Source organism: Podarcis raffonei, chromosome 5, assembly GCF_027172205.1.
Source record: "Podarcis raffonei isolate rPodRaf1 chromosome 5, rPodRaf1.pri, whole genome shotgun sequence".
NCBI lineage: Eukaryota > Metazoa > Chordata > Lepidosauria > Squamata > Lacertidae > Podarcis > Podarcis raffonei.
The window spans coordinates 38,031,210-38,093,784 of record NC_070606.1 but is presented as its reverse complement, the minus strand read 5'-3'; the positions used below and the strand labels follow the sequence as shown (position 1 = coordinate 38,093,784).

The window sequence follows — 62,575 nt, the reverse complement described above, 5'->3', positions numbered from 1 at the left end:
AGCTCTTCCCACCCTCTTCTCACAATTGCACCTGTATATTTTCTTGATCAGGTTCCATGACAAGGGATAGAAAGAGATGCAGTGAAGCTTCCTTTCTAAGTAAACCTGCCACATTTCCATGGGAGGCTTCGGATAAATGAATGGAAAACTGGCGATTCCTTATAAATCACCAGAAACACCTATAAAGCTATTACTGTGCACAAGTCTCCATGGACTGCTAGTATCAGAACGATCCAAGGAATAACAGCAGACCTTCTTAAGTTCAGAAGCTTTCATGTACATATAATGAACATCATTCTTAAATAAATAAACACCTCATGCAAAAATGATTGCTTTGGGGGCCAGTAAGCAGATTGCATGAAAACTGAGTGTAATGGGAAAAGTAATCATGAAGACTTTGGAGGAAAGAACTGGTATATATTTTTGTTTCTTTAGAACGAAGGATTAAGGATGGATTTCTCCAAGATTAAGTTAATTTACCCCTTCTTTTTCAAATGCAATAGAAAACCCAAATTTGATAAATGGCAATTGTTTTACTGATTTGTTAATTATTTTGCATGATTTATGTTGTAATGGGGTTGCCATACATCCAGATTTTCAAATCGTGAAATTAGCCTATGTTGTAATTGCAATGTTTGTTATTATGTATTGTATGTAAGCCACTTTGCCCAGTCATTTGGAAATTACCTTGAACCAGGGCAGGGAAGGTCAGTGCAATGCAGTCTGTTCCCACCCAACAGGTATAGAGCAGTGAGTGTACATACCTAACACAGATGTTTTGCCGTATGGGACTGAGCAGCAACCTTCAACCGCCCTCTTCCTCCTCCAGCGAAGGTGCATAGCACCCATGGCTGGCCAAATTATTTTGCCACCTGGGTCAGAAAATCCCACAAGCACCTCCTCTTCTCTCCGTCAGGAAAAGTGCAATAATAATCGATAAAATAACAAAGAATCTGCTGCCCTTTCACGACACTCCACGCGTGCCACCTAAGGCAGCTACCTCATTCTGCCTAATGTCAAGGATGGCATACTTTAGCCTGCTTTCAACTTGCAGTCGTGAATCATGCAGATAGCCCACGTCGTTTGGTTTGCGTTCCTCTCCCGTCATTGGGTAAAGAAAAGGTGACTATTTGTGTGGTATATAACTCTGGAATTCCTGGCATTCATGACTTCCTCAGCATGCTGTCATGCCTCTGCTTCCTCCTTTGCGTCTGGACCTGCCAATATTAGATCCCAGTTTCCAATTTGGGAAGAGACATTTTCTGGATGGAATCTGATAGACACATGCCATGCAATCTGCTATTAATTTTTTTAAACAGAGCAGTAGGAAATCTGTCTCTCACCCACAGGAAAAGCTATGAGTGGCACAGATGTATTTATTTATTTTGAAGAAGATAATATGCCTTGCATATTGCGCTCGGAATGTGCACTGCGGCACTCTGCAGGATTTCCAAGGAGCCGCTAACTTCATCCCACAGGGACAACATGAGCCTTTCGTGTCTTGGGGCCCATGAGCATCTCCACATGGGTCTGCTTGCCACATTGCAGCTGTGTTTGCTGAAAACGGGGAGCCTGATATGCACAGCACTCCTCAACCCACAGAAAAGGGCATATTCAACGCGGACATTTTCGTCCATGGGCAATACCCTAAAAATGATATCTCGCTTTAATAGCAGCCAGCAGGCAACATCCAGTCAAATTGTTTTGCCATTGAAGGAGCTGAATCTGTCACATACAATTTTGTGTATGCCAAGCCGTTTTGGGCAAGCCACTTTTCCCATGCCTGACACATCATATATGACATCAGGTGCTGGAAACTTCGCTACAGCGAAGCAGAATCGGGAGTACCCTCTAAACACTCCTAAGTCTTCTTTTGAATAAAAAAATATATTAGTGCATTTGATGAGACAAAGGGTCTTCCCTTAGCAGGTGTGGCTCACATATACATAATTATATTACAGAAACAATGCAGTCTCGAGTTACCTTCACCCCTAGGAAATCAAACCTATGATATATGGTGGGCCTGGATCCTCTAAAACACTTCACTACTCAGACATTGATGTGTGTGTAATGTTATGCAAAATTTGCCTTTTTGGCATAATTTATTCAGGAAGCACAAGCAAGATTTTCTTGGTGGAAAAAATTCTTCATCTGCTTTAACATACCCTTCAACATTACTCCAGTGAAAATAGGGGTGTCCTGTTTAATAGTTGTAGTAGTAGTAGTAGTAGTAGTAGTAGTAGTAGTAGTAGTAATATTATTTATACCCTGCCCATCTGACTGGGTTGCCCAGAGACTCAAGGTGTCTTCCAACGTATATAAAAACACAATAAAACAGTAAACATTAAAAAAACCTTCCCTATACAGGGCTGCCTTCAGGTGTCTTCTAACAGTTGCATAGTTACTTATCTCTTTGGCTCGGGGGTCACATAACTCCATACCCTCCCTTGAAATGGGGACATCCTAAGGAAAAGCTGGACATTTTGGGATCAAATCAGAAACTGGGATGGCTTCTGTAAATCCAGGACTGTCCCTTGAAAATAGGGATACTTGGAACTCTAATGAACTATTAATCACAGACCAAACATTTTTACCATTCTTTCTCATCATCTTTTCAATATGTCCACACCCTGAAATGCCCCTTGCCTTTTGCCCGCATTTACTGTCAACTGCCCCCAATCTATGCTGCAAATAGCAAGCTTGTCATCCTGATAAAAAAGATTAGCTAGGCCCTGCTCAAAATTAGCAGCCTGTGCCCTTTCCCCAGACACTTCTGTCTGCCTAAATTTAATTTTGGATGTACAACGAAAGTGAGGCTCCTGATTAGTTAGCGTAAGGATGAAATTTGATATTGCAGATATGCTGGCTGGGGAATTTAGAATATGGCGGAAGTCCAGCTATGCCAGCATAAACCCAGACGTGGCTCTCACGAAATGAGATATCGTGAATATGGCAGTGCGACTCCAAGCTGGTTTGTCTAAAGCACTGGTCCATCTGCACTGCCAGTGGAAGGCCCAGAGGCAGGATGGGCCAGAGACATGAGCATAATGTTGACATGATAAGGGAGAAGCAGACATAGACAGGCAGTGTAACGTAGTGGATAGAGTGTTGGACTACTAGGTATAAATGGGTATAAATGAAATAAGTAGATAATATGCCAAACCCTATACACCTTTACGCCACAGTCCCATTGCCAGCAGCATTAGACTAATGAGGAAAACCATGCATCAAATGCAACGGAAGGCAAAAAAACAATGATCCCCCTGCCCCCAAACTCCTCCACCAAAACTGAGCAACGGATTCAGACCAACTCAGTGCCCATTTACAACCCACCAAAAGCAGTATATAAGCACCAGACGGGAAGACCATAACTCAGATGTAAGGGTACATAGCCCCTATATTTCTCTGGCCTTGTGTTATGCACACAAGAGAGAACATTGGTACAGGAACTATGGAGAAAGGGCACTTGTTGTCAACAAGAAGGGTGCATTGCTGATGCTTGTCTGCTCAGAATTCCTATAGTTTTTTCTGTCAGGGACTCCTCCTGACACAAACACCAAACAAGACACAGGCTCTGCTACCATTCTTCCCCATCAGCATTGTGAATTTGGGGCAAGTGACTCAGGCAGCAGTTCAAAGTGCCAGGCTTGGGCTGCAGTGATGTGCTCCTCTGCTAGAACAGATAGTACACACAGTTTGTCTTAACTTGCAAAGCTGGCAACGGGGACCTGCATTACCTGTATGTTCTCTGCTTCCTCTCTTATAAGACAGGGATAAATTTGCAGAAGAGGAGAGCCCGTTTCCACACCACAGATAATGTGGGGCCTGTGTATGCCTGTCTCCATCTATGTGTGGCAGCTGAGACACTGAGATCACTAACCAGCATTTGCACTTGCATGCTGTGTGATCAAAAACACATTCATCGTACATGCATTGTTGGTCCACTCCTGTGATGCAGATTCTCTTCCTATGGGTCTGTGGGTCTTCCTCTTAACCCACCAAGTAGAGAACACCCGCAAACAATAGAGGACTGTCCTTTATAAAATAGAACCCAAGGCTAACTGACAGGGCCGTCTTAAGCATATCCAGCACCTTGGTGCAAAGATCCCTCCCCCCCCCCCGTTTCCCAGAGTTGTTGAGCTTTTCCCAAGCCTCTGCAGGGATTGCTCTCCTCCCGCGGAGGCTTGGGAGGCAAGCTGCACGCCTGCCAGGCATATGGTTGGCAAGGCGCAGCTGCTGGCATGCAGGGAAAGGGGAGGCCGCCAGCAAAGCCGCACAGCTCCCCTACTCACTGGGGCGTCCCTGAGAGGCTAGCGCCCTGGCGCAACGCACCAGCAAGCCCAATAGGAAAGACGGCTCTGCGAACTGAACCACAGCCACTTTGCAGCAATTTCACTGTTGTGCGATTCCCATCCCACTGAGGAATGAGTCTGTGATTCATGCCATGACCATGTGAACATAGCTAGTCACGTGTGACCAGGGTCATTCACAGCTCTGCTCTTAGATGTTTTCATTCCATATCTTCCCAGCGCTTCTTTCAGAAACAGCAATTTTCTGAGGTATAACCGGGACTTACTGAGCGCATGTAGACACACCACACATTAAACATAATTTCTCATTGCTTTCAGCTTTGCTAATGTCCATAAAGGCCAGAGTCACCTTGCCCTTCTGTTTCCCCTCCTTTCCCCAAGTCCACAACCGGGCTCTTAAAGACTGTATATCATAATAACCTGAGGAGGCCAATTCCAATCTGGTAGGAAAACTGCCAACTCCCAGTTTCTAATGCAATTAAGGCGCAACAAGATTGTTCTGGCAATGTCTTAAACAGAACACTTTTCATTAGTCAGTAGCCAGCATCCCAGTTGAGCTGGGTCAAGCTGTTTCTCATGTAAAGGCACCAGAATGTTAATTAATGCCTTACATGTTAATATTAATTAGCACAGAAGGCTAATTTGTAGCCAGTGTAGGAACTCCCACGAAAAATCCAGTTTCCCCTTGGTAAACACAGCATCTGGGACAAAATGTTCACCTTCAAAAATAAAACAAAATACTGGTTTCTCTTGGAACTGAGAAAATGAACACAGTGCTTTGGTTGTAAGAAGCAAGTTATTCAACCAGTTTGGTCATACTGTGTGTGTGTGTGTGTGTGTGTGTGTGTGTGTGTGTGTGCTTGTTTTTCCTTTCAGCCTATGGCACGTCCAAGCATAACAGTGCTTTGGATCTTGGCTGATGTTTCTAAGACATGTCTGGGAAACATGCATATGTGATAAACAAGTTTTTTTTTTTAAAAAAATGATATTTATTAGAATTTCAGAAAGAGTTATAAAAGTAAAAAAAGAAATAGAAAAAAGAAACAGAAAATACAAAATACAGAAAAAATAAAAACAATTAAAAATAAATCCATCTTTCCATGTCTTGCCTTTCATTTACTTATTTCCCTGACTTCCTCACACCTCCCTTTTTTGTATTCCAGTTCAAATGGTTAATTCAGCAAATCCTTTCCCTTTTTGTTTTTATCTTAATTCTTTATCTTAATATATTATAGCTTTACATTTTCACCTGTTAACCATCCATTTTTACATACTCCTTTATAACATTGCTGCTAGAACCACTTAATTTCATTCCGACATCATTTTAACATTCATTAATTTTACAATGTTTCTGTAAATAGTCTTTAAATTTCTTCCAATCTTCTTCTACCGACTCTTCTCCCTGGTCTCAGATTCTGCCAGTCATTTCCGCCAATTCCATATAGTCTATCACCTTCATCTGCCATTCTTCCAGGGTGGGTAGATCTTGTGTCTTCCAATACTTTGCAATGAGTATTCTTGCTGCCGTTGTAGCATACATAAAGAAAGTTCTATCCTTCTTTAACACCAATTCGCCGACCATGCCCAGGAGAAAGGCCTCTGGTTTCTTCAGGAAGGTATATTTAAATACCTTTTTCATTTCATTATAAATCATCTCCCAGAAAGCCTTAATCCTTGGGCACGTCCACCAAAGGTGAAAGAATGTACCTTCATTTTCTTTACATTTCCAACATTTATTATCGGGCAAATGATAGATTTTTGCAAGCTTGACTGGTGTCATGTACCACCTGTATATCATTTTCATAATATTCTCTCTTAAGGCATTACATGCCGTAAATTTCATACCTGTGGTCCACAACTGTTCCCAGTCAGCAAACATAATGTTATGTCCAACATCTTGTGCCCATTTTATCATAGCAGATTTTACCGTTTCATCCTGAGTATTCCATTTCAACAGCAATGTGATAAACAAGTTTTAAACTAAGTAGCAAGCATGTACAAATGGTGGTGAGCTGGCCTAGATCTCAGTGTCTTGCCACATGTACAGGTGGAAAGGCAAAATTAAAGCCCACATAATCTTCTGTGCAGACTCTTCCCTTTTTGCAGAAGAACTCAACTGATGCAACAACAACAACAACAACAACGGAGCAGTAAAACAAAAAAAAAAACATTAAAAACTTCCCTAAACATGGCTGTCTTCAGATGTCTTCTAAAAGTCAGATAGTTGTTTATTTCCTTGACACCTGATGGGAGGGCATTCCACAGGCCACTACTGAGAAGGCCCTCTGCCTGGTTCCCTGTAACTTCGCTTCTCGCAGTGAGGGAACTGCCAGAAGGCCCTCGGAGCTGGACCTCAGTGTCTGGGCTTAACGATGAGAGTGGAGACACTCCTTCAGGTATACTGGGCCAAGGTTGGACTAGTTGGATGCAAACGAATGGTAGGAGGAACCAGCTGGGGAACCCCCAAGGGAAGAAGGCTCAGAGCCTAGGGAGTGGTGGTGGGACAACAGAGAGTGGCCACAGGAAGAAGACTGGGAAGAGGTGTCAGAAGCCAAGCAGGTAACAGGGCTTAGTGAGCTGGGAGAGTTTGTGGCAGAGAGGAGTCCAGAATCAGAGGCAGAAGATGAAGCAGCCGAGGAGGAGGATGGAGGCCAAGAGGCAGAGACGAGTCAGGTGAAGAGTCACAGGTGTCTCCTCCTGCTGTGATAAGCTCCCCTCCCTCCTTGTCTCCCAGAGCCAGAAGAGGCATGAAAAGGGCAGAGGAGAGAATGGCAATACACAGACATAGTCTTTGATTGCTTGGAAGAAAACGAGGAGAGGACTTAGGCAGCCGTGGGAAAGGAGGGACCTTCAGTCTCAGCAACTGCTTAATGGGGGTGAGAATTTTCATGTGGGATAGCAGCAGCAGCAGCAGCAATAGCAATAGCAAACTGATGTCAAAATGTGGAGAACTGAAGACTGGAAAAGTGTGAAATGGAGAGAAACAAAAACTGACCAATCTGTCCATCCACAGGTGGTTAATGTGCATATTACTTCACTTTGAAACCTGATAAGACCACCTTGCTGCACGTGTGGACCTCCATGTTCATTCTGCTGAGGGGCTCCCTAGATATCTGCCCTGCCGTGCACACTGCATATTTCTTTCTCTTCTTTCTCTCTTTGCCTCCCAGGTGTTCCAAAGTTTCTCCGTAATCAGAAACTTCAGAAGCTGTGTTTTTTTCTTCTTTAAAGCAGGTTGATTAGCCTTGATTGTGTGAATAACTTTCTGCTGCTATCAGTCCCTCGCTTGGATCCTTCCACTCCTGCATTTTTCCAGCAGAACAGATCGTTCAGTCTGTCAGTGCCTTTTTCTCTTGCTCAGGATTGCCAAATGGAGCCGATTTTATTACTCTCTTAAAAAGTAGGTGGAAAATCACATGACTCTTTACTGCACCAGTAAAAGGGTTTTTATGATAAGCGGCCACTCACTTTTCATTTGTCTTTCTTCAGTGCATCCATTGGCAATGCCACCTGACATATTACCGATTCAGCAATAATTCATTCATTTCAGCACCTCTCATTTTATGGATTTGACACATTTCCAAAAATAGGGTCATAGAGGATTTAGGTGTGTGTGTGTGTGTGTGTGTGTGTGTGAGAGAGAGAGAGAGAGAGAGAGAGAGAGAGAGAGAGAGAGAGAGAGACAAGAGAGTGGGAAGGGATAGATACAAAGGCTTCTTCTCAAGACTGGATTTTCATTGGCATTAGTTTCTGTAAAAAATTAACAGGTTAGAGGCAGAAAAATGCACCAGGCAAACAGAAGTTATTATTTCCTTAGGAGTGTGAATAGAAGGCTGAAGATAGGAACTTTTAAACTCACAACACAGTCATTATACACTTACAAAATACGGCTCTGTCTGAGCATCCTTTGAAAAACTGGGGCAATCCCATTTAATGCACATTTAAAGCACGATACTCTCCCAAAAGTATCCTGGGAACTCTAGTTTGTCAAGGATGCTGAAAATTGTAGGGAATACACCTCAGCTCCCAGGATTCTTTGGGACAATCCATGTACTTTTAAATGTGCTTCAAAGAGATGGTGTGGATGTTACCTGTTGTTACATTTTGACATGATAAGTTCCTAGGTTGCCATTTGTCCGTGTTTATTTACTAACATGGTGCCATCATTGTGCATGTCATTATATAAAGTTCAGGGGAGAGGTCCCTGCCCCAAGTAGTTTACAATCTATAAGTCAACACAGGGAAAGAAGCAGAGGAAGAGGAAAGAAGTATTGCCAAGGTTAAATGGGGAGGCAACATGTGGTTGTTTCAGTTGCATGTTCTCATCATGCCTATCCAACCACATTGGCAGGGAGTAAATAATAAAATCACCAACATTATCATCATTAGCATATGTAAGGGATGTGAAATATCTGGTGCTACTTATGCAACAGGGCACAGATCTACATTTCTGGGCAAAGAAGATGAACAGAAGGAACCCATGCAACGAGATATAGGAATTTATTTCTATATTCTTCCAAAATGATGCCATTTTGTTGTTGTTGTTTAGTCGTGTCCGACTCTTTGTGACCCCATGGACCAGAGCACGCCAGGCACTCCTGTCTTCCACTGCCTCCCGCAGTTTGGTCAAACTCATGCTGGTAGCTTCGAGAACACTATCCAACCATCTCGTCCTACATTTCAGTAAAAAACATGAAGGGGAAAAATAGGTTCAAAGGGACTCTTAAATTTAAGATTGGGCTTGGAAAGCAAAGCAATACCTTTTCTTTTTCTTTTTTGGAAAAGAACATGTATTCTAGCTATGTTTAACTCTAGCAATCCTACACGTAATTACTTGAAACTAAGCCTCATTGCACTCAATGGGACTCAAAGATCTGTGCCATTGGTGTGCGTACCCAATACACAAGCCGATTTCATTGTTTACATCCATGGTCACTCATGTCTGGTTCACAAATGCATATACATCACTTGTGCAGTATTATTTATTTATTTATTTAAGACATTTATATACCACTTAATTATTCACATTTCTAAGCAGGGTACATAAAAAATAACCCACAGAAAATGGGACAATAAAACAATGAACAGTTATTGTAACATTTTGCATGCACACATACTCAAGATTAATGGGTCTTACTCCAGGAAATTGCATGATGATGATGATGATGATGATGATGATGATGATGATAAAACTCTTTCAAGTGTGTGAAGTGTTTCAAATTCATTATTTACCTGTAATCCTTACAGCAACCCTGTAAGTTAGTATTAAGAAAGCAGCTTTGATTTCTCTGCAGTTGATAACTGGTAGCTAAATATGTGAACAGACATAACATCCAATCTGATGAGATAGGAATATTCTCAGTGTTGACCCACTTACAAATGCAAGTCACGTGAAACTGACTTGTAGGACGATACATGGCATAGTGGGTAGAATTTCAAAACAGATCTGGGGAGAGATCAGTCTCCCCGCTCAGCCATAGAATTGAGTGGGTGACCTCTGGCCACTTGCCTGCCCTACCTTACAGGGCTCTTATGAAGATCCAAAGATAGGGGAGAGCCTTTACAACAGATGCTACTGGAGGGAGGGATAAAGACATGCCAAAACTTGTACATTGGCTCAAGAGTCTTGGGGCAGCAAGTACAGTTTAAACATTATTTTTATTTATGTTTTCTTTATAGCTACACTGATATTCCCCCAAGGAGCCTGTGAACTTCACCCCTCTCCTTTTTCTTCTCACAGCGATGCTGCAAGGTAGGCCGAGGGACAGTGACTAGCCCAAGGTCACCCTCTGGAGATTTCAACCTTGGTCTTGGAGGTCCTAATCTGACACTCTAACCACTACACCACCCCACCCAGGCTCATTAATTTGTTGTGAATGCATGTGGTCTAGAACTGGACCTGGGACAGGGTTGAAACCACCCACATTCCTCAATAGCACCCATGCCTCAATAGTATCTATTGTTCCTCTCCCATCCCGTTGTCTCTTTCAGCCATTAGGGATGGCATGTGATGCCAGCAGAGTTCACAGCAGTCTCTGCCCATCATGCTTTTGAAAGGATTCCTTGCTCTGCTACAAATATGGTGCCGTCATTTTCTTTCTGGCTGCTCCAACTCATTTCCTCCCGCCCACCTCCTTTTCCTTACTTCAGTAGAATTTTGTTGCTAATATTAGCAGCCCTGAGCTACTGTATAACCAACCCCCCACAAAAAAACCCACTTTTTAAAAAAAATAGCTGAACATGCAATTGTTTGAACGCTCCTGACAGATTTCTTTTACTCTATCTCTAGCCTTTTATGTTGTTTCGCTCTGCTCTAGAAGTGTGTTAAGATCTATGCACTATTCTTTCTTTGCTGTTGCTGTTACACTTCAGAAATCTGTTTAAGGGAGGCTTGTTAATATTAATTAAAACCAAATGAAAGTCTGTGCCCCCCCAAAAAGTAGGGTATAAATGGGAGAAATTTAGTAATTCAGCAAAGGGGCTTTACAGCAGCTCGTTTTTATTTCAGTTTAAAATAAGTGCAATTTTATATACTCCTTCCACAATCCTGCAAACCCTCCTGTTTGAGAGTGGAGCCTGTATCCTGATGGGCTTCTTGTGCTGCGAAAGAGCTCTGTACACAGACGCAGAGGCAACATTCATAATGTTTCACAGATCCCTGCTGTTGCTATGGAAATCAGTCCTTTTTAAATCTATGTGCAAATGCAAGCCTCTCTCTCTCGGAGCAAAAGGTGTGCATGAGTCAAATTATTTGTTGTGCATTATTCCCTCATGACCTTAGTGCCATCAGGGGAAGAAAAGGATTATTATTAACATCTCTGAAGGGATTGCCTGTCATCAGGAGGAGATTTGCAAGTCAAAGCGACTCGAGGCGAGATCGTCTGCCAAGCACATTTTCTGTGTCATGTGCAGTTGATTGGTTATTAGAAATAGTTAAGAGGCATCTACTCGGAGTAAGCAAATTGAGAATGGAAGCCTTTGTACAAGAGGGAGGGAGGGAGGGAGGGAGGGAGGGAGGGAGAAGAGCCAGGAGTGAAGCAACAAATAGATATTGGAACCAAGGCTGGCCCTACCATTAGGCAGATGGAGGTGGCTGCCTCAGGTGGCAGATGCTGAGGGACATGGAGCAGACAGATCCTATTATGTGTGCCACTCACCTTGCCCTACACCCCTTAAGCTAGCCTGCCGCTCTCAGGTGCAGTGGAGGATGAGATCCCATTACTACTATTTGAAATGAAATTCACCTGCCAATCTGATGGACAGAATGAGACGTCTTTTGGTCCTTTGCTTCTGGCAGCAAAATATATTGAGTCAGCTTTGGTTAGTGTACCGCTGTGGGGACTTCATTGCAGTTCCTCCACTATTTTTACTGGACTGAATTTTTGCTATTTTCTGCATTCCTTGTGCTACTCGGGCAATCTTAGGGTTGTTTCACACGTTATGATAGAAAGAGCATTGCTTGCCTCTCTCTATCAGTCATCCATGTCTCTCTCTCTTTTGTAATATTTGAAGAGGGAGACATGCATACAAGTGTAAGAAGCCCATGCCCTGGACGATAGAGTTGGAGACAGATGATAAGAGATGAAAGTGCTGTGATAGAGGCACTGTTGCCATTGCTATGTACACACACACACACACACACACACACACACACACACACACACCCTTCTCCCCAGCTGTCATCATTAGTCAAACATGATATGCAGACTTTAGAAACAATAATCACCCACCCACCTACACCGCTAAACTTGTTCACCAGAGGTGACAGAGTCAAGAAAGTCACACAGACAAAGTCCAGAGAGGAAAGAAATCCTGATAACACTTTATTGATGAAATGGAAGAAAAATAGTGTTTAATTTGTGGAGAAAGAAAAAGAGATGTTTTGTGTTTCTTACCTCAGGCCTTTTACATAGCAAGGAGACATTCAACCAAACATACAAAGGAGAAACTCCCTTGAAACTACACAACCAACCAGAACATGTGCCATCTCAATGAAAATCATGCCGCTGTTACTGGTTGCTAAGCAATACCTCCTCCACCACAACCCTCTGGGTCAACTTGGTAGTAACAGAATTAGCCCTTAGTTTATAAACTGAATGATCCCTGCTAATGCACTTCTAACTGCACACATGTGAGACAGTGATGCCCCTCCTATATTTCTGTCCACCTGCAGGAAAGGCAAGCATTCATGTTGCAACTTATTTCATGCGCATGAAGGGAGGTTTTGATAAGAAGGACCATTCACACATGCTATCCCTCACCGACTGTCGGGTACTTTATGTGGAGAATGGCACCCATGTGGTTTTTCAGCCGGGATTTCTGCACATCCGCATTCTTTTGACAGGATACTCTGAGGAAAAATTAACTTCATTGTTCCCATTCTGGGATGTGGGATTTTGTTGCTCTGTAAGAGCTCTGTCTGTGCAGAACAATAATTCAGCTGATTTTGCATTCCATGTCTGTGGGGGGAAAGTAAGTTGGAATTAATCAGCAGAGATTTTTTTTTACAGTTCAGTATTTAAATTCCTATTCATGTTTCTCTTCATATATCACACATTTTGATGGTTTCCTACACTTAGCAGTGATACTGATAGAGTAACTAGGTCACACATTGAATATGCTATTTATTTGCAAATGTGTCTCACACTAACAGAGCAGTAGCATTTTTTTCTTCTTCCAAATTTGAAATGTTGAGTTTTGTGCAAACTGAAAGCAGATGAAAAAGGCTGCATGCACACCATACATTTAAAACCAATGGTTTCCTCCAAAGAAATCTAGGAGCTTCAATTTTCTGTATTGCAAAATTTGGATAAGTGTGAATTTCTAGGGTGAGCTGTGCTTTAGTTCACGTATTGTCTTGTGCTGTCCATAACCCACTCAAACTCTGCCCTGCTCCACTGTTCCATTGGTGTATTTTTACCAGAGGAATGGTTCTGCTGCCAGTATGTTCTACTGGCATATAAGAATTATGCTACCAGCATATTGGGGGTTGGACTAAATGACCCTTGTGGCTCTCTTCCAGTTCTATGACTCCATATCTGCCATGGCAGACACGTGACTGGCATCCTGCCAGTGTAGCAGAGTTTCCATTTAGCTCTTTGGATTCCTGGGAATATTTTTAACAATATTATAAAGCAAATTATGTGCTATGCACATAAAGAAATATTGTGCCCATGGCTCCATTTGATAGCTGATATGCAATGGTACTTAGTATTCAAGTATATTTGACAGCTGGCACACAATGGGCCACCATTTAGCATATGGCAGTAATTGATAGATGGCAAGCAATGGCATTTAGTACTTAAAAGCTGGCAGCTTGTGAGATTTTCTTTTTGATGCCTGCCATAACCAAAACAAAATCAAAAAGTCTAAAGCACTCAAATGTGGATAGGGGAAATAAAATTCTCTGCTCACAATCCAAATTTGTACTTCAGATATGAAATGTCACATTAAACCTTTGAAGAATTGGCATGCACCCATACCAGCATTCCTCAAATACCTTTAATGACAACCTTAAGAGACTTCAGTCCGAACAGCTCAGAATAAGGAAGCTAGCATCCCATACTGTGGCATGGACAGTTCAGCGCACCGCATCCAATCTGAAGAATGCACCATCGTCCCCATGTGACATGAAAACCGACCCTGTAAACAGCGCACCATTTTTAGCAATTAGATATCTATTATGAATACCCAGCAGCTGCAGCTGGGAATAGTTTCAGGCATGAAGTGTTTGCATTCTCTATGTATAGGCAGGTTTTGTGTGTATGTGTGTGTGAGAGACAGAGAGAAAGAGAAAGAGGGAGAGAGGCAGCTGCTGCAATTTGGTTTATTATTTGTTTGTTCAGCCAAGCCCCTTCTGTTTTTGTGACATCACATAACTGGCCTTGACTATGTGGTGTTTATGAATGTACACATACAAAAAGCGCACCCCCAGTTTGGATGTGTACATGTGGTTTTTTCAGTAAATGGAGCCAAGTGAGGATTCCCAGGTAAGAGCCTCCCTCTATTGTGTGGGCAGGTAATCCCTCCCCTACCTGGCCTGGTCTCCTTGGCAACGCTTCCCCCAGGTGGGATTGGACAAGTGACTGAGGTAGGCGGAGACCTCCAGGTATCCCACCTGAGGGAAGGCAAAGCCAAGCCTATGCTGTTGGAGCCGCTCCAGATCTAGGGGCTGTGCGCGTCCACGCAAAGGGCAGTCATTATGTAGACTGAATGAACATGCCTATCTAAACACACCTATGAGTGCAATGGGAAACCTTTCCCCTTTCCTTTCCAATAGAAATCTTGTGACTTAGAAATTTCTCCTGCCATAGCCATCTGAGTTCAGATCTTCCTTTGCTGACTAACTTGCTGAATTGTATCTGCACTGCGGTCCCAGAGACGGACCCTCTACTAATACAGCTACTGAAGAGCTGAACTACACATCATTCAGGCATTTCACAAGGCACAACTGTTCCTGGACTATGCCAATTCAGACTACAGAGGTGGTGACTCCATAACTGAATGATCACCTTTATAATATCCCATGGAACTTGGCATGCCACAGAGAAAGATTGTAGCTTAGCCTCCTCTGACATACAAGCTCCCCATGGGCAGTAGGGCTCTCCACCTCCTCCTTCTGGCAGGCCAGAGATGCAGTCCTGTGAAACCTCAGGTCCAAATAGTCCTAAGCACAATGATTGGCTTTAAGAATCTCTGGTGGCAAATCACCATCAGATTTAAAATATGTGAGAATCCTTAGTATGAGATAGTAGATGAATTACATCTACGGCTTCTGGTGTTGGTCTGCCGTAATGGAGGCAGCTCCCATGACAGTGGAAGATTGTTGGCGAAGGAAAAACAAGGATGATTGAGAATAATTCTCCTTGCAAGTTCCCCCCAGGTACAGTGGGGAACGGGCTTCACTTGCAGTTTGTCTCGGTACCTGGTTCTCGCTCCGGCATGGAATGCAGGAGGCAGGGAGGCGCTGAGTTCAAAAGCACTTCACCTGCCAATAAAGCCGCCATTAAGAAGCAGAGTTTCTCCTGTTATTAGAGTTTAATTTTGACTAATATACAGGCACATGCTAGAAGAGATGAGATGATAGACTGCAGAATTGAACCAGCTGCAAGGTCGTTAAGGTTTGAAATTGAAAGAAGACTTTATTCAGTGCAAAAAAATGGTGTGGGAGAGAGGAGCCTGTGGCTTCTTGATATAATTCCCCCCCTCCCAGTTATGATTTGGCAACCTTCCCTGAAATGCTTGTTTAAATTATGTATGGAGACATGGATTGCAGCTATGGAATATAACACTAAATGGAACTATGTGTCTAAAAAAGAAGGGGGTGGGAAGGGAAAAGGGAGGAAAGCTCTATTTTGCAAAATGGAAACTTAGAGCTGACTTTTCTTTATTCTCTATTGTTTGTGGATTGAACTGAATGGTGCTGGAAGGACTTGGAATTTGGTTTGATGGGTGGGAAGTATATCTGCTTAATTTCGGGTGAACAGGGGGGTGAATGGAAACTGCGTGCTTGCCAGGGAAGGCTCATTACTGAGCTATCTGAATCGTGTTTAGATCACTCTCCTTCCCAGGCTGAGGGGGGGGGGGAATGTCGAAAACAGAACTTATACTGGAACAGTGTGATTTTTGCAGCTGCTGTTGAAGTTGTAAAACAATGTGAACACAGATCTTCGGGAGCTTTTTGTTAAAAGTTGTAAAACAATGAACCACGCGATGGAGCAATGGAGAACTTTTGAAACAACAATGGGATATTAGCTCTGCCCAAGGCATGATGGAAGCATCGGCTGGGAAAAGATAGACATAACATTTTACAAGGACAGGAAGGAACACCATGGACAGAATAATTGTCACACACAGGAGGAATAAGGATATAGGTTCAGCTATAAGTTTATAAATGATTTAATGTGTCAAGAAGAATGGATGTAGTTAATATTGCAGTTGTTAAATAAAGGATGGTAATTTTGAATGGAATGTAATTGAGAGGAATAAGATCTTGGAACACAGAAACAAACTAAATTATCAAACCATCAATTCTAGCACGAGGGAGACCACCTAAATCATATAACCTGGCATCTGAATGATTTGGATTAGCAATTGCACTGTAATTTGGCATTGTTATAATGAGGCTACCATTGGATTATTGTAATTGAAAATCAATAAAAATTATTGTTCAGAAAAAGAAAAAGAAAGAATTACATCAGTTGCACACCATGCTTTCATTTATACCACATTTATAGGCCCCTTTCAGAACCGCCCCTCTCAAGGCATCTGCTAGCTATGCCATGTCCACATTACACTATCTCCTCAGAAAACACACATAAAGCCTCCATTAACACACACAAAGTCTCTGCTTTTGTGTTTGTTTCTGAATACGCTTGTTAAAATTAAAAGGGAAGATAAAACTAAAGTGCCCTCTGCTTGGTGTGAACTGAATAGAAAACTATCAGTTGTTGCATTGGTTTTATTTTGTTATTGCTTATTTATAAAGAAACAAAGGAATCTGACCAGGGGTGGAGAACCTACAGCCCTTCAAATATCACTGGACTACAGCTCCCGTCATCCCTGATTGTTGACCATGCTGGCTGGGGCTGATGGGAGTGGAGTTCAACAGCAAGAACGTCTGGAGCATAACGATATCTGGTCCCTTACTTCTGAATTAAGACAAAAATCATGATGGATAGGCATAGGAGCAATTCCTAAGGGCTGTGGGGGCTTTGGCAGCCATAATAAAATATTTGAAGGGGCTGGGCCTCCACAAAGTTTATAGGCATTCCCGTTCAAATGGTGTGAGTGCACGGCATCATGTGATAAGTTATGTGGGGTGGGGCATACCTGGGCCGCCACAATATTTTATTCAAGTTGGCACCCCTGTGGATAGGTCTGTTAATGGATAGTTAAACAAAACCTCCATACTCAGCAGTGACTGAATACCAAATACTGTGGGGCAGGAGGAAGAGGGAAGGACATTCCTGTTCCACTTGTGGATTTCTCAGAAGTAATTGGTTGGCTACTGGTGAGAACAGAACAGTGGACCTGGCAGATTCGAGGCCTGCTACTGCAGAGATACCATATTCAATTCATTTCAGTACTGATGGGAGACACAAACCTATTTCAAGAGAGTAGAGATGAAATTCAACAGAAGGGATTTCTCTGTGCACAGAACCACTTCTGTAAAATGCGTCTGCAATTTTAACAGAAGGGATGAAAGATATTTGTAGCAACTGCTCTCTCCATAAACCTCAAACAGAAATCTGGTGAATTACCCTACCCATTGCTACAATTATAGAAAAATGTGCAGCACTTAAGCCATTCATATTTGGAACTTTAAATACTGTTTTTGGTTGGCAGGTGGTTGATCTGTAAATGTCAACTAGCACAAGGGAGATATAGAGGATTGCTAAGGTATTGACTTGGATGCAGCCAGCAAGTAAACCTACCAACATTTTCTTAAAAGGCCAAGTCAAAATTACCCACCCTTTTGTCAATGTGTTTGGCATCAACTAAAACGGGTGCTGAAGCTATTTTTCAGTGATGGCATTGAAAGCATGCATCTATTCAGGAAAGATTACCCTCATTCCAAATTGACTTTGCCCTCAGCAATTTATTTACAAAACCAAATATTTGTGGCTGTTTATGGCGTGAAAGCTGCTATAAACAGATTCGCCGGGCACACTTCTGGCCAGGCGTTTAGCAGAGCTGAAATACAGTCCGCAGCGAAGTGTGAGGAAATCGGTCCTGAGTCTTGATTGATAAGCAACACACAATTGTTCTAGGCAGATTACTTTATTGCCTGTCATTAAGCTTAACGGTTACTATTTACAGAGACTGCTGTGGATCCCCACAGTGGCAGATCCGCTTGCATCCTCTCAGCACAGTCCAAAACCAAAACTCTCTTTTACTCTCACAATAATGCACTGTGCATGTCCATGACTTCACTGTCTTATCTTTGCACCTGTGTAAACAATCCAGCTTCATAGACAGAGTTTAATCTTACATGCAGAAATTCATGAAGACAGTTTCTGAAAACGAATGACCAATAGCCCCAACACTCCCTCTCAGTCTTTTCAGAACAACTATTTACAGAGCATAAACAGAGTGCTTACTTAGTATGGTTATCCGAACCCAAACATTCAGCCATCATTTAATTTTCCAGGAATGTCAGAGGTTTTGTCATTGCATCAACAATATTCTGGTTACTTTCACAGTACACCGGCATAATTACATTCTGTGCCTCATTACATTTTACATTCTGGTACAGTGGAACCTTGGTTCTCGAACGGCTTAGTTGATGAACAAATCACCTCCCGCACGCTAAAAACCCGGAAGTAAGTGTTCTGGTTTCCGAATGTTTTTTGGAAGCCAAACGTCCAGTGCAGCTGTTGGCTATTGTTTCTGGGACGCCTGCGCCAATCCGAAGCCGTGCCTTGGTTTTCGGACGTTTTGGGAGTCGGACAGACTTCCAGAATGGATTACGTTTGAGAACCAGGGTACCACTGTATTTAATTTCAATATGTTTTGATCGTCCTTTAAAATGATCAGATTTAGCAAGAGATATGCATGCCTATCTATAGAGAATCTCTATTGGAGATTTACATTTCACTCCCATGTCAATCAATAACTGTTTAAAATAGACCAGTTCACAGCACAATTGAGTACTCAGCTTCAGTGAAGGATACACTTGCAAGACCCTGTTTTTGAGATTTCCATTCTATCAGGGAACCTCCAAACTGTATTACTAGTCCATTTATTGACTTTCTATCAGGCAAATTAGCCCAGTCACTGTCTGCAAAACATTCCAGCATTTCCTCACCTGAAGAAGATCATTTCAAGCGTGTGTTTAAGATACCTAAGAACACCCCAGAATTAGACACTGTTTGCATTTCCAAGCACTTATTGGAAATGATCCAATATGTCCACCCCAAAATTTTTACAGGCACAAACAGTCCTGAAAGCAGGATTATGTATCACTGCCCCATCATGAGTCCAAATCACCAGGAATGCACAGGTAAAAGGACACCCTAGAGCAGGAGTAGCCAACCTGGTGACGTCCAGTTGGTGTTGGACAGGTAAAGCCCTGGCCAGAGAGTAACCCTTGGGAGCATTAGAATGAGGTCCCAGGGGAGATAACAGAAATCACTGGGTTAAAGCTGACCGAAAGTCCGGAGGTAGCATTATTAATCAATTTACGATGGGGTGGAAGGTTCGCAGGCTATGAAGGACTTGCTCACAAATTTATTGACAGCTGCACGAATTGCTATTATAGTTAGGAAGTGGAAAGGGAAAGCAGAATATAAAATGGAAGAATGGTATAAAGAGGTGTGGGATATAGCTATTAATGATAAAATATGTGCCTTTAAGGTAAGACGGGGAATATGTAGGATAAATGATTTTGAGGAGATATGGAGGGTGTTTGTAGAATTTGTACTGTTAAAACGGAAAGGGGTCAAACCATCGCAACGGTGTTGACATTTGGGGAGGTTGGATAGTTACAATGGAATGGTCTCGGTGGTGGCGTGCACATTTTTATTCTTATTTATTTGTAGTTATTACTTTGTCAAAAGAAAATTATAAAAAATAAAATTTAAAAAAAGGTTTAAAAAGTAATGTGTACAAAAATGCAAATAAAGTGTGAACGTGAATGCAAAAAAAAAGGGGGGGGGGAGAGCTCCCGGGAGTGGTAGACTTGGGGCTTTAAAATTTCAGTGCAGTGCCAAAATTCAGCACCTCACCGCCTCTTACCTTCCGTTGTTCTTCATTGTTGCAGCATCCCCTACAGCCTCCTCTAGGCCTAGTGCAGGCAAACTGGTTGTGCTCCCTTACATCTACCTCAGTGGTTCACCTACTTGCAGTGCTTGCCTTGGGCACCTTTTAAATTTGGAGCCAAATCCTAATGGCATCCAATCCCTGCACTCGACACTGACATGAAATCAAGTGGGGCCGTGATGGAAAAGGCCCTGCCACGTGCTCAAGCCTGCGGAGGTAGTTATTCTGCCATGGCTGAGGCTGTGAGCTATGAGCTAGGACATCAGTAGCATCATTAGATTGTACCTCAGCCGCAACTGAAATATTTGTGTTTGGAAAGATTCTCTCAATCTCAAGCATCCATCTGCAAGATGGTGGTGCTGACACGGTTCTACCTTGATGGACTCTTGACAAAGATTACCGAGGGAATGGATATAGAAGAGCTTTGAGCACTTCAAAGCCTTTGTTGGAAATCTGAGCTCTGGCGTGAAGGGCAAACTAGAGTGGGGAGTGTGGAAAAACAGGTGGTGGCTCTTGGTGAGGATTAGTGGGGTGTGGAGGTATTTTAAGTGTTTGAGATTGATGGAATATGGCAAGTGGTGGCTGCTGCTGGGTTAACCATCGTGAGAGTCTTTCATGGGGTACTGCTTTATAAATTAGTCACATTTTAGTATTGCTAAGAAGATTTATTCTCAGGGATGAAAATTCCAAATGGCAAACCATTCTTGATAAAACAGCAAATACTTTAAAAATACGCTTTTTCATCTTTTTTCATTGGAGCAAAGCCTGCTTTGGATCCCTGTGACAATTGTTCTCTCTACTAAACCATAGCAAATGTTTTTGTGGGGCCCGTGGGACTGATACTAATGGGCCTCTCCTTAGAGATGGGCAAAACTGTCAATTCCAGTCGCTCTCAGCTTTTTCCAGGTTTAAAGTTCAGTTCTCTACATTACCATATCAGTCTGTGATTTTTTTTTAAGTCCTCATGAAAATCCATCAACATTTAAGTGTGAATTTCTCCAAACAAACATATTTTTGTATGCACATTTTTTGCAAACCAATTTTCCCTGACACAATTTCCCACAACTTTTACATTGCTTATATTTGAACAAGAAAACAGTAAAATCCAAGGATCTCGTAACATTTTTCCTGGTTGCTGCGAGGCAGACTATTGCACAAAGATGAAAAACACTCCATAGTTTGAACATTTTAGGGATAAAAAAAATTGCTCATAATTGGTATTTTGCACGTGACATGGAAGAACTTTTATTATATATGCTACCTGTTTGAACATTCTTGAACAGCTGCACACAGTATCCTTGGAAATTTGGAATAAAATATAAAATATTCCTGATTGTGTACCTATAATTGTACACACTCTGTACATGTGTATACATGTGAGACACATACTGTACATATCTTTGGTTGATTTCTTCTCTTGTTCTTTTTTGTTTCTCTCTCCTTTGGATTTCTTGAATTTGTTTTCCTGGTTTATGCATTCATTTAAAAAATGCTGGGGTTTTTAGTGTGCCACTTAAGAAGACTTGTTTGGGACAAATGAAAAGCAACAGCACAATCCTGTCTTCTTCCAGGGAATAACCAGGCACAAGCATTGCTTCCAAACTTGCCTCAAATTGTTATTGCAACCTTTGTATTCCTTTCATGTCTGCAACACAACTCAAATACATGAAGTGATTTGCTGCAAGCAACATTCAATAAGGCTTAATCTGAAAATTAAATACCAAGTGATAATCATAAACATTTTTATTTTTACTCATCTAGGCTACTTGGCTGGAGCCTGGAGATCAGTTACCTAAGTATATGTGTTCCCAAGTGAGCAATACTTTAATTCTCCGAGAGTTGCGATTACATTAGCAAGCATTCCTCTCGCATGAGAATATATTTGTTCTCTTCTAGTTGTAAACAATTTATAGCTGATAGAGAATAGCCTGCCCTTCCTTCTGAAAGTCAGCCACCAACAACTCTTTAGTGAAACCTGAACTTTAAAGGGAAAATGAGTGAGGAACAATACCAGGGGCGATGCAGATAGCATCAGAGAAGACCCAGATGCCTCTGCAGAGAACCATTCATGTTGTTGATCCAAATCCCTCACATCAGTAGCTTGTGAGACCAGAATATCCACATTTCCCTCACTCTCGTGCCAAGAGTGATGGTTTCTGTCCCAACCATCTGGGAATCTCTGACACCCTTTCTTACTCAGTATGGGCACTCTTGCTGCCATTTCCTCTGCTTGCTACTGTTAAAGGCCAGTGACACTGGATGAAGATGATGTCGTAGAGATCAAGGCAAAGGAGCAGAAGTTCCTGGAAAGCAGCAAGAAAAACAGTTGATCATGGATTTGCGGGCTACAGAGGGATCTGTCAATGTCAGCTTCTCTCACTTTCTAATTTTCCCAATCTTAAATTGAGCGCCTCACATTGAGCACCTCACTGATTTCCATATCAGTTTTTTCTAATAGTCATCATGAAAATTCACCAGCATTTTAGTACAAATCTCTCCTAATTTACACATTTTAGCAAGACAATTTTCCTTAACATACACATTTTGACAAAGCGATTTCCCCTAACAAAATGCATTTTTTGAGCCGTACTCTCACCCATATGTGTATTTTTATGTACACTTTACCTTAGCATATGCATTTTTGTACTTGGCGGGAGAACTGCATTGAAAAATTCAGAGAAATGCAAATTTCAAAGGATGGTTGTGTTCCAGTTCGCTTATTGTTTCTGAAAGCTCGAATCACATAGGTTTGCCTTTAAATGCAAATGGCATCAAATCTCTCCCCCGTCCTTGCATATTCCACCTAACTCCCATAACCTTTGTGCTGCAGATCATGCACCTTAACTATAACACTTTTCTGCCATGCTGAAAATAAGGGAGGTTTAAAATACAGAACGCTTGAATCTTTTAACACATAATCTTGTATTGTACATATGGAATTGGCTACAGGAAGATGGCAGGTATTCTGCATTGTTTCTTCATACCTATATCACTTACATCGACACAGACAGTCTTTCCAGTGTGCTGGCGCAAAAATAAATAAATAAAAACGGTAAGGAGATTCTTCACATTTCCCCAGTGCAATTCTTCCGTATGTGAACATTTTGAGCAGGTCACATTCTGTGGGAGATTAACAGTCTTTGAAAAGAACTGACAATTCTAGCATAATTTGAACAGCAGGATTCTTTTAGAAACTATTATTTTAACAGTATTGCTGGAGGCAAGTGGAAAGGAAAACCCAGTACGGAAGCTGCAAGCCACAGGTTTTATTGTTGTCTAGTGACAGCTCTGATCCAGCATGAAAAGCTCAGAGTTCAACCAATTATTGGTGTAGTCTTCGCAGTGAGAAGCTTCCTCTGTACATAGTGTGAAAGTCAATATTCTACAGTGAGGGTGGCGAATGTGGACCCCTCCAGATACTGCAAAGAGTTATTGGACACAGCCAGCATGGGAATTACATCACATGACTTTTGGAGGGTACCACACTGGCTACCCCTGATCTACAGCTAAAACTAAAAGAGCCATTCTTACTTTAAAGCAGGGTTTCCCATACTTGGGTCTCCAAAACCCACCCACCCAAAAGTCCTTTTGATCCTGCAGAACAGCTGTTGCAACTCTCCGTCTTTTCATTACTCAGATCATGCAACATGCCCTTGGAGGTGTGTTCAATGTAATTTCCCAGTTGCCACTGGTTTTTTTATTTATTCTTAAAGTTTTATCCTACTCCTTCCTCCAGTGTGCTCAGGGTTCCCCTCCCCGCCTCCACATCTTGCTGCAACAACCCTACAAGGTAGATCAGGATGAGCAGGGGTGGTGTCTCCCGTTTCACTGCTTCAGACAAGAAATGCCACCTTACACCTGCTGCCACTGTTTCTGCTTCTCTGCTTGCCCTGCCACCTGCGCCGCTGGCAGTGAAGCAGCACCAGCATCAGTGCCAATTTGGGGCAAGATCTCACACGTTTCAGCCAATATTGGCACTGCCTCTGCAACACCACCGGGGCAGCCAGGAGGCTTCTGCCTTGGGGACTTCTGCCACCTTCAGATTGTCTAATGACTGAGCTGGCTCTGAGGGTGAGGAATAGTGATTGGCATAAGAACATAAGAGGAGACCCATCACAGTCTAGCATCCTGTCCTCACGGTGTGCACCAGATACCTATCAGAAGCCCACAAATAAACTCTGAGGTCAGCCAATTAGTGGAGATTTGAAATGGGTCCCTCAGTTCTAGTTGAGCTCTGAAATCAGTACATTACACCAGTTCAATACACACTGGAAGTCGCCCAGAATGGCTGGGGCAACCCATTCAGATGGGTGGGGTATAAACAGTAAAATTATTATTATAGTACAGTAGTAGTAGTATGGAATAGGACTATTTTCATTGGAGAAATGTTGGAGGGCATGGGTTGGCCAGGGTGGATTCCCACCATTTTCTTTCTTTCCACCCCTCTAATGACACCGCTTCCTGTACTTTTAACAGTGCTGAAGACATGTGGGGATTTAATAAGCAAAGCCCTTCCTGGCATGAAGGTAACAGACCAGGGAAGCTTCAACTCCTTGAATTTCTGTGTGAGGCAGCTGCTTCTGCTGCTTCCGTTAAAGGCGAGTGCCACAATAACATTCACACACCCCAACAGCACCCAAACATTCGTCACTGCGACATTCAGAGATAAAATTGAATGCTCCTCGCAGTTATGGTAAAAAGGATGCCGTCATCACTGAAGACCTGTTTTTAAAAGCCCTGTAGTAAATGATGCAACCAGCATGATTCAGTTCTATTTTAAGGACCTGACACAAGAAGGCTCTGCTGTTCCGAGCAGGCATGTGCCAGATTCTGAGATTTTTCACTCTTTCTTTTATTATCAGCTCTTTTGTCTCAACAGCCTGGCTGTGCATCATCACCGCTAATTTGCTGAGCCACGCTGGTAGATTTAAAAGAAATTTATTCGTTTAGACAGGGATTGGTTTTTTTGTTTCACACTCAGACGGGAGCCGTGCACAAACAATAGGCAGAATTAGTAGTGGGTGGACCACCCATGTCTCACACCAAATTGACTTGGAAATAAGCGCCGCCGTTTCCCACAAAATCTAGAAATAGCTCAACAGATAGTTAAACTGGTCCAAGTTCAGCCTAGCTGAATTTGAAGCCCCCACCCTCAAGTCCTCCTTTCCTTCTTACTATTCCTTCACTCCTGGTAGCCCCAAGGAAATGACCTTGTGGTGACTCTTGAGAAAACCACATTTTCCAAGGGGCACTGGGGTCTTGGATTTGGAAACCTCTTCCTTCTCCTCACCCCGTGGCTTCTTGCCATCCATAACCGTGTAGGGAAGGGATGGCGGGGGTTGATGCATTGTGGCATAATGGTTAGAGTGTTGGACCTGGGAGATCAGGGTTTGAATCCCCGCTCAGCCACTCACTGGGTGACCTTGGGCCAGTCACCACCTTGTAGCCTAACCTACCTCACAGGGTTGTTGTGAGGATGAAATGGGGAGGATGCAAACCATGTGCCCCTCCTTGAGATTCTTGGCAGATAAAAGTTTGGATTTGATATCCCGCTTTATCACTACCCGAAGGAATCTCAAAGTGGCTAACATTCTCCTTTCCCTTCCTCCCCCACAACAAACACTCTGTGAGGTGTAAGGCTAAGAGACTTCAGAGAAGTGTGACTGGCCCAAGGTCACCCAGCAGCTGCATGTGGAGGAGCGGGGACGCGAACCCGGTTCCCCAGATTACAAGTCTACCGCTCTTAACCACTACACCACACTGGCTCTTAACCACTACACCACACTGGTATGTAAATGTAATAAATAAATGAAAGTACACAAATATAATTTCATTCGTCATATATGGAAATTCAGACACACGAGATGTATTTTTTATTTGTATCTCCGAACTTGTGACCCAACACTAACCAGCTCTAGCAACACTAAAAAATTAAATAAAAATGGAAAGGCATCTTAATGTTCCAAGAGCAAGACCAGTGAATGTGATAGGCATCAGGGAAGTGATCCTCCAGCCTCTAAATCAAGGGAAATTATTCACTCAGTAACATGAAACAAAATACTTACAGTAAAGGGAAAGTGCCTCTGTGCCCCCATCTGCCCTGTCCTTTTGGACCTTGTCATGCTTGTGATGTTTGTGGGCACGACTACAGATCCAAGATTGGAAGGTGGTTTAATACACCAATAGCACTGAGTTGAATCATCGTTTTCAAGACTCCGCCGTCTACATCTTTGAGGTTCCTTACTGTGCTGATGGAATGACTATCAGTGTCTAGCTAGGAGGCTTCCAAGAAGCGGAATAGTAGATCATATCAGGCAGAGCTACACCTATTTGCAGCAGCTGGAAATCTAGGCCCTGTCCCACCAAGAGGCAAGTCCGCAAGTGTTCCTGCCATTATATACTCACACAATGGTGGTGGTTTTTTTAATCAAAAGTGAAAAGTCAAATTGATGGCCTTTTGGCTCTGGGCTAGAAAGAGCTCGCGTTTTAAGAGAAAATGGTAGAAATAAGAAATGGGAGGCAGCAAGACAATAGCTCTTTCTGCAGTGAACCAAACAATCAATCCAGTTCAATGTTATTTGATTAAATGCAATTTATTACTGAGATCATGCCAGCGTTGGGGCTGTGCATGTGTCGACGGAGGTGAAATTTGATGTAGTTTGTAGTTAAAGGAAAACTTAGTGAATTCACACTTTCCCAGAAGCATCAAGCAACATTATTCTTAGAAATTTGCATCTTTGTGAATTCTGCAGTGCAGTTCTCCAGCCAGCTGCAAAAATGCATATATTAAGAGAACGTTAGCGAAAATAACATGCATGTATGAGTGAAAACGGCTTGCAAAAATGTGTATATTTGTTAAAACATGCATACGGAAATGTGTTGATTAGGAAAAGTTTGCAACAGAACATTGATTAATTTCAAATAAATAAATGGCAAACTGCTGCAGCAACGTGGCAAACTGAATTTTAGACTGGGGGAAAAAGAGAAATTGGGAGAACGAAAATTGACAGCTCGGTCCATCCCTATTGGCTGGGAATTCCCCACATTTTGTTTTTCAGACATGCAGGATGTTCTTGCCTCACCACCGTGGGAACAGCTGCCTTTGCGGGAGCTAAACTAAAACTTTACAGCCAGGCTTTGAAATCTCTTTGTTAACAAACAGGAGAACAGGGGTTGGAAGCAGCTTGACTTAACCGATTAAGCAATTAAACACAAATGCTATGCAATGGGTAGCATTGAAACTGCCTAGGGATTTCTATCACTCTGTATAGCTTTCATTTCTGAGGCTTACCTGCCACTGCCACTCCAATAGAATCAGGAATATATATATATATATATATATATATATATATATATATATATAAAAAAATAAATAAAATCGGGCTTTGTTTGGGTTGCATAGGTTGAGCGAGGAAGGGGAAGCATGCCTGGGAAGTGTCACGTTACAAGCAGTGAGTTCAATGAAGGGCAAAGGCCTTGGGAAGCTACTGCTATACGCAGAGGGAGTGCCAAAGTTCTATAACTTGTTTTGACTTGACTACTCAAGACCATTCCATTCCATTCCATTCCATTCCAATCAGGCATTCTGAGTGTCAGTTTGTTTCCTGGAAGTCACACCATATTCAACAAGGTGACCCAACAGGCTGAAACAGAGATCACTGTTCCCCCCCCCCTTTTCCTTTTGCCCTTCATCTAAAGAGTCCAAGGTGCCATGGTTTCATTCACCCATTTTAGTCTTACAACAACTTTGTGAGGTAGGAGGGGTAGAGAGAGAGATAGGGGGGGAGGGGAAGATCGGCATACTGTCCAAAACTGCGGCACGAGTCTTCCAAGATGCACTCCTGGGTGAATCACAGGACCTGTGCATGCGGCACCAAAAGAGAGTGTTGTTTTTTTCAGGGCCAGAGCACACAAGAACATGACACTGAAAATGGCTGCCATGATCTCGTGCAAAAAAACAGGGTGTCTCATTTTTTCCAGGGCACTTGGGAGGTCTGCAGGTAGAGAACTGATGCTAGGTGAACCCTCTAACCTAACCTTGCCCAACCTGGTGGCCTTCCTGATATTCTAGATTATAACTCCCATCATCCACGACTATTGATCATGCTGGCAGGCACTGTAGTCCCAAACATCTGGAGTGCCCCAGTTGCTGTAGTGATTACATCACACTGGCTTTGTCACGTTGATTAGAAAGTTTAGCTATTAAGGCTCGCTTTATTTTGAACCACAAAAATAGATGGGGCGGCAAGACCCTCATCCCCAAAGATACAACCATACTACATTGACTCCCAATACTTTTCTGAGCACAGTTCAAAGTGTTGGTCCTGACCTTTAAAGCCCCAAACGGCCTCGGCCCAGTATACCTGAAGGAGCGTCTCCACCCCCATCGTTCAGCCCAGACACTGAGGTCCAGCTCTGGGAGTTCCTTCACTACAAGAAGTGAGGTTACAGGGAACCAAGCAGAGGGCCTTCTCGATAGTGGCACCCACCCTGTGGAACGGCCTCCCATCAGATGTCAAGGAAATAAACAACTATCTGACTTTCAGAAGACATCTGAAGGCAGCCCTGCTTAGGGAAGTTTGTAATGTTTGATGTTTTATCTTTTTCTTTCTTTCTTTCTTTCTTTCTTTCTTTCTTTCTTTCTTTCTTTCTTTCTTTGTATATCAATACAGTATTTATTTACTTGCCCCCTCTGAGCTGGACAGATTTGGTTAACAGACGGGCTTCCCCTATCTGCCACAGAACAATCAGGCTGTCGTACACACTGGACTAAACACAGGGGGGAAAGAGAGGAGAGCGTATGACAGGCAGCACATCCGGCTCCTTCACATTGCAAAGAGAATGAGGAATGCCACCATCAAGCAGAACAGCCCCATGGCCTCAGAGAGTGCAAAACCCAGGATGGCATAGGAGAAGAGCTGCTGCTTCAGGGAAGGGTTTCTGGCATAGCCAATGATAAGACTGCCAAATATGGTCCTGATGCTAGCACCAGAGCCAACTACACCTACGGTGGCAGCACCAGCACCAATAAACTTGGCGGCAGTATCAATGTCCCTGGAAACAGTGCTGGTTTGGAACTCCCGGTGTAACACTGGCAAGAGCTCATTGTGAGCACCTGAGAGATAACAAGGCTCCTTCGTCCTGACCTCAGGCCTCTTCAGCACAGAGGCAGAGATGGGCCTACAGAGCAGCAGAGACAAACTTTGCACAGGTATACATATTCAAGAACGTTGGGGGTGGCCACACTCAACAACTGCTGCTCAGGGGAGGACCAAGAAAGAAGGGCCCCCTTTCACACATGACATTTTATCGTGTTTTTAATATTCTGTTGGGAGCCGCCCAGAGTGGCTGGGGAAACCAAGTCAGATGGGCGTGGTATAAATTATTATTATTATTATTATTATTATTATTATTATTATTATTATCTGCACCGATCAACCTGAATTTACTTTCCATCAGCAAGGGAAAACCTATTTATTTGCAAAAGCTTTTGCCATTGGGTAAGGGGAAATCCTGTTAGAACCGAAGCACACATCACAAAGCAACCTGGTGTATTATTAAGCACGTAGTATTTTGTTGTTTAGGTTTGTACATTGTCTCAAGTACTTTGGGGCAGATTGTGATGTATAAAAGCAATAAATGAATGAATATACCTGAAGGGGTACGGACTAACTTCAAAGTTCATATATTCATATATTCCTCAGGGCTCACGGGACAGTTAGCTATTGCTGATTTTCACCAGGTGGTACATCTTGTACAATTTCCTTATAGTTAAAAGCCAACAACTGTACCTCCCCGAAACACCACCTTGGGGCAACTTTGTGAGGATGTTGTGGTCCTCCTCTCTTTCCAGTTTCCAACGGACGTCATCACCACTCAAGGTTTAATTTTATTTCCCCCGTCTCCTTTTCGAACCACAGATTGTCACTCATTATTCTGTTTATAAGGAGTGACAGATTTCAGGGGGAGAAAAAATGCAAAGCTGGCGGGTTCTGAGCTCCTGCGCCGATGGCAACTTATCGTGTCATTGAGCCTTTTTAGCACCAGAGACATCATTCTGGCTTCATAATCCCTTCGGAGAATTCCTTCTTCCAACAAATATAGACAAGTGCTGTCATGGTGAGCGGAGGGAGAGGAAAAGAAAAGCCCTTTTCCTCTGAAACTATTTGCCATCCAGGAACAGAAAATGATGAAAAGAATGGCTTCCCATAACCGAAAGGATCACATGTTTGTTTATCAGAAAGTGATGCTGCAAACTCAGTGTCTGGGTCAATCGTCCCGTCCGCCCAGAGTCTCTTGCTCATGTGAAAGTCACTTGCGAGATACAGTGTGGTATCTGCAGACAGCTGTCCTACTGGGCGCTGGACAGACAGAATGGCTAGCATTGCTGAGCTATGTAGTCATTTGCGAATGGAATGAAGCTCTTGCGTTTCACAGTGATTCACATATGCAGCCCGGTTACACTGCAAGACTCATCCCCTTTCCCCCTCCCTCCCGCCCCTTGACACTAGATCTGGCTAGTTAACATGCCTGGAATGAGAAAGCACCTATCTCGGAGCTGGCGGGGCTGAGGGCGTACTTGGATTCCCAGGTTGGAAGATTATCTCACTCCAAAGAAGTTCTTCCAGCAATATATAAGCTAAACTAGATTGGCGTTATCTCAGTAAAGCTGCCTTGGGTGGAGGAGGCATCCATCCTTAAAGGAGCACCACACACACACAAAGAGAGCACTATCTTTCTTCGATAAGCAGCAGCAGCAACTATGATGATGCTGAGAGTGGAAGAGCTGGTAGGTACAAAACTCACCTTTCATAGTAACTGCTGTGTTAAGGTTTCAACTGCGTCCAGTTTAATTGTGCGCTGGGTATTACATTCTTCTGCAAATTGTCTCTTATTAATGCGGTGATTTATACCACTGAGAGAAGCTTGGCTGTTCTTTTGGTGGTAGTTTTAACCTGTGCCATGCATGATGACTTGAGCAGATTGTGCTGGGATGTAATTTGCCCAGGTGAGTTTGTGTGGTGGTTAAGAGCATGAGCTAAGAGCTGAAAATCCACCCATTTCAAATCTCAGCACAGCTGGTGGCTTCAAGAAGGCTGGTATCTCATAGTCTCAAGCCTTTATTGCATTATATCAAAAGGTAAATATTGTTGGCCTACCTTACAAAGTTGTAACAATGACTGAAATGACGTGTGAGATGCCTTAACAACACAGGGGAAGCATTAATGAAATACTAAGCATCTTTGCTGAAGAAAATGGTCTAACTTTAGGGTAGTCCCAGAGTGTATAAATCGGATTATGTGCTGTAAATCATTATGCATGTAAGAAAAACGGAGATGGTTCTACCTTAGGAGATACAATGGACTCTTAAAGAAAAAAACAAAATAAAGGAAGGAAGGAATATCTGCTTATTTTTTTGCCATCTTTTGATCCAATGGGACCTTCAAGGTGGTTCAAAACAAACTATAACTATTATCTGTGCTGGGAACAGGGATGGATTGCAGCTCCTAATCTCATAAATTACATGTGATTCAACTCTTGCCAGCTGCATCCAAATTAACATCTAGGCAAAGAAACTCGTGAGCATGTTTCCAGCTATGTTTGAGCTGTGCCAAGCACGCAAGCTGGATTCAGAAGTAATTGGGAACAATTCTGGGCAGGATAATAAAGAGCCAAAAGGAGTTGAGTGGCTTAATAGGCCTCTTCTCACCTCTGATGTTCATAACTGCTATTGATGACAGGAATTAGTAATGAAAGAAGCAAGCACAAGGCAGGATTCTTTTGGACTCGCGGCGTTCTTGAAAAGGTCCAATGAGTGCATTTCCTATCATTATAGTATCCGCTTCACCCAGGAGTTGCCCAGTCTGTCAAGTAAGAGAGACATTTACTGAGTTCACTACTTTGCTAGAGGGGATGTTTGTCAAGCTGTTCTTGAGGACGCGATAATTCTTGTTGAACTCTCTAGTGACTTAAGTCAATGAAAATTGATCAAGGCTGCTATCCCAGACACAAATATCTCACAGCAAGTCAGATGAGTGGCTTACTTCTGAGTAGACATGCCTAGGATTGAACTGTTAAGACTTTGATCCCTGGAAGGGCTGGATCAGATTCTCAAATAAAAGCGGATTCGTAACAAATAAATACATCTAAGCAAGAAGTTTGGAAATGCTACATGAGGAATTTCAGAATCAGATGACATAGAGGTCTGCCAATTAATTGGGGTGGGGGGAAAATGATTTAAAAAGGGGTTTCAGTAAGCTCTTGGGCTTACTCCTACTGGCTCTCAGAATCCCAGTTACCATCCCCAATCCAGCTAAAGTTAGTCAGGAATAACATACATTAGTCATATGCATCTAACTTGCTTCCTTGATTTCACTGAGATGTAGTCGCAACTATCTTTAGCTTGCTCCAATGCATGCATCGTACTGCCTGATTACTGTACACACAGCACACTTCCAACAGGGAAAGAAAAAGACTTGATTTTAAATGTGATGTACAGAATGCCTGAGGCCACAGATTTACTTAGTTGTTTCTAACAAGACAGGAGAAATTTTGTACCTGGATCCATATGCATACTGCTGCATCCATGTATGTCGTTTGTATAGCGTTTGTCCACCATGGAGAACTCCATTTTAAACTTACTCACTTCTCAGCCTATTTGTTTCCAAGGGCCCAGTTACCAGATGGTTACAAGATGCTTGCAGCCCAATAAGCGTCTGGTTAGTTCCGATCAATATGTGAAATTCAGCCTGCCATCGTTCACTGCTTCTGGGCCTTCGGTGTCCTTTTAGAGTTGCCGGGTCAACAGTGCTTCAGTGACAGGAGATGGCACAGCTAAGACAATTGTCCTGACTGGGCTTAAGCCTTAGGATCAAGGAAAGCCCTCCAGAGGTTGTGTATGGCAATTTCCATCAGCCCCAACCAGTACAACAAGGGATAACTGTACAATGATAATTCTCTATGAGGTGACTGCATAGTAGGTGATAATGTTTAGGTCCAGAGCATCGGAAGGGTACCAGGTTGGCTAGCCCTACTTTAGACTTAGCAACCCAATGCACCCCTGGCCCACAGCACCCAAATCTCCTTTTGCCTGCCCATTTCCTTCATCTGTGGAGTTCACAGACCCTCCTACCCCTAAGCCCAAATATGTGGCTCTACCCCAGTTTTACTTTCCCCTGGATTTCTCCGTTCTCCCGCCTGCAAGCCTGCAATGCCCATCCCATCCTCAAGTCTTTATTTTTCAGACCACTGTCTTGTTGGGCCACTTGCTTCAGTAACCTTGATGTCCTCAGTAACTCTTGATGTCCTCCCTCTCATTCCTGTATTCCTGTCCCAAATGGCAGAGAGCTCACTGTAAGTGCTATAAGCTAAAGATAACCCAAGCTGCCTGCTTCAGCTCCCTTATTTCATTCTTCTCTAGCCTGGTTGCTGGACTCCAGCTGTCACCATCCTTGACCTTTGGCCATGCTGGCTGAGGACGATTAGAGTTGGAGTCCAGCAAGGTCTGGAGGGCACCAGGTTGGGGGTGGCTGACTCATTTCTCAGGCCCTTTCCCCAAGCCTCACCTTTTTTTCCCTTTCTGGTCCACTTCCTACTTTGCACCCTTTCTTCAACCTCCTCCTTGCCTCTGACCTTCATGTTTCTTATCTCCCCTGAATACATCTTTCCCTCCATCAACAAACCTTACAAAGCCGTCTCTGGGTCATGCGAAGGGTGTTAAATTGACAGCTTTCCTTTCCAGATGCTGGGCTATGCACATTTCTACCTGTTCCCTGAGCATTTGGAATCAGATGAACAATGTTCAGTGCCATGATTTCAACTCGCCCATTGCTTTCCGAAAAGGCACCCTGTCTTTGAGCCATCATTTTCACCTCCGTTTCCTCAGTATTTCTCGAGGGCTGCCTGCCCTGTCCTCACGTGTTAGCTCTGCTTCTCAATATGTCAGAAAGCAAGGCATTGACACTCTTGAGCCATTGTTCCTTTGACAGGTGACAGGCAAAAAGGCAGACGGTAGAGAGACAGGAGATTTCCTCCCAGAGGACTTCAAAAATGGAGAGTATGAAGCTGCTGTAAGGTTAGAGAAACAAGAGGACCTGAAGACCCTCACGGACCACTCAGTTGCACGACACAATCTGACCTACAAAGAAGAGAAAGCGCTAGAAGCTGAGGTAAAATTGTGTTTCTTGTATATCTTTTTGCACCTCTGGAGCTCTGAAGTTTCAAATTCCTGTGGTCTGCCCTCTAACTAAGAAGGGAGTTTAGTAAAATAGAAAGGTCCTGATAGATGTACACTGGGAACCAGTAGAAAGATTCCCACCCCCAACCCCCAGGGTCTTGTTACATTGCCAATATGTTGTTAACTGGGACTCAACATATCCTAATTATAACTAGAAAACCAGGAATGAGAGGAAATTAGAAGGGATAGGCCACAACTCCCTAGGGAATACACCTGTTTTACATTAAAAAAAACCCACACTCTACATATTCAGTGTATTCAGCTAAGAGTGTCACAAACTACAGGATTGGGGAAAAGGTTTCTCTGAAAATCTGGAAAATGGCTACCAGTTATGGCTGAAAGCCATGGATTAGAGACAAACCAAGACATTTCGGTATTTGAAGCAAAAAGTAAACCCAAGTCTCCAGGCAGATTTCTCACCTCTTCACTGGAGATGCTGGGGATTAGGGATGGACAAATCTGTTAATTTCATTTTCTCATTTCCCCACCTGCATCAATTTGTGATTTATATATATTTTTAAAAATGTTCTCATAAAAATTTATCACTTTAATGTAACTGTCTGCTATACATATACTTCCATGCAGTTTTGCCTGCTATACATATCCTCCCCCCAACAGAATGCATTTTATATGTTATTTTCAGGAAAATATGCAAACTTGTCTTAATGTATGAATTACAAAAGAACTGCTGTGAAAATTCAGAGAAGTACAATTTTGTAAAGATAGCTTGTGTTTTGGTTTGCACATAGGCCAGTTTGCATTAAAATGTGAATCAAATTTCTCACCCATCTCTGCTGAGACAATTCACACTGAGACTTTCTGCATGCAAATAATGTGTTATCCCACCCCTCGCATGCCAAGGACATATTGGGACACCTGGGTGTTCCTCCTTAAAAACATTTTTGCCTTCCGTTTATAAGATAAGGTCATCTGCAATTGTTTGGTTCAGTGCCAGCAGAATTATGCCCATCATTTCAAGAATGGCAACATTATTAAAAATCTTCCTCAATGAGAACAAAATTTTAAGGTGGGCAATAAAAATAAGATTCCACCAACCCTTCCTCAAAGATATATGAAAATAGGAAATACATTACTGGAATTTAAATCCACAGACTTTTCCTTTGAAGTAACAGATTATTGTGAGCTGGTGATTTAGCATTTTACAGCTTCCCTGGCGATGGATTATTCAAATGAAGAATTACAGAACAGGGTTAAGTTTAAGGGGATCCAAATTCTACATGGGTTTTAAAGGGTTTTGAATCAACCGCCCCTTCCCCAGCCCAACACACTTTTTGCAATGAAGGTTCAACTTGAGACTTGATCAAGAATCACTCCAAAAAGGAGAAACAGTGAATCTGTCAGAGCAACAATCATTCTACATTTGGGGGTGTAAATTATGTCACTCTTTATCACCTTGTTCTGTGAAAAGCAAGTTGGGTTGTTACTCTACATTAAAGATGTAGCCTGTGCTTTAAATATAGGCTGACACGTATTTATAACTAGAATAAATTCTAAGGAACATGTGACCCTGTGTTATGTCTGGATGGTTCCTTAATCACTTATCTGTCTTACATTTAAATAACTAGTAGCATTTTTTCAGCAGAATTTCAAGTGGTATCTTTAAATTTGAATTGGTGTATTGAGATTAGTGTAGTATTAGTAGCTGAAGTAACGCCTTTTCTGATTATTTTAAATGTTGAAGGGGATTCCAAGGGACCCTGGAGATTGTATGTTGAAGCTAATGTTATTGTTCCTCATATTGCTCTAATTTCATGGCAGTCACTCACAGTGGCTACTTCCAGTGCCTTTTTTCCTAGAGATGTGCCAGAACTCACCATGAACAGTTCCCTTGTTCTCTTAGAATGGCAATAGCACCCACCTGAGAGGTGCCTGAACTGAGTTCCATTGAGTTCTGGCAGGGGAAAAAAGCCCTGTCTATTTCCACCATTGGAAGTTGTATGACTCTGAATACCAGTTGCAGAGATTCACAAATGGGAGCAGGACATTTGCACTCAGTTCCTGCTTGCAGGCTTTCCATAGGCATCTATCTGGTTGGCCACTGTGAGAACAGGATGCTGGAGTAGATAAAACAGTGGTCTGATCCAGGAGGGATTTTCTTATGTTTTTATTTGCTTTTGTTGTTGTTGTTGTTGTTCAGATCAAGAAGAAGAAATTAGAGGCGAGACCAAAACTTGAGAGCTTGGAAGATCTTGAAAAAATCATTCAGCTGAAGAAGAGAAAAAAATTCAAGAAGGTTAAAGTGCCCGTTGTAAAGGAGCCTGAGCAAGAAGTTATAGTAAGTTCAGGGGCAAAATAGTCTTCTCTGCTGCCTTTATGGGGTTCCCCCACATGGAACTGAACTAACTCTTATTTCTGCTCTCCATCAGACTGAACCCGTGGATGTTCCAACATTTTTAAAGGCTGCCTTGGAGAACAAGATGCCAATAATTGAAAAATACCTGGCAGACAAAGGAGATCCAAACGTTTGTGATGAGGTATGATTTGTTCATCAATTTCTGTCCCAGATCTACTATAAGGCGCATATCTTTGATCTTAGCTTTAACAGTCACGGCTTTCCCAAAGGATCCTGGGAGTTGTAGTTTGATGAGGGTAAAGAAGGTTCTCTCTTTAAAGAGCCTGATCTCTCCCCAACCACTGCTGTTTCCAGACCTCCATAGGGAGAATGAATGCCTCTCAAACCAGCTTTTAAGAGGTTTTTATGTCCTCCTTAAAAATTATATCTTAAGGTTACATTTAAAATCCACCACCACTCTGTCAGTGTTACCTTTTGAAGCAGATACACTTTTCACGGTTAAAGTATTCTGAACTCCTAAGACAGGGGAGCATTGTTTCTTTAAATGGGCATTCAAGCAATATCAAAAATCTATTTCCTTGTGCTTGTCGTGTTTTGTCTTCATGAATTTATGCTGTTTAAATTGTACAGCTAAGAGAGCCTACTGTTACTGAAGGGTGGCTTATAAACTGACAAAACTAAACAAGTTAAGTACATAAATGCCGTACGGGGCTGTTGTTAACAAAAGACTGAAATTATGATTTATCTGGCATTGTATACATATCTGTACATGACACCATACATGGTAATGAAAGAGAAGGCCTTGCCTTCAGGAGCTTAATTTAAACGAGGGGGAGGGAAGTTTAGCAAGGCACGAGAAGGAAATGTAAAACCTTACATGTGCATGTCTTGTTTTGGTAAGGGTGAGACGGGCGGGGTTAATTTATGTGTAAAGTGTTTTGAATATTCAACATGCTAAGGGTTGTATGATTTATTTCAAAGCCTTGCAGGTTAAAATTGACCACACTATGACTATTCCATTTGACAGTACAAGCGCACAGCCTTGCACAGAGCATGCTCAGAAGGGCACCTGGCAGTTGTGGAGAAGTTAGTAGAAGCAGGAGCCCACCTTGAATTCCAGGATATGGTAAGTGCTCATTGGACACATGCAGAGTTCCTTGGGGTGGTTCACACAGACACACGTTCGCTACTCATTCACTGTAACCATCAATAAGCCATGCCTAGCCTGTTGCAGATGGAACCACTACAGTGGTACCTCGGGTTACAGACGCTTCAGGTTACAGACGCTTCAGGTTACAGACTCCACTAACCCAGAAATAGTACCTCGGGTTAAGAACTTTGCTTCAGGATGAGAACACAAATCACACAGCGGCAGCACAGTGGGAGGCCCCATTAGCTAAAGTGGTACCTCAGGTTAAAAACAGTTTCAGATTAAGAACGGACCTCCAGAATGAATTAAGTTCTTAACCCAAGGTACCACTGTATTACCTCCTGCTATCTCAGACACAAGGATTTTCTTTTCAATAAAGTTTTTTATTTCCCAAAGTAATAAAACTTTTATCAACAATATCCGGGCACAAGTCTAGTGGCCAAGACTCATCAGGACATGAGTAATTAGGTGCTGAAAACTCACATCATATGTGAACCAGTTGACAAATATTTATTATTATTTTCCTCTGGCGTAGCTTGAATCCACTGCTATTCATTGGACCTGCCGTGGGGGCAATGTGGAAATCCTGAAGTACTTGCTGAACAAAGGAATAAACAGGAATGCTAGAGATAAGGTAAGCTATTATTATTTCCGTTTGAAAAACTGAGGTGGGAAAAGTTAAAAGTGGATTTGCGAGCTGTTTGTACAAGAGGCCCTTTTAGATCCGAGCTTGTTGTTTCTCACTTTAGAATGCCTTGCCCTGCTTCTGTTGATTATGCCTCTCCCTGCCCTTCCTTTTCTACCAGTTGCTCAGCAGTCCTCTACATGTGGCCGTAAGGACAGGTCAGTACGAATGTGGGGAGCACCTCATCGCCTGTGAAGCAGATCTCAATGCCAAAGACAGGGTAAGTCAGGGTCAGCAAACGTTTTCAGCAGGGGGCCGGTGCACTGTCCCTCAGACCTTGTGTGGGGCCGGACTATATATTTTTTTTGGGGGGGGGGATGAACGAATTCCTATGCCCCACAAATAACCCAGAGATGCATTTTAAATAAAAGCACACATTCTACTCATGTAAAAACACACTGATTTATGGAACGTCCGCGGGCCAGATTCAGAAGGCGATTGGGCCGGATCCGGCCCCCGGGCCATAGTTTGCCTACCCATGAGGTAAGTGCATTCCAAATGTGTGAGCCAGGCTGTAAATTCCACCATCCCTGACTATTAAGTTATGCAAGATGGGGCTAAAGGGATCTGGCAACCCCAGCAACACCTGGGTGGTGGTGTTCCAAGGTTATCCTTTCAGCTGAAGGTCCATTTCCATGGGGCTTGCTTTTTCCGTATGACATTTTTATTAGGGCAAGCCTTATCAAACAACATTCCCATGCAGTAGAAGGGAAAGTGGATGTACAAGCCTTTCCCCCCACAAGGCTACATGCACAGGATATATAAGCAGCAAGACTCACAATGCTGCTCAGAGGGATGTCAATGAGTATGACGTGTCCACCTCCGAGGCCCTTCTGGCAGTTCCCTCACTGTGAGAAGTGAACTTACAGGGAACCAGGCAGAGGGCCTTCTCGGTAGTGGCGCCCGCTCTGTGGAACGCCCTCCAATCAATCAGATGCCAAACAGATAAACAACTACCTGACCTTTAGAAGACATCTGAAGGCTATTTAGGGAAGTTTTCGACGCTTAATGTTATTTTATGTTTCTAGATATGTTGGAAGCTACCCAGAGTGGCTGGGGCAACACAATCAGATGGGTGGGGTACAAATAATACAATTATTATAGGTAAAGGGACCCCTGACCATTAGGTCCAGTCGTGACCGACTCTGTGGTTGCGGTGCTCATCTCGCTTTATTGGCCGAGGGAGCTGGCGCAAAGCTTCCGGGTCATGTGGCCAGCATGACTAAGCCACTTCTGGCAAACCAGAGCAGTGCATGGAAACGCCGTTTACCTTCCTGCCAGAGCGGTACCTATTTATCTACTTGCACTTTGACGTGCTTTCAAACTTCTAGGTTGGCAGGAGCAGGGATCAAGCAACGGGAGATCACCCTGTTGCAGGGATTCGAACCGCCGACCTTCTGATCAGCAAGTCCTACGCTCTGTGGTTTAACCCACAGCGCCACCCGCGTCCCATACAATTATTATAATACAGCACAAATCACTTCTATAGCATGCTGGTCTGTTTTCAAGGAACGTGCATTGCAGGAATTTGGTGCCTGTAGCCCTATAGTCTCCCAAATCCACCAACCCCAGTGAGCATAAACAAGAGCGAGGGATGATGGAGGTGCAATGACACCTGCAGTTTACGGGCTCCCCATTGCTCAGTTAGTGTCTTTAGTGTGGTAAAATAGCAGGTGATTGTGATCTCTTGGAGGAAACTTCAGGGAGAGAATAGCAATAGTACTTAACATTCCTTTGAACCACCCATTTCAACTCAGCTTCACAACAGCACACTTAAATAATAATCATTATCACTATTGGGTGCAAGATGATGGTGTAATTTATTGAGTACTTTCACTATTACGCCAGTAGAGCCCCAAAGCTCATTATATTCATTTTTGTCTCCTCTGTTCTAGGAAGGAGATAGTCCTATGCACGATGCAGTGAGACTGAATCGTTATAAAATGATTCGACTCCTGATCATGTATGGTGCCAACCTAAACATGAAGAATGCGGTAAGCATTCCCTAACTCTTTGCTGTTTTCCTAAGTAAGCCTTGTTGAGTTTATAAAGAAAATCAGGGCACTAGCTACTAAAATAAAAATACCAAGACGACCGCAGTAGGATTGGATTGCATCTAACTTTTGCTGGTTTCCACGTTCATAGATTTTGCTGTCCACATTCACTTTCTAGTCTTGAACATTTGTGCTAGCAAATTGACTGGTTGTGAGGAATAGGTGCTATTGGGCAAGAAAGATGCACTTGTTGAATGGAATGAGTGTCTGTGGGGGGTGCACATTCATTGCCCATGCAACACCCTCAAAGTTGACATGCACCCAGAAAGACATTGTTGATGCATTTGTCACTTCAAAGAGGCATAAGCAGTCATTATTAAGAGAGCTTCCCACTACCACATCTGCAGAAAGTTAAGTCACAGAAACAGAGGAGAGCAATGATGACATTTCAAGGGGGTAAAAATTAATGCCGTTTCCCTAACTTTCCTCCACAGGAGGGGAAAACTCCAATGGATCTTGTTCTGCAGTGGCAAAATGGCACCAAAGAAATATTCAACAGCCTGAAGGAGAACTCTTACAAGAGCTCCCCTATAGACACATTCTGAAGACTCAAAGCGTCAATGGACTGGACAATTTCCTTGCAAAAAGCAAGATATCACCAATGTGAAGAGCAGAAGCATTATAAATGCCGCCACCTTCACAGAATACAAGCATTTTGTCCTGCTGCCTTTGCTAAAGCCACAAGGAACCAAAAGAGGGTCCTGAAATACTTCAAAGGCAGTTTCGAGTGTTGAGAAGCCTCTGATATCAAGCTGGTTTATTTATTTCTATTCCATCATTTCTCCCATAGTGTTTCTTTTCCGATATTTTCAGTAAGTCATGTTGGTACTGCTGTTCTATAGAAAAAGACCATCTTACTAATGTGGTAATCTGAACCAGTCAGGAGCATTAAGCCCCTTTAAAAACCACACACAAGCCAACAGGCTTTCAGAGCCTATTAGCAGTGTTTCCCATTAAACCCTCTTTCGATAGGCAGTATTTGTTATTGTCACCCGGTTTCTGCTGAATTGCTATTGTCAGAGCAAGCTGTTAAAAAAGCAAAGATCAGAGGGTTGGAGAATAGTAGTGAGAAAGGGGAAAGCAAAGTGGAATAAAAAAAAAGGAAGGGCTCTGCTCTTCTGCGGAAGTTTTTAATTCAGGCTATCTGAACTACACAAGAGGCAGCCAACATGGCACTGTCCTGGTGTTGTGGGATTAAACCTCCCTACCAACTCCATCGACTGGCCATGCTGACTGGGGCTGGTGGGAATCGGGAGTCTAGGAACCCCTAGAGGCCGCCATATTGGCTACCTCTAAACTGCAGTGTTCAAGACAGGAAGTTGGGCAGACGAAGAGGAGGAATCCAAAGATGAAGAGGAAAAGTTGCCGTTACTGTCGAAGCTCGATATTGTAACAAATGGTAGTGTATATTTGTATGGCTCTTTATGTACATTTTGTATTAAACCCTATTTAAATGTTTTAAAAGAAGCAACAGAACCGCTCACTTTAATCTACCAGAATGTATTATTTCTTTATCTGAAAATGTTATGAGGGATAGAAGATGCTGGAGGTAAGAGTCATGGGGGAAAGGAAGTACACCTTCTTTGAATTCTGTGGTTTTACGTATCAGGGCATAACAACAACAATCTGTTCCTTAGCAGCTCTTAAAATTAGGTAAATACAACCTCAGATGAACAACAACACATGACATATTACACCATGATTTATTCAACAAAAATAAAGCCAGAATGTCCTCGTGGAAAACTATAGAATTCAAAGAGGGTGTACTTTCCTTCTCCCATGTGTTTGTGTGTACACTCAACACACGTTTCAACCAAGATGAAAAATTGGATACCATCTTCTTTGTTAGAGGAGCCCTGAAAGTCATTAACTCTGAGGCCGGGGAAGAATTTTCAAATGTCACATTTCTCAATGACTTGAAGGGAACTAAGACAGCCCTATCCCAAACCATTCCCACTGTCTAGCTCAGGTCCGGATTCTATAGAAACTTACCACCAGACCATTTTATAACCCATAAAGCTCAAGTAGCATCTTAGTTGAATTAAAGGAGGAAAAGTCAGTGGCAAGAGGACACACACACACTTTGCAACATAAACATTTCTGAATGATTTTTAGTTTACTCAGAGATCAAAGCCAAGCCCAATCAGTTCTGCCAAGGCAAGAGTTTCAGGCGGCGATGCACGTCAGTTGCAAAATAAATATGAAATACTTTTGAAGCTGTAACAGCAACACCTGAAGCTACTTTGGTAATAAGCAATCCTGACGGTATTTGCTGGCATTCCTGGTGAGAGTTTCAGGGCCACAGCCCACATACAGCCATTCCTTTATCTTGTGAATCGCTCTGAGATCTTCCAATGAAGGGCAGTATATAATAAATGAAATTAAATCTAATAATAATAATAATAATAATAATAATAATAATAATAATAATATCATTAGTGGCACTAGCGAGCAGGCCTTTGGGACACAATGTAGTTGCAATGCAAACCCTTTCAAACTCTTTGCTATTGGGGATCTAATTAGATGCAAGGGAAGCCCAACCCATGTGCTAGAATATACAAATTTCGGAGAGAGCATACATTGGTGCTGAGAGGAGAATTAGGGGCAATTTAAAGTGGAGAAGCAGAAGGAACAGGGCTGAGCACTCCCTTCCAAAACCACCTATCCCAGGCTTCCTCAACCTCGGCCCTCCAGATGTTTTTGGCCTACAACTCCCATGATCCCTAGCTAGCAGGACCAGTGGTCAGGGATGATGGAAATTGTAGTCTCAAAACATCTGGAGGACCAAGGCTGAGGAAGCCTGACCTACCCTCACTTGATTTCCTCCTGGGAAGGCTTGCTTCTGGCCTTGGATCCTAGTCGGAAGAAAAGCAGAACTTTTCTGCTAACCATCGCTTCTCTGCATGAAATCGCCTCTGCCCACCCTCCCCCACTCTGTCTCCTTTAGACGGCAACCTGTGTTCCAGAGCACAGTTCTGCTAGTGTCATAATGGGCAGATCCTTTAAATTCAAACCCTTAATTTAACGCAATAAAAAGAAAAGCTCTTCGAACTTCTCTCCCCCCTCACACACCTTTGGGGAGAAAGCCAATTACAGACTTGCCTTAGGAAACTAAAGATAAAAGGGCATGACGTGGAAGAATAGACATTCCAAGATAATGAGACAGAAAGCACCAGCCAAGTCTTAATTCTCTTGTTCCCGTCAAGGTGAAGATGGCTGTTGCAGTTTCAGCTGGGCAGAAAGTAAGCTGTGTCTTATATGCGTAGGCAACAATCTTGTTAGTCAATGGCAGACGGCCTTCTCAGTGGTGGCGGCCACCCTGTGGAATGCCCTCCAATTAGATGTTAAGGAAATAAGCAACTATCTGACTTTCAGAAGACACCTGAAATCAGCCCTGTTTAGGGTAGTTTTTAATGTTTGATCTTTTACAGTGTTTTTAATATTCTGTTGGGAGCCGCTTAGAGTGGCTGGGGTATAAATAAATCATCATCATCATCATCATTATTATGCCCTTGCTTAGGATGTGAAACAATCATTGTGCATGTTCAAATAGTTCTGAGGGGGGGGGGACACAAATACATCAGGCAATGGATAGTACACTCATCCACAGGTGCAGATAGGAAAATGGCAGACCACGCTAAAGAAAAACATTGAAATTTACCAGTGGTGCAGCAGGTTTGTTGCTGTTCCGCAAACAGCTAAAAACGTAGAAGCAACAGCAGTGGAAACCACTCTAGTTGCGTGGCACCTAATGCAAATTGCCCAAAATGTTCCAGGTGGTCAGGTCTCCCTACTATAGACACACATAAGGAACAGTTAGCAAACGTATAACCTCAGCTCCCACTGCAGAGTACGCAACTTCTTTCCCTGGGCACAAACAATAGAATATGCTCACAGCTCCACTGTTTGGAATTCACAGTTGCAACCTGTGACTTTAATTTGGTGGTCAGGTGCCAGGAAAACTCTGCAATCATTTGTGTGTGCGTGCATGAACTGATTTGATAGCGATCAGGGTGATTACGCATCTGGGGAGATTCGAGTCCTAGAAACTTCCCAAACAAAGGGTTGGTAAAAAATAAAGCAAGTCTTCAGTACAAAAGCCTTCATCATAAAAGAGAGTGTCCGCAATCTCCCATTCCTATTCCAGTGGGAAGCCATGGAACATTATCTTCTGCCCTGGTGTCCACAGTCAAGTCGCTCCACTGAGGCTTCCCCACAATGAATTGTCAATTCGTAAAGCACCCTATTATCACCCAACTGGGGTATTTTAGAGGTTTGGGGGTTGATGGCTCCCCTGAAAAGAGCCTTCTTCTCACAAAGCTGTCTTGGCTTTTTTACTGACTGGAGTAGTCTCATCTTCCTCTGTGGCTCGGGTTTTTTTCTTGGTGTACACTACGCCAGAGGCAGTCTTCCGGGCTTCTGAAATCAAAACGGAGGGAGACATTTAGAAAGGATCCCCGAATCACAAGCTGCTGGCTTGCAGAACGGCACCCGGAACGAGGCACGGCTAAGTGCACAAGGCAAGGGCTGCACACCACTGTGCTATAGCGACTTCAACCCAGGAGGCCACACCTGTACAACTAAGGGAGCTGATCCATTGCAGTGGCAACTGCCACCATCACCATCATGGCAGCGTTTTGCTATCAAAAAAGGGCCAGATGGATGCTGAGCAGATGAAATGCGGCACATGAACAGACCCATACAGGTATGTCAGCTATAACCAGGCAAGATAGGCAGCCTTTGCATCATTAATTGGGCAGGTGAACAGGGCAACTCAACTGGCTCTTGCAAGATGCCCTAGAAACTAGGTCAGCACAAAACATTCTGCACACTCCCAAGCTCCGCAGACCTATAAAGTCAAAGCACTTATTTGGAATCATTTCAATGAAGGCAGTGCTGACACATCCCCTGCTCATCCAGAACAGTAGTCTAGGCCAGGAACCTGTGGCCCTCCAGCTGTCATTGGGACTCTAAAACTTCCCAAACGTCACAGATGAGGGGAGCCGTGCTCCAACAACTTCTGAGTGCATTGTGCCAAGCAATCCTAGTCTAGGGAACACGGCGTTTTAAATGCCGAACTGCAACAAAACCAGAAAAGGTGCTCTGTCACCATTTATACCACTCAGGGTGAGGGCCTGGATGGGTGGAGGGTGTGGGGGAAAGATGTTAAGCTACTCAAAAGCCACAGAGTGAGAATCTGTTGGCACAGAGTGCGGCCCACTTTGTGTGATGGACAGAGAAGGAACGGTTGGGCTGCATTAAGTGGGAAAATCGGGTGGAAACTGCTGCTCAAACCACCGGTTGTTTATTCTGTTTCAATCTGCTTGAATGTTTTATTTACTTTTACCTAGGTGTTTGGTTAAATTGGAAATAATTTTGATGCTGTAGTTTTGCTTGTTTACCTTATGGTAGATTGTTAAATTGTTTCTTGGACCTGTTTATACAATTTTGTAATTTATGTATTTTGCTCCCCCCATGACTTTTCCTATGACTTCTGTTCCCTGCTTTGGGACTGAACACATTCATTGACGAGCGGGTAGAAATACTATAAATAAATAAAGCTAGAGTTTTACATTAGCACAGGTATACTATTTCCCCCCTGTGATTTTAATATGTTACAATAAGCCCACATTGCACTTTTTAAATAGACGTTATGAAAACATTGCTTAGATTTAGGTAGGTAGCCGTGTTGGTGTGACGCAGTAGAAATACATATACATACATTGTCCATTAGCACCTTAGAGACCAACTAAGTTTGTTCTTGGTATGAGCTTCGGTGTGCATGCACACTTCTTCAGATTTGTTAACTTTGGACATTCTTGCAAATACGTTCGTTATCCCAGTTACTGTTCCAGCTTACCTCCATGAAGCAGGACTGCTCGGCCATTCGTAGAAACTGCTGCCTTGGCATTGCTTTCAGACAGTCCAAACAGCCACCCTCTTTCCACTTTCGTTAAGGATATTCAAGCACAAAGAGGGCAAAATATGCTTGAGGCATAGCTAAGCACAGCTCCTCTACCAACCTACAAAAGCTACTGTGGCACACAGGACAGAGTATTGAAGTTGTCAAAGTTCAGCATGATCAAATCATTCTCAGCTCCCCAGCTATTGAGAGGACGGAAATCAGAATAACCTGTCTGACAAAACTACTTGTCAAATTAAAGGGGTGGGGAATCTGCAACCCTCCTGATGTTGTCAAGACCACAACTTCCACCACCCGTTGCTATTTGTCTCCAGCTCCCAGCCAGCACAGACAGCAGCATCATTCTAGAGGGCCACAGGTCGGCCACACCAATATTTTAACTTGGGGTGGTTGTGGCACTATATTCCAAACAATGATCTGAACCACTTAGCTGCTTCTCTGGTCACAGGTGTTTAAATACAGATTCATTTTCAAGGTTAGCTAGGCAAGTTGGGATCTTTCTGTTCATTTAGTATTTTTGATGCAACAACCAAATATAAGAACACCATATGACTACAGTAAGCTAGTATACGACCACCGAGCATCAGAAGAATATATATTTGCAGCAATTACAGGATATTGCACACAAAGGCATTGGAAGACTGTTCTATTTATTGGCTGCCCCACAACAAAAAGGAATCTTGAGGCACTGGAGTGGGAATGTTCTAAACTTTCTTAGAATGCCTTATCTTATCTGGCAACCCTTGCCCATTATTCTAGTAATATTATGGGTTGGGCATTCTGTTTTCCACTTTGTTATATCTGTGTGTGGATTGTACAGTAGTACCTCGGTTTACATATGCTTCAGGTTACAGACGCTTCAGGTTACGGACTACGCTAACCTAGAAATAGTACCTTGGGTTAAGAACTTTGCTTCAGGATGAGAACAGAAATCGTGCTCCGGCGGCGTGGCAGCAGCAGGAGGCCCCATTAGCTAAAGTGGTGCTTCAGGTTAAGAACAGTTTCAGGTTAAGAACAGACCTCTGGAACGAATTAAGTACTTAACCTGAGGTACCACTGTATTGTTTTTAAAAAGGGCTTTTAAAAGAGAAAATGTTGAATGTCACTCCCAACCCCAAACTATCAATCTGTCCTTGCTGAATCCTGAAGGTCCACTGTCAGCCAGGACCCATTTGGCTCACTGTGCAAAAAAAACCTGAGGAGATTGTTTCCGCCCTTCCCTCTCTAGTCCTTCTCTTTTTCAGCTCCGTGCTCCCTCTACACCACCCTTCGCAGACACCCTCCTTTTCAAATCACTGCTTTGTCTTCCTCCTCCATTTCCTTCAGCTACTTTCTCACCCTCCTAGCACTGCTTCAGCCTCACACCTTGTCTTCTGCCATCGCTACACAGCCCGTCCTTGTCTCTGGGCTCTCTTGCGTTATTTCCTCTACAAACAAACTGACCTTTCACTCCTCTTGCAAAAAGCAGGATCATTTATGAGCATTCTGCTGCTGACAGTTTTATCCTTTCAAGGAGAGGCTAACGGCTGTATCTCAGGCAGCGAAGTTCTGAAGGTCCTAACAAACACACTTGAAAAGGATACAGGTTCGCCACATCGTACGGACCTCGTAGTTGTAGAGGCTGCAACGGAAGAGAAAGCCATTATGGATGCTAGGTGACAAATACACAATTGTATACGCTAGGGCAGTGTTCTTCACCCTTGGGCCCCCAAATAACGCTGGACTCCCAACCCCATTGGTCTGAGTCTGCCTGGTCAATGACCAGGGATTAGCCGTGCCTAGGAGTTGCTAGAAAAAACCCCAAAGAAATACCGAATTTTAGGTAAAGGCTATGTGACTTTCCCCAAACGAAATGGAGTGTGTGGGAAGACATGTGTGTGCAAATGCTGCTTGGTTAGCAAAAGATAAATACAAAGGGATGATCATTCAAAAGGAACCCAGGAAGCCACCAGAGTCAGATCCTTGGCGCATTTAGCTCAGTATTGTTTTCAATGACTTGGAAGCAGCTCTCCAGGATTTTAGAAAGGAAGCAACCCCAGTTCTAATGGAAGATGCCATGGATCGAACTCGGGATTTTCTGTAGGCAACCCAAGTCCTCCAATGAAGCACGAATGTGAAGCACCCATTAGGCATTGCAGGATTACACACACACTCACTCACTCACTTACCTTTTCTGCTGCACTGGATAAAATTATATTCTAGGGAATAAGGCAACACAAAAAACTAATTAGTGGAAGTTTCTGAACGCATTCTCTTTCTTCTTCGAAAGGCTTCCCCCAATGCAGAACCACCATGTGGACACAAAATGGCACATTATATATTCACACACCCTCTGAGCAGCCTTGTGCACTGCAGAGCACAATTCACTGTGCAGATCTTACTGGGAAGCAAGCATGCCATATGCACCTTCCTCACAAACTAATGAAGAACACCGGGGGGTGGGGTGGGGGACGAGTCCTGTGGGCACAGGGGAAAGGGCAAGACAAGGAAATGATTCAATAATGGTGATTAATCAAACCAAGACACTGCTATAGTGCACTTGAATCAAGATTCTATTAAGGTGCTTGGACTGAGCGGTTACAAGTCAATGTGCTGCAGAGATTTGAGAGGTGAAGTAGGAGCTAATAGGCCACGGTTCAAAGCCCTCCTTAGTCATGAAGTTCACTGGGTGACTTTGGGGCTGTGACTTTTGCTTAGCCTAACCTACCTTGCAGGGTTGTCATAAGCATAAAATAGTGCGTGTATGTACATGCCTATGTGTTGGGGTGGGTGGGGCAGAACCCATATACAGCCGTACCTGTTCCGGAAGTTGAACAGAATCTGTTCCGGAAGTCCATTCGACTTCAGAAACCAAATCGCGGCTTCTGATTGGTTCCAGGAAACTCCTGCAGCCAATCGGAAGCCCCATCGGACGTTCAGCTTCCAAAAGAATGTTTGAAAACCGGAACACTAACTTCTGGTTTTCAATCATGGGGGAGCTGGAACGCTCAACTCCCAAGGCGTTTGGGAGCCGAGGTATGACTTTATGCTGCTTCAGCTCCGGAAGGGAACAGTGGGCTATAAATAATACAAAACATGGCATGGACTTTGGAGAATATATTCTCAGAAAAAACTGGAATGGGTTACATTATTTCATGCAAACCTGACTCATCCTAATTCAAAACCACAAGATCCACAACCGGCAAGAACAAAATGATGAACAAGACAAGCACCCATTCTGCTTTTGCTTGTCTTGGGCAGGGGGGTGGTAGTCTGGGGCCCATCAGCTGGGGATGAAATGGGCCCCCACCCACACAAGACAGAACTTCGCTTGACCCCACAGGCATGCAGACAAATATTGGTCTGCCAATTAAAAGTAAGAAGCACAGAACCCATTCTCTGTGGCTTTCAGGACCTATGCAATATTTAGCATCTTAGCTGAAGCAGAAGAAAGGGGGAGGGGTTGGTCTACTTGAGAAGGGGTGGGGAACACTGTGTCTCCCAGATATTGCTGAACTACCATCCCCATCATCCTTGGTTACCGGCCATGTTTGCAGGGGCTGATGGGAGTTGTAGTTCAGCAGCATCTGAAGGGCCTAAGGTCCCCTACTCAAATCTTATAATCTCCCGAAGTTGTGGATTACTCTTAGGATGTCAGCAGGCTATGTATGCACCATGCGGTTAAAACAACAACAACCACCCCAAACACTTTCCTGTATTAAATAGGTAGGAAAGAAAGCGATGGATGACCTCTTTTCTTTCTCTTACTCTCCACAACCTCCCCCACACCAAAAAATAGCCATGAAGTGCTGAGGTTCTGTTCTGACAGAGATGGAAGGTTTCACAGAGGCTAATAAAAAGCACCCTCTTCCTGAAACCTTCCCCACCAGAGCCCCAAACATATTTCAAGGCTCCTGTTTTAGGATGGCCCAAATTCTGCTGAGAAGACACTCTTGTTAAGGGGCAGTGACCCAGACATTTCCCCTCTCCCCTTCCTTCAACAGGCAATCTGATGTTAATAGTCTGCCCTCCTTCAGGAGTTCCACAGCTTTCCCGAGAAAGTTTGCAAAGTCAGAAACATATCAGTCACACCAAGCTCTCAAACAAGGATCATTTGCTGCGGCGATCGAAGACCAACAGAAGGAAAAGGGGAACAGTTCAAGCTGCCTATTCTTAATTCAAAACAACATGGGGGGGAAAAGTTCTGACAAAAAAGAAGTGGGGCAAACCTGCTCCTTTTGAGCCTCACCTTCCCTCGGCAGATCTGCATCAGGCTGAGCGCATTTGAAACTGTGTATCTCCTCATTGTGGAGTCTTTGATGGCAGGCACATAAATAAGTTCAAAGTAGATGCCTCGATCTATTGCCTTCACATGAAAGAAAAGCAAACAGAAGCTGAAGGGAGTGTGACACAGTCAACGTCTCACAGCTATTGTATATTATTGATGTGTTTTCCCCGCTTTCTCATCTCCTCCAAAAAGCAGAGGCACCCAGTGGGACGAAGTTAATGGCTCTCTAGAAAAGCAAAAGTCCCTCCTCCTCCTCTGATACACATAACATAAAAAGGACACAGTATTCCATGCTCACGTACTTAGGATTTCCAAACTGTAAAGTGTTTGGCAATTCCACACCTCTGCAAATCTGGTATTGCTTCTTCTGTTTTTTTTTCCCAACAGGAGAATTTGGATTTTGGCAGGGTGTATAAAAGTCCAAGCAGTGCCACAAAACCTCATGCCCACCTTGTTAATTAATTAATGCTATTTATATACTGCTTAATTACTGCAGAATTCTATCCATTATATTTTACCTGTCCAATCAGAATGAATTTCAGGAACCAAAAAAGTCTTATTGAAAAATACAAACTTTGAGCTGCTTGGCCCCCAAATGTGCAACCAGGCATTTGGTTTTGGCAGCTGTAACCCTGATTTAAGAATCCATTGGGTGCCTGGGCTTATATATCTGTGTTCCTAACATGACACCTGACCTGCTTCTCCACAGAGGACAAAACTGTTAATGGACAAGCAGAAAAACACAAGGAGAAAGAAGAGGAATGTCAGGACTGCGCACGACATTTGCAGGCAACCTTACCACATTCACAGAGGGTCTCTTGATGTAGAACGGCAGCTTTTCTGTTACGTTGATGCACACAATATCTACGTCTAAGGTTGTGCAGGCCACCTGTATTGCAAATTTGAAAGCAGAGGTTTACTTTTTTTAAAAAAAGGCATACTTGCATAGTTTCCCTACAAGTTCTAGTATTGTGCCCTGCAGCCGAATAGCTGACAGGAAAGCAATTGTTGCCCAAGTGTCAAGGAAAGAGTTAGCACTCAAGGACTCTACTCCAGACCAGGGATGGGGAAAACTGTGGCCTTCTAGGCATGGCTGAATGGTAGCTCCGATCAGTCTTAGCCAACATTGTCAGCTCCCATCTTCATAGGATGGAAATAAGTGGTTTTACTGGATTGCTTCTATTCCGTATGTTGATTATTCTTAGTTGAAAATTTAAGGGTTTCGTTGAAGTGAGAACTGAGTAGATTGGGTGGGCGTACAGAGAGCCTGATGGTTTAATCAAGTGTACGTGGGGGCTGTTGTGTTTACGTTACAGTTTTGTGTACTGTGAATGTGTATGTGATTTTGGAGACGGTATGATTATGTGTTTCTTTTTATAAGATGCACGAGATTTCCAAGATATTATACTATAATTATGCTGCATTTTGATGTTTTCCACAGGATCTGCTTTTGTAGCTCTTAAGTTGTCTTTACAAATGTACATTGTCTAAAAACATTTATTGTTGTTTAATAACGTTACTTAAAATGTGGAACTGCTGTGAGGTACAGAATGCAGAATCCGAACTGCATTTCTTATATTGGCACCATTTTCTTGAGATATACAAGCTGCTTAGAGATTTCTGTTGACGTGCGAAGCGGTATATAAACTAAACGAAGCCCAACAGCACCTTAGAGACCACAGGTTCTTCATCCATGCGATGGACCTAGTATATTCTTCCAGCATTGCATGTTGAGGTCAGGGCGGAAAGGGGTTAATCAGAGCAGCATTCAAAGAGCAGAGATCTCATACGCTTAATGATGGTATGTAAAACCCTGGAGCAAACTGTCAGTACCTCTAACTGCTGAGAGGAAGGAATATTTCTGAGCCAAAAGATGAGGGAGGTTCTCTTTGAACACCTCACTGAGCTGCAGCCCTTAAGAATATCCATTTACTACCCCTCATCACACATTCCTCACGAGTCCCAAAACTTTGGGGAGGTAGTCTGAGACGAAGGAATGCAAAGGAGGAATCCAACTAAAAAAGGTTATGTTCCAGAGAATTTGGAAAGCACATACACTCCAGTCATATACCATATTTTTTGCTCTACAGGACGCACTTTTTCCCCTCCAAAAATTAAGGGGAAATGTGTGTGCGTCCTATGGAGCGAATGCAGGCTCCTTGGCTTCAGCGATAGCAGCGTGAAGCCTCCGAAGCGCAGAGGGAGCGCTCCCTCCGCGCTCCGGAGGCTTCGCGTTGCTTTCACTTAAGCCTGGAGAGTGAGAGGGATCGGTGTGCACCGATCCCTCTCACTCTCCAGGCTTCAGGGATAGCCGCCTGAAGCCTTTGGAGTGTAGCAGGACCTCGTGCTGCGCTCCGAAGGCTTCGGGTTCTTTTTGCTGAAGCCGGGAGAGCAAGACAAGCAGAGAGGGAGAGCTGCGCAGCACCCCTTCAGCGAAGCGGGAGGAGAAATGGAAGGGGCTCCGTTTTTCCTGCCGCTTCGCTGAAGCAGCGCTGAGCAGAGAGGGGGAGATTTTTTTTTTCTTGTTCTCCCCCTCTAAAACAAGGTGCAGCCTATGGTCGGGTGCATCCTATAGAGCGAAAAATATGGTAATATCAAAACCTAGTATATCTATGGGCTTTCCCCTCTTGAGCATCACATACCGTGATCCTTACAATAACCCTGTAAGGCAGGACAGCATTGCAGAAGAGAGGCTAGGATAGAGGATGTAGTTTGCCCAAGGACCCTCAGGGAGTGTCTAGGGCAGTGTTAAAGTTCAACAGCCAGCAATTTCCTTGCCACGAGAAAGAAAACTCAGCTGATTCCATTCTTGAAACCGTGGCAACATAATTATTCACACCATCAAAAGGAATCTTAAACAGGATCTGCATCAGCCAAGGACACAAAACCCACAAGAAAGGGAGTTCTTCAAACTGCAGCAGCAACAACAAATCTGGCATTCGTCCTGAACGATGACGTTAGAAAAGAAACTTAACCACTGGCTTTTTGTACAAACTCTCGATTTTTCCATGACTTGTAGGGATTTAAAATACTAGGTATGCAGAGAAAAGAAAAGCTTGGGGTAGGGGTGAGGGCAAGGTGGGAAAAATACTGAAATGTGGCCTATTATTCTGGAAAAATTATTTCCTTCCTTTAACAAGAGGCAACACCGCCATCTGCTGGATACAGGACTGCTCTCCATGCCATATCTACCACTTGAAAATCCAACTGGTTCCTGTCCCAGTGTGCAACTGTTGTACGTTTACAGTTTAAAAAACCCATATTGTTGCTAGATAAATAGCAGTGTTTTTTATCTTGCCTTGGCCTTCACCCAAGAAGCAGCGTTCAATGAAATCTCTCCACACATCACAAAGAAACAGAAATCTCCATTAGATCCCTGCTTGTCAATCACTACAAGAAGCAGTAGTAGCATGCATGTAACCCTGCGGGATGCATTCCCTTTGTGGGTATAAACCTTCTTGCGGTGGGAAAGACAAAAGGTTAGGACAATGGACATGACTCCAACCTCTGTAGAAGAGGCTACATCAGAGATTCTCATGCAGGAGAGCAAACAAGAGTCACTCTCACAGTTCAAGGCCCTTGAGGAGGCAGAGAAGTGAAGGGGGTAGCCTAGAGAGAAGGCTGGTGGCCTGGGGAGAGTCTCAGCAGCTGGATACGAGGTCTGAAGGGCCAAATGTGGCCTGTAGGCCCAAGACTTCCCAGCCCGATATAGCACTCTGAACACTTCAAAGCCCCTCACAAATGTGTTTGGACAACAGTATCTTGGCTTACTAAGCCAATATGAAGGAAGCACATGTCCGGCTACAGTTTTTTGTTATGTCCAGTCCAGGAAGTCTTCCTCATCAGATGCAGCTTGAGTTGTGGCCACTAAGGAAAAATGTCCCTTTGGGTCATCTGACATCACTGTGATGTCAGATGACTGACAGGCGAGCAGCTTTTGGAAGGCCCGTCTTAGCGAAAACACAGAGCGAGTCAATAATCTGCAAGTGCCTTGGGGAGAGTCACTCTTGGGCATGGGTAGGCAAACTAAGGCCCGGGGGCCGGATCCGACCCAATCGCCTTCTAAATCTGGCCCGTGGATGGTCCGGGAATCAGTGTGTTTTTACATGAGTAGAATGTGTGCTTTTATTTAAAATGTATCTCTGGGTTATTTGTGGGGCATAGAAATTCATTCATTTCCCCCCCCCCAAAAAAATATATAGTCTGGCCCTCCCCGCAAGGTCTGAGGGACAGTGGACTGACCCCCGGCTGGAAAAGTTTGCTGACCCCTGCTCTTGGGCATCAATCACTGAGCTGCCCACTGGCAGACCTGTGATCCACAGCAGCAACACCACATGAAGAAATAAAGAGTAGGATCAGGCATTAGCAGTGCCATTAGCAGCTTCTGAGTTTTGCAACTTCTTCACAATTCAAATGCTCGGGGTGGGGGGAAGGAATTTTCAAAACTTACATGAAAGAGTTTTCCACTCTTAGGAAACACAGCAAAGATGTCATAAAATTTTATGTTGGTAGATGTCGATCTCTAGGGCAGAAAAAAGAAAAAGTGTAACATTAAAAAAGAACATTTTTCAGACTAGCCATTTAAGCTGGTGCTTTAAGCCTGGCCATAGCCCATCTCAGCCAATGCCCCAACAAAAAGCAGGAAGAAGCCGCTTGTAGCCAACGTGTCTCCTCCAGCACTTTAAATCCAAGGCACTTTCTAAAGGGGGGGGGGGAGAAATGCCCTGTTGACAAATGGAGCATTTTTCCTCTCTCCTGAGAAAGCAATCTGCATTCAAAGCGGTGGGGGAAGAGTTTAGAATACAAACTGCTTTCTCTCCATAGGAGAAAATGCTGTTTTCAAGCATGTTGGCTCCCAGAGAAGAGCTCACTGCTAAGACTACAAACCTTGGCTATAGATCTTGGTTGAGGAAGAGACACTTTAACCACGATACCTGGTTCAGATGATACACTAAGCCAAACCTTGACTTGCGCTGTACTAACAGAACTGGAGGCAAGCAAAGCAGGATGAACGCCTCTGTGAGTGGGCATATTTGCACAGTCCTGGTAAATTGGTTTACCAAGCAAGCGAGGCCAGTTTTTCCACTGCTCATGAAGGAAGCCAGATTGTTGGTTGATCCATCCAACATTGGCTAGATGCAGGCCTTTTTTCATCTGGCCTGGGAGGGAGATGCCATGACCAGCTCCAGTTACAAAAAGCTGAAGCTCCTTCTTCAGCACAAGGTTGACTTGTAGACAACCATTTTCCTGAGAGAAGTTAGTGTCTTCAAATGGGCAAACAAAGAAGTTTTTATTGCTGTTTCCCCCCCAGATTGCCAGTGTGACATTTCTTCCATAAATAACTAAAAGATGTGCTGGCAGGCAAATTATATAAAATTATATTGTGAACTAGTAACTTTGGTTGACATTTATGAAGGTGGTGGTGATGTTCCATGCCTTGCCAACCATTCTTAAGTTTCTGACAATTCTGGAGCATTTATTACTCAAGAACTATGGATCTTCTTCACTGTCTGCAAATTTGACTAGACTTTTAAAAAACTACAAATTTAGACATTGGGGGCCATTCAAATTTCTCGTGGAAGAGAGTTCCAGAGGTCAGCAAAGTTGTAAAGTAAAGGTAAAGGGACCCCTGACCATTAGGTCCAGTCATGGCTGACTCTGGGGTTGCAGCGCTCATCTTGTTTTATTGGCCGAGGGAGCCGGCGTACAGCTTCCGGGTCATGTGGCCAGTATGACTAAACCACTTCTGGTGAACCAGAGCAGTGCACGGAAACACCGTTTACCTTCCCGCCGGACCGGTACCTGTTTATCTACTTGCACTTTGATGTGCTTTTGAACTGCTAGGTTGGCAGGAGCAGGGACCGAGCAACGGGAGCTCACCCCATTGCGGGGATTTGAACTGCCGACCTTCTGATCGACAAGTCCTAGGCTCTGTAATTTAACCCACAGTGCCACCCACGTCCCCTACAGCAAAGTTGTAGTCTATCACTCTAAAGCACAACAGATTCTAAGCCACTCTTCTACTTCTTCTTCTTTCTGTGAAATAGAAAAGGTTGTGAACTGCATCATAAGCTTACTAGAATATTGCAGTGCGATGGATCAGAAACAACAAGCGTTAGCCTCGATAAAATCTTAATTGGCTTGGATTTCCCCTGCAAAGAAGAAGAGAAGCAGCCGTGAGGAAAAGGAGTGAAACAGAAACCTTGGCAACATGCCTCCTACTCATCATTAATACAAAAATGAAGAATGATGCTGTGTTCAGAATTGGTGCCCACACAAATCTTGTATCTTTGCCCTTTCTTTAATTTGTCAGGAGAGTTGGCAACCAAGGTCTATTTTTAGTCAGACAAAAGGGCTATAACTGTGCTGTTCATAGTCAAGTAATAAGCCCTTACACAGAGGACTCAAGGACTCTGCTCCTGGTGGAGAAGACTGTTACTTTTCACTAAAGACGCTTATAACTCCTGCAGTTAAGCAGCTCCTTGCTTACAAGCCCATTTCTAACAACTTCACTCAGAATTACCCTTAAATTGCAATCCATCAATGGAAAGTGAGACAGTTGACCATTTCTGCTAATTACCCCCCTGCTTCCTTGTTGCAATGTACTCTACGTGGGGCTACCTTTGAAGGTGACCCAGAAACCACAACTAACCCAGAATGCGGCAGCTAGATTGGTGACTGGGAGCGGCCGCAGAGTCCACGTAACACCGGTCTTGACACTGAGGTCCAGCGCCGAGGGCCTTCTGGCGGTTCCCTCACTGCGAGAAGTCAATTACAGGGAACCAGGCAGAGGGCCTTTTTGGTAGTGGCGCCCACCCTGTGGAACGCCCTCCCACCAGATGTAGCTCTGTCTCCCAGCACCTCTCAGCACCCTTAAGAAACTACAGTTCCCAGGATTGTTTGCATAGTCAGTACTAAAATGTACAGCTGCTACTATTACTATTTCCACGTTTTAAGTAATAGCAACAATAAATCTCAAAGGAAGTACGTAAGTCAAATAAGGAACATAGGAAATGTTTTGATGCAAATGACTCTCCTTTTCCAGAAAAATTCCCCACAGAAAAAAGTTATCCAGAAATTTTCCAGAAAACCCACATCACTGCCTTCATTAGATACTCTAAACATGTCCTTGAGAACAAATTATAGCTAGTAAAACACATCTAGACATACCTGTACGAGAGGCAGGGCTGTAAACAATTCTTTGGGAGATAATGGCTTGACAATTTCCTAGAAACAAACAACACACAAACATGCTTAGTTGTTTTAAATGAAGCATGTAAGCAAAAGCTAGGAAGCTATTTTTTTAAAAAACACAATGATGTAAAGTAGCAACCAAACTAAGATGAATGGGATCTTTTATACACTGTGCTTGCTGGACTGGAGAAGTATTGGGAGGGCCAAATTCCAGAGCTCCTGACAAACATATGTTGCAAAAGGCTTTGTTGTGAAGACTTACATTTAAAGTGCATTCCTATACATTGTCTATTCACTTCTGAGTCCAAATGGGTTTAATAGCATTTGATCCCAGTAAGAGCATATGGGATTGCAGCTTCAAGTCAGCTTTTTTGCTTCTAACTAGGAAACTCTAACAGCATGTATTAGAACAGCAGATTTTCAACATGTAAGAAAATCAGGGCTTATACAGACACATTTATGATCAGACCCACTGAAGCACTCAGACTGGCTGGGGTAGCTCAGTCAGTTGAGCCCTATGTTGGGCAAAAAAGAAATCCGGCACTAAATGACCTCGTGGTCCCTTCCAACTCTACAATTCCTTTTTTTTAACTATACACATCCCACTGGTTGGGCATAATCCTCCCAAAGTTAATGAGTGTGAAATCCATGCTCATGTGAAAGATGACGAGAGTGAAATGCACTAATGGCTCAAATGTGCTGATCATGCTCATTTATGTTTTCTGGTGCACGTTCAACTTCAGCCAAGATGGAATTTCAGAGTTTTCTTAAAGACTTAGCACCAGCCTCCTCATATGCGAAGCACACTTTTATCTCCCGCCCAATCTGAAGCACAGCTAGAAATCGGGAGTGTTTATGTTTGACTGTCACTGCCATGGACACTTAATGACCAGTGGCTTAGAGCAGCCTTTTTTTGTGTGGCAGCCCCAACCGAGTTCAGTGGGGCTTACCTCCAAGTAAGCACGCCCATCAACCAGAAAAACGATTCCATGAACCAAAGTGGGAGGGTGGAGAATTTATTGAAACTCTTCAAACTAGTGAGCCTATTTCCCGATGTGTCAGTTGAATTACCATTAAACTGGGTGTCCTACTACAACCACAATACCTTTTTTACACGGGGGGTGGTAAGACTTCCTCCATTTGGGAAGAGGTAAAAGGGTAAAGGACCCCTGAATAGTTAAGTCCAGTCAAAGGAGACTATGGGGTTGCAGCACTCATCTCGCTTTCAGGCCGAGGGAGCTGGTGTTTGTCCACAGACAGCTTTCCGGGTTATGCGGCCAGCATGACTAAACCGCTTCTGGTGCACGGAGGACCGTGACAAGTGCCAGAGCACACGGAAACGCCGTTTATCTTCCCGCTCCAGTGGTACCTATTTATCTACTTGCACTGGCATGCTTTTGAACTGCTAGGTTGGCAGGAGCTGGGTCAGAGCAACGGGAGCTCACTCTGTCACGGGGATTTGAACCGCCAACCTTCCGATCAGCAAGCCCAAGAGGCTCAGTGGTTTAGACCACAGCGCCACCCGTGTCCTGCATTTGGGTAGAGCTGCAAAATGAGCATGTGAAAAAGACCCCTAACACACACACCCCTGTGAGCATGGGCCTCTGGAGTGAATTCAGTGCCCTTGTTCCTCTTCTGCATGTTCAGTATATATACAAGAGGGAAGAAAGGACACCTGTATAGTATGTAATTAGCAGCATGATCGCTGCTAGCATAAACCCTCCCAGTACTTCTTTTGCAGTCATCTCTCAATTCAGCAAAGTTTCTATAACGGTCTGTTTTGCCGCACCTGCACAAGCCCCTATAGTGTTTTAAAATAAAAAGTCCTACCTTCTTCTTTTCATCATAGTCAACGACGTAATTAATTGCAACAGTTGAATAGCCAACTAAAAAGCAAAGCACAGGCAATTTTTAATAATAATAATAATAATAATAATAATAATAATAATAATTAAAACAACAACAACAATGGATAGAATTTAGTCGTCATGTTCAGAGATGAACTCAGAGGAACAATAGCAATTGCTATTCAGGATTGTGTGAGTTTGCTTGCTTGCTTTCCTCTCACCTCTCCATCCTTTCCTTTTTGTGTCATGTCCTTTTCAGAGTCTAAATCCAAGACCAGGGAATATGTTACGCAGTTAGTTTTATTTGTTTACAAGAAAGTCTGATACTTTTTTTGGCTGGAAACCAGGGTATAAATACTTCTAATGAATAAACAGAATTCCTCACCTTTGATACAACAAAAACAAGCGTAGCTTTGTTGCATGTCAGGATCTGCCAGTAACCCAGTAAAAGAAGCCCAAAAAACATTATCTCCTCTAACTACCAGCTCCATATTTCAGCTTAGGTCTGGGAGGGAGAAGGGAGCAGTTTCTTAAAACACATCCTGCAGACAAAAAGCTCCCCGGCTGTAGTGGTTTTATTTCTACCCTTCTATCCTTGTCTAGGAAACCTTCTTACGAAAAAAACACACACATGCTTGCACTGATTTTGAGGAGCTAACACCAGGTCTATTTCAGTGTGCCAGAAGTTCTCAGGTACCATCAAAGTAAGCCTTCCTTCGGCTTCTTAAAAAGAAAATCGGCGTTAGGGACTGTGCTCCTCCTCCTCTGAGCGCATGTGCGGAGCCTTCCCCAATCCGACCATTTAGGGACGACCCTGAAATCCTGGGCAAACCGAGGCAAGTCCTGCCCAACAACGTGTCGCCAGAGATCCTTACGAACCATCTCGTCTCGAGGAACAAAATGATCATCCCCGCGCACCCGGGGATCGGAGCCTGTGCGCGCGGGCTGAGAGGGAGCAGAGGCGCGCCTAAGTCCTTGCTCATGGGGAGGACGGAATGAAGATTTGAACTCCAATTAAAAACTCTGTACGTAGCTTTAAAAAAAATAATTATAGTCCCAATTTAAGAGTGGAGCAAAGGCGCGCGCACACACAACCCCAAGCGTTATCCTTTCCAAAAGCGCAGATGGAGCATCGACACAAGGGGCAAGGCAGGCGTCCCGAACCCGCGAGGGGGGCATGCAGAGCCAAGCTGGGGGTGCAGAGCCAGCCATTTCCTCCCGCCCGCCGCCCCTGCTCGCTCTTTGCCCGCTGCCCACTCACGGTGCGCTGCCGCCTCCACCAGCTTCTGCAGCGACGCCTTCTCCGCCAAGTGGGGAATATTCAGGTCCACAAACTCAGCCATGTTGAAGCCACGTGGTGGGGAAGCGCCGCTTCTAATGCCCTGGCGCCCCGCTGCATGCTGGGAGTTGTAGTCTTTCCGCCCCCTTTCTTTCTCCTCCGCCCTCGCCTCACAGCGGGCGGGGTTGTGGGACGGCCCAAGCTTAAAATCATAGCAGAGTTGGAAGGGGTCCATACCCGCCAACATTTCTTTGATGAAAATAGGGACGCCCCATTACTATTTATACCCCACACATTTTACTGGGTTGCTCCAGCTTCTCTGGACAGCTTCCAACATACGTAAAAGCATCATAAAATATTAAACATTTAAAAAAACAACACACCATTACCTATATAGTACAGGATTGCCTTCAGACGGCTTGGGGGTAGGGTAACTCCATACCCTCCAACATTTCTCCAATGAAAATAGGGACATCCTAAGGAAAAGTGGGACATTCCAGGATCAAATCAGAAACCGGGATGGCTTCTCTAAATCAAAGACATCTCTGGAAACTAGGGAAACTAGGAGGGTCTGGGGGTTGCAAGGGCCGCCCATTCCAACCCCCTACAATGCAGGAATCTTTTGCCCAACGTGGGGCTTGAACCCACGACTCTGAGATGCTCTACAACCCAAAGCTGTAGGTTGCATAGCTTGCATATAAAGATGGGTTGCTGCTGGAAGCCTGAAGAGCTGGTCAAACTGGGAGACGATGCTAAGCTAGATGGACAAATAACCTGACCTGGAGAGAAGCAGATTTCTGGGTTCTTACCTAGCCCTGGAGTCAGTGCTTGAATTATAGAGGGGAAGGGCAACCTTTAATGACATTCACAGACTCCATCCTTTCCTGTTAAAGCCATATCATACCACCCCCCCACACCCCTAGCACTTTCAAAAGTAATTAAGGCAGCAGTACAACTGGTACAGTATCTAGGGTCCCTCTGGCTCTACTGTAATTCAGGCACACCCCTGGAATTCATTGAAGGTTTCATAATCTATATTCCTACATTTATGTTATATCCCACCTTTCCTTCAATGAGCTCTCTCTTCCCATTTTATCCCCACAACAACTATTTTCTTGGGTTAGGCTAAGAGACAGTGGGCACCCAGTGAGCTTCATTGGCTGCAGTGCCAGATTTATGTATAGGCTAAGTAGGCTGAAGCCTAGGGCCTCTAAATCTAGGCGGCCTTGCCACCCCTCCCGCTCCCCAGCAGGCAGTCTCCCCTCTCCCAAAATTGCAAACCCAAAACTTCATGCGAGGGCAGGGCAACTCGGGCCTCTAAGTCTATGGGGCCTCACCAGCCTGCCCTCTCCCCAGTGCTGCAGGCTCCCCTCTCCCAAAATTGCAAACCCAAGACTTCATGCAAAGGCAGGGCAACTCAGGCCCATCAACTATGAGACTCAGGTGCCCAATTTGAAGCAGTGGGGCACAACTTGACCCCCCCCCCCGTTCACAGCCAAAGTCTGCAAAAACTTATGGATATAAATTGCCCTTAGGAACGGCACACGGGGCCCA

General features: G+C 43.6%; 2 protein-coding genes and 1 long non-coding RNA gene across 3 annotated transcripts; 1 reads left to right on the top strand and 2 right to left on the bottom strand.

The window, feature by feature from the left end:
* The first annotated feature begins 30,743 nt into the window (after positions 1–30,743).
* ANKRD1 (ankyrin repeat domain 1) lies at positions 30,744–41,978 on the top strand. Its single transcript, XM_053388682.1, has 9 exons — positions 30,744–30,861; positions 34,061–34,240; positions 36,467–36,604; positions 36,696–36,803; positions 37,650–37,748; positions 38,308–38,406; positions 38,579–38,677; positions 40,353–40,451; positions 40,946–41,978. The coding sequence occupies exons 1-9, from the start codon at positions 30,835–30,837 to the stop codon at positions 41,054–41,056; spliced, it is 960 nt and encodes a 319-aa protein (XP_053244657.1). The 5' UTR covers positions 30,744–30,834; the 3' UTR covers positions 41,057–41,978.
* LOC128414035 (uncharacterized) lies at positions 34,835–40,359 on the bottom strand. Its single transcript, XR_008330563.1, has 2 exons — positions 40,201–40,359; positions 34,835–39,955 (listed from the first exon to the last, which is right to left on the bottom strand). It is a non-coding gene; the product is annotated as an uncharacterized LOC128414035 (long non-coding RNA).
* A 2,788-nt stretch (positions 41,979–44,766) lies between the features above and the next one.
* RPP30 (ribonuclease P/MRP subunit p30) lies at positions 44,767–61,130 on the bottom strand. Its single transcript, XM_053388681.1, has 11 exons — positions 61,004–61,130; positions 59,726–59,781; positions 57,872–57,928; positions 56,779–56,853; positions 55,152–55,223; positions 51,501–51,590; positions 50,663–50,779; positions 48,603–48,632; positions 48,018–48,055; positions 46,372–46,451; positions 44,767–44,930 (listed from the first exon to the last, which is right to left on the bottom strand). The coding sequence occupies exons 1-11, from the start codon at positions 61,083–61,085 to the stop codon at positions 44,824–44,826; spliced, it is 804 nt and encodes a 267-aa protein (XP_053244656.1). The 5' UTR covers positions 61,086–61,130; the 3' UTR covers positions 44,767–44,823.
* Positions 61,131–62,575: the final 1,445 nt, after the last annotated feature.

Excerpts from the sequence above, each read along its gene's own strand:
- ANKRD1 (XM_053388682.1), top strand. The coding sequence starts at position 30,835 with ATGATGATGCTGAGAGTGGAAGAGCTG. Across the intron at positions 30,862-34,060 it reads TGCTGAGAGTGGAAGAGCTG|GTGACAGGCAAAAAGGCAGA; the intron begins GTAGGTACAAAA and ends TTCCTTTGACAG. Across the intron at positions 36,804-37,649 it reads ATCCAAACGTTTGTGATGAG|TACAAGCGCACAGCCTTGCA; the intron begins GTATGATTTGTT and ends TCCATTTGACAG.
- RPP30 (XM_053388681.1), bottom strand. The coding sequence starts at position 61,085 with ATGGCTGAGTTTGTGGACCTGAATATTCCCCACTTGGCGGAGAAGGCG. Across the intron at positions 59,782-61,003 it reads GGTGGAGGCGGCAGCGCACC|TTGGCTATTCAACTGTTGCA; the intron begins GTGAGTGGGCAG and ends TTTGCTTTTTAG. Across the intron at positions 48,056-48,602 it reads TATCCAGTGCAGCAGAAAAG|CCTCTACAACTACGAGGTCC; the intron begins GTAAGTGAGTGA and ends CTTCCGTTGCAG.